The following is a 71,795-nucleotide window of genomic DNA, read 5'->3' as shown; positions in this document are numbered from 1 at the left end:
AGCAAAAAAAAAAAAACACACAAAAAGCACTTTTATACCCATGTTAGCACTACTAATTACAAACTCTGTGATGTGCTTTCACCGTTTCTATTCATTCTTAAACATTTACAAAGAACATTTTTTTTGACCAATAACTCACAGATTAACCTCAGCTTTCCATTCTCTAACCACATTCTTTTTTCTGGTGTCTTATAATCTACCTATTAACTCCAGGAGTTTGCTCATTATATTGACTTCCTAATAGTGAAATCATACAATATTTGTCATTTCACCCTTGCCTTGTTTCACTCAACATAATGGCCTCTAGATTTATCCACATCATTATATGCTTCATAACTTCATTTCTTCTTACAGCTGAATAATATTCCATCATGTGTTTTTTACCACAATTTGTTTATTGGTTCACAGGTGATGGACACGTGGGTTGTTTCCATCTTTTGGCATAATGAATAATGTTGCTATAAACATTGGCATGCAGGTGTCTGTTCATGTAACTGCTCTCAGTTCTTCTGGGTATATACCAAATAGCAGTATTGCCAGGTCACATGGTAGTCTATTTTCTTCCTTAGGAACTGCCAAACAAACTTCTACAGTGGTTGTACCAGTCTTACATTCCTACCAACTGTGTATAAGCATTGCTATCTCTCCGCATCTTCTCCAACACTTGTAGATTTCTGTTTTGTTAATAAAAGCCATTCTAGTAGGTGTGAAATGATATCTCATTGTAGCTTCAATTTACATTTCCCTAATAGCCTGTGATGTTGAACATATTTTCATGTGGGTTTTTTTGCCATTTACATTTATTCTTTTGAAAAATGTCTATTCAGGTCTCTTGCCCATTTCTTAATTGGGTCATTTATTAGTCAGTCAAAGGGGTGCTGATACAAAATACCAGAAATTGGTTGGTTTTTATAAAGGGTATTTATTTGGGGTAGGAGCTTTCAGATACCAGGCCATAAAACATAATTTACTTCCCTCACCAAAGTCTATTTTCATGTATTGCAGCAAGATGACTGCCAACAGCTGCAAGGGTTCAGGCTTCTTGGATTCCTCCCTTGCAGGGTCTTGCTTCTCTCTGGGTTCAAGGTTCCTTTCTTCCCAGGGTTTGCTTCTTCCTGGGCTCAGGGTTCCTCTCTTCCTGGGGCTGGCTTCTCATTCCTCTGTGAGCTTACTTCCCAGGCATTCAGCTTAAGGTTTCAGCATCAAACTCCAACATCACAAATCCTCAACTTTGTCCTTTGTCATGGCTTTTATCTCTAAGTCCCACCCACCAAGGGTTGGGGATTCAACGCACTAAGACTTGGTCCAATCAAAGCCCTAATTATAACTTAATCATGGTGGCAGACTTGGCCCAATGGTCAGGGTGTCCATCTACCACATGGAGGTCCGCAGTTCAAACCCTGGGCCTCCTTGACCCATGTGGAGCTAGCCCATGTACAGTGCTGATGCACGAAAGGAGTGCCGTGCCACACTGGGGTGTCCCCCGCATAGGGGAGCCACACGCGAAAGAAGTGTGATCCATAAGGAGAGCCACCCAGCGTGAAAAAAAGTGCAGCATGCCCAGGATGGTGCCACCCACATGTAGAGCTGATACAACAAGATGACACTGCAAAAAGAAACACAGATTGCCATGCCACTGACAACAACAGAAGTGGACAAAGAAGACACAGCAAATACATACAGAGAACAGACAACCAAGGTTGGGGGGGAAGGGAAGAGAAATAAATAAATAAATCTTTAAAAAAAATTACTTAATCATGCCCAGGTACAGACCAGATTACAAACATAATCCTATATCTAGTTTTGGAATTCATAACCATATCAAACTGGTATAGGTGTTTGTCTTTTCTTTTTTAAGTTATTATTTTATTTAGGTATTTCTTCCTCTTCCCCTCATTATTTGCACTCTGTTATCTTCTTTTTAAGGCACTGGGAACCAAACCCAGCACCTCCCATGTGGAAGGGAGGCACCCAATCTCTTGAGCCTTCTCTGCTCTCTGCTTTTTATGTCTCTCATTGTGTTTTCTCACTGTATCTCTTTATTACATCATCTTTTTTCATCATCTTATTACATCAGCTCACTGTATCAGCTCACTCTCTTGCTCGTCTTCTTTAGGAGGCACCGGGAACAGAACCTGGGACCTCTCATGTGGTAGGCGAGTGCCCAGCTGCTTGAGCCACATCTGCTTCCCATGGATCATTTGTCTTTTTATTGTTGAGTTGTAGCATCTCTTTATATATCATGGATATTAGGCCCTTGTAAGACGTGATTTCCGAATATTTTCCCCCATTGAGTAGACTGCCTTTATACTCTCTTAACAAAGTCCTCTGTGGTACAGAAGTGTTTCATTCTGAAGAGGTCCCATTTATCTAGTGTTTCTTTTGTCACTTGTGTTTTGGGTGTAAGGTTCAAAAGACCCCCAAAGCCTACAAATCTTGTAGATGTTTCTCCATTTTCTCTTTTAGGAGTTTTATGTTTCTGGCTTTTATGTTTAGGTCTTTGATCCATGTTAAGTTAGTTCTTGTAAAAGGAGGGAGATAGGGGTCCTCTTTCATTCTTTTAGTTGTGGATATCCAGTTCTCCCAGCACCATATGTTGAAGAGAAGTTTTGTCCCAGAAAAGTGGACTTGGTAGAATTATTTTTAAAAATCACTTGACCATAGATGTGAGAGTCCATTTTTGAACTCTCAATTAAGTTCCATTCATCAATGTGTGTATCTTTATGCCAATACCATGCTGTTTTGACCCTGTAGCTTTATAATACACTTTGAGATCAGGAAGCATGAGTCCTCCAATTTTGTTCTTCTTTACTAGGCTGTTTTTTGTCTATTCAGGACCACTTTCCCTTCCAAATAAATTTGGTAATTGTCTTTTCTATTTTTGTAAAGTAGGCCATTGGAATTTTGATTGGTATTGCATAGTGTCTATAAGTCAATTTAGGTATAAATTAACATCTTCATGATGTTTAGTCTTCCAATCCATGAACATGGAATGTCTTTCCATTTTTTAGGTCTTCATTGATTTCTTTTAGCAATGTTTTGTTGTTTTCTGAATACAGATCCTTTACATTCCAGGTTAAATTAATTCCTAGGTATATGAGTCCTTTTTATTTTTTTAAATTTATTTCTCTGCCTTTACACCCCCACCCCCACCCCATTATCTGCTCTCTGTGTCCATTCGCTGTGTGTTCTTCTGTGTCTGCTTGCATTCTTGTCAGTGGCACCGGCAATCTGCACCTCTTTCTTGCATTACCTTGCTGCTTCAGTTCTCTGTGTGTGCAGAAACACTCCTGGGTATGTTGTGCTTTTTCTGTGCTGGGTGGCTCTCCTTGCAAGGTGCACTCGTTGTGCATGGGGCTCCCCTACGTGGGGGACACGCCTGCATTGCACGGCACTCCTTGTGTGCATCAGTACTATGCATGGGCCAGCTCACCACATGGGTCAAGAAGCCCTGGGTTTGAACCCTGGATCTCCCATATGGTAGGCAGATGCTTTATTAGTTGAGCCAAATCCACTTCCTATGAGTCTTTCTGTTGCTATTGTCAGTGGTCTGTTTCTTGATTTCCTCCTCAGAGTGCTCATTCCTAGTGTAGAAACACTACTAATTTTTGCAAGTTGATCTTGTATCCAGCCACTTTCTGAACTCACTTATTAGTTGTAGTTGGTTTTTTGTAGCTATTTTGGGGTTTTCTAAATATAGGATCATGTCATCAGTGAATAATGAGTTTTGCTTCTTCTTTTACTATTTTGGTGTCTTTTACTTTTTTTCTAGTCTAATTGCTCTGGCTAGAACTTGTAGCACAGTGTTGAATAACAGTGGTGACAATGGGCATCCTTGCCTTGTTCTTGATCTTAGAGGGAAAACTTTCAACCTCTCCACTGTGAGTACAATGTTGACTATGGGATTTTCATATATTCTCTTTATTATATGGAGGAACTTTCCTTCTATACCTATCTTTTGAAGTGTTTTATCAATAAAGAATGCTGGATTTTGTCAAATGCCTTTTCTGCATCAGTTGAGATGTTCATGTGTTTTTTTCCCTTTGATTGTTTATTGTAGTGTATTACCTTAATCAATTATCTTATGTTGAATCATCCTTGCTTATCAGGAATAAAACCAAGTTGATAGGGATGTATAATTGTTTTTATAAGCTATTGGATTAGATTTACAAATATTTTGTTGAAAAAATCTTACATCTATGTTCATTAGAAAAAGTGCTCTATAATTTTCTTTTTATGGCATTTGTATTAGGGTGATGTTGGCTTCATAAAATGTGTTGGGTAATTTTCTCTCCTCTTCAATATTTTGCAAGAGTTTAAACAGGATTGGTGTTAATTCTTTTCAAAATGTTTGGTAGAATTCACCTATGAATCCATCTGGCCATGGACTTTCTTTGTTGGGAGATTTTTGAGGACTGATTCAATCTCTCTAAATGAGATTGGCCTATAGAGTTCCTGAATTTCTTTTAGGGTCATTTTATGTTGTTTGTGTATTTCTAGGAATTTGTCAACTTAATCTAGGTTGTCTAATTTGTTGGCATACAGTTTCTCAAAATATCCTCTTGTGATCCTTTTTATTTCTGTGGGGTCAGTCATAATGACCCCCTTTCATTCTTCATTTTATTTATTTGCACCTTCTCTCTTTTGTCCTTTATTAGTCTTGCTAAGCGGTCGTCAATTGTATTGATTTTCTCAAAGAACCAAATTTGATTAAAAAAAAACAATGTATTTTTTTCTCATTTCCATTTATTTATTTTCTAATGTGTGTTATTTTTTCTTTCTTCCTAGTTTGGGATAGTTTTGTTGTTCTTTTTCTAGTTTCTCCAGTTTTTCAATTAGATCTTTGATTTTAGTTCCTCTTTTTTTAATGTAGGAATTTAGGGTTATAAATTTCCCTCCCCTCACTGCCTTTGCTGTATCCTGTAAGTGTTGATGAGTTGTGTTTTCATTTCATTCATACTGTGGTATCTACTAAGTTCTCTTGCAAATTCTTCTTTTACCCACTGGTTGTTTATGTGTGCTGTTTAGTATCCATAAATTGAAATTTTTTACCTTTTCTGCCTATTATTGATTTCTAACTTCATTGCATTATGATCAGAGAAAGCACTTTGTATCATTTCTATCTTCTTAAATTTATTGAGAACTGTGTTGTGGTCCAATATGTGGTCTATACTGGAGAAAGATCCATGTGTACTCGAGAAGAATGTATAACCTGCAGGTTTGGGTGCAATGTTCTGTATATGACTGTCATGTCCAGCACGTTTATCATATTGTTTAAGTTCTCTGTTTCCTTCTTGATCTATTTGTTCTATCTATTGATGTGAGTGGCATGTTGAAGTCTCCAATATTATCGTAGAAGCATCTGTTTCTACTTTCAGTTTTGCCAGAATTTGCCTTATGTTTTCGGGCATCCTGGTTATGTACATATAAATTTTTGACTGTTAATAATTCCTGATCGCTTGTCCCTTTTATTAATATATAATGGCCTTCTGCAAGTCTTATCACTTTTTTGCACTTAAAATCTGTTTTGTTTGACACCAGTATAGTTACCCCTGCATTGTTTTGGTTGCTATATGTGTGAAACATATTTTTCAGGCTATTTGCATCCTTGGGTCTAAGTGAGTCTCTTGTAAGCAGCATATGGATGGCTCATGTTTCCTTATTCATTCTGTCAGCCTGTGGTTTTTGATTGGTGAGTTTAACTCATTAACATTCAATGTTATTACTGTAAATTCATTACTTACTTCAGTCATTTTATCCTTTGGCTTTTATATGTCATATCTTATTTTTGTCCATGTTTTAATATTTTTGTTACCTTTTGTGATAGTCTTCAGTTCTACACTCTCCTCCCAAAGTCTCTATCTTCTCTTTTCTATTCAGGCTGCAGAACTCCCTAGTGTGTTTCCTGCAGAATTGAATTCTTGTTTACAATATCTCTTAGTTTCTGTTTATCTGTGAATATTTTAAGCTCACCATCATATTTGAAGGACAGTTTTACCAAATAAAGAATTCTTGGCTGGCAGTTTTTTTTTCTTTCAGCACCTTAATTATATCAGACCACTGCCTTCTCACTTCCATGGTTTCTGAAGAGAAATCTCCACTAAGTCTTATTGGACATCCCTTTTATATGTTTCACTTTTTCCTTGTTTCATTCAGAATTTTTTCTTTACCTTTTGCATTTGGCATATTATGTGTCTTGAGGTAGGTCTATTTGGATTTATTCTAATTGGAGCATGCTGTGCTTTCTGGATACACGAGAGACTTCCATGATAGTTGGGAAATTTTCAGCCATTTCTTCCTCAAGTACTCTTTCTACCCCTTTTCTCTTCTCATCTCCTTCTGGAATTCGCATGACACATATGTCATTGTGTTTCACATTATCATTAAATTCCTTGAGACCCTACTCATTTTTTACATTCTAGTCTCTCTGTTCTTCTCTCTCTTCAATTTCAGTTATTCTTTCCTTTACATCACTGAGTCTTCCTTCTTTGATTTCAAATCTGATATTGATGCCTCTGTTTTATGTTTAACTCCCTTACTGTGTCTTTCATTCCCAAAAGCTCTGTTATTTTTCTATCTAAGAGTTCAAATTTTTCTTTGTGGTTATTCAATGTCTTTTATTTCTTTAGCCATATTATCCTTCAGTGCTATGATTTGATTTAGGAGACTTGTGTGGACCTCATTGATTAGCTGATTCAAGTCCTGTGTCTCATCTGGAGCTTTGATTTGTTCCTTTGCCTGAGTCATATCTTCCTTTTTCTTTCTATGGCTTGTAATTTTTTGCAGATGTCTAGGCATCTGATTCTGATGCTGAATTTACTGTGATGTTCAATTTCTCCCTCTTGCCTGGGGATTTTCTGTTAAGTAGCTGTGTGCTACCACTTTTCTTTGATCCTTGGTTCAACTTGTCCTAGGTATTTAAGATTGCCCCTGTATAACTGCTCAAACCTGGGCATGGACCCAGTAATGGGGTGCATGCCAGTTTTCATGGACCTTGGAGAGAACAGCAGTAAATGCACTTGTGTGACACTTTATTTATTTAATTATTTATTTATTTATTTATTTATTTATTTATTTATTTATTTATTCCCTTTTCATGCACTTTCCTGGTCTGGCCAGCAGATGGTGCTCTTTGGGAGATGTCTCAGCTGAGACCCCAGGTGCTATGGGGGGAATGCTTTTGGTGCAACTCCTCGGGCAGGCACGAGGTACAGAAGCAAAGTCCTCGGGGCTGGCCACACCTCACAAACAGACTTTCTCAAAGGCTGTTCTCCATACTTGAACAGTCACGCCCTCCCTCCCTCTGCCTTCTCAGCAACCAGCCCAGGTAGTAGAAGGTTGTTTGAGAAGACAAATTATCTTTATCTCCCTGTTGGCTCTCAGTGCAAACAATGTCTAGGCCCAACCAGTGACCAAGTTCACTGGCCAGAATCTGAATTTGCTGTAGGCTGTGACCCTCCCTCTCTCCTTTCTTGGGGAAGAGGACCCTGCAAACTCCTCAGTCCACAGCCACTGCAGTCCATAGCCACTGCAGTCACAGACTGCTATTTGCTCCATAGGTGGGGGATGGGTGCCAGGGCTGCTTTTGCAGCTCTACTCACAGGATTTGTCAGCCAACTAAGACTCAATTCTTTTGCCCCTCTCCCTTCTGGGTGGTGTTACCTTCCCCTGCTGTCCTGAGCCCCAGAGCAGCCCTCCAGATGGTCTCTTCCTTTGTCTAGCTAGTTTTTCTGGGAGAGAAGTGATCCCTCCACCTCTCTCATGGCCAACTGATTTTTCAATAAGGCTGCCAAGTCCACTACATAGGGGAAGAATAGTCTTTTCAGAAAATGGTCCTGGGAGAATTGGATATTCATATACAAAAGAATGGAAGACCCAAATGCAAAAATTAACTCAAAATGCATCAAAGACATAAACATAAGAACCAGAACTACAAAACTCCTGGAAGAAAATGGAGGGAAGCCTCTTTGGGATGTTGTGTTGGACAATGGTTGCTTGGACTTTATCCCCAAAGGACAAGCAATGATAGAAAAAAAAAGATGAATGGGACTTCAAAATTTAATGAAATTTGCATATCAAAAGACTTTGCCATGAAAGTGAAAAGACAATGTACTTGGGGAGTGAAGGTAGCTCAAGTGGTTGAATGTCTGCTTCCCATGTACGAGATCCTGGGTTCAATCCCTGAGACCTCCTAAAAACAAACAAACAAACAAAAAACCAATTCTTATTGGGGAGCAGGTATAGCTCAGTGGTTGAGTACCTGCTTCCCATGTACGAGGACCTGGGCTCAATACCAAGTACTTCCTGAAAAAAAGAAGATCATCTACTCAGTGGGAGAAAATATTTGGAAATCACATATCCAATAAGGATTTCATATCCAGAATATACAAAGAAATCCTTCAAATCAATAATAACACAAATAATCTAATTAAAAATGGGCAAAACACTTGAATAGACATTTCTTCAAAGAGGATATACAGATGGCAAACAGCATATGACAAGATGCCCAACATCACTAGCTATCAGGGAACTGCAAATCATTGAGATAACACATTAAGATACTATTTAACAGGAACTAGAATTGTTACTATTAAATAAATTTTAGACGGTGGACTTGGCCCAGTAGTTAGGGCGCCCGTCTACCACATGGGAGGTCCATGGTTCAAACGCCAGACCTCCTTGACCCATGTGGAGCTGGCCCATGTGCAGTGCTGATGCATGCACAAGGAGTGCTGTTCCACGAAGGGGTGTCTCCTGCATAGGAGAGCCCCACGTGCAAGGAGTGCACCCCATAAGGGGAGCCACCCAGCACAAAAGAAAGTGCAGCCTGCCCATTAATGGTGCCACATGCATGGAGAGCTGACACAAGATGACACAACAAAAAGAAACACAGGTTTCCATGCCACTGACAACAACAGAAGTGGACAAAGAAGATGCAGCAAATAGACACAGAGAACAGACTACCGGGGTGGGGGGGGGGAGGAGAGAGAAATAAATCTTTTTAAAAATTTTTAAAAAATGACAGAAAACAACAGGTGTTGGTGAGGATGTGGAGAAATGGGAACTCTCATTCATTGCTGATGGGAACGGTGTACCCATGGCAGAAGACAGTTTGGCAGTTCCTCAGGAAGCTAAGTTTGGAATTACTACATGACCAGGCAATCCTGCTACTAGGTATATGTGCAGAAGAATTGAAATAGGAACTCAAGCAGATATTTACACACCCAATGTTCACAGTGGCATTATTCATAATTGCCAAAAGATGGAAACAGACTAAGTGTCCATCAACAGCTAAATGGGTAAACAACATGTGGTATATACATACAGTGGGATACTATTCAGATGTAAAAAGAAGGAAGTCCTGATGCATGTGACAATATGGAAGAGACTCAAGGACATTATTCTGCTGAAGTGAGTCACAAAAGGATAATTCTGTATGATATCACTGATATGAACTAAATTATAATAAACAATTCATAGTGTTAGAATGTAGAAAACAGGTCACCAGGAGATAGATTGGGGTTGGAGAATGGTGGGTTGATTCATAATTTATATAGAATTTCCATTTAGATTGATTGTAAAGTTTGGAAATAGATGGTGGAGATGGTAGCACATTGTGAGTATAATTAGCGGCACTGAATTACAAAGGTGAATGCAGTTAAAAGGGGAAGCTTTAAGTTACATGTTACTAGAATCAAAATTAAAAGATAAAACAGGACTATATAAACAGTGAACCCCATTGTAGAAGATGGACTACAGTTAATAGTACAAGTAGTATAAGAATACTCTATTATGTGGAGCGGGTATAGCTAAGTGTTGAGCACCTGCTTCACATATTTGAGGTCTGCTGTTCAATTCCTGGTACCCCCTGAAAGAAAAGGAATGTTCTTTTATGAATTATAGCAAATGTATGATATTAATACAAGGTGTTAATAATAGGGTGCTATATGGGGAAAAAAACACCTAGTATAGGACAACCAGCAAGATGGTGGCAGAGTGAGGAGCTCCTAGAGTTAGCTCCTGCTGCAAGGCAGTTAGTAAATACTATCTGCTATCTGGAGCTAGCTGAAGCACCTGTTTAGGGGCTCTAGGAGGCCAGTAGAGAATCCTGGAGGAGACTGCCCACCTGCAGAGAAGATTAGTAAGTAGAGTGCTCCATGGCACAGAGGCTGGTGCCCCTCCTACACTGTAGGCACAAGCTGCCTTGGGAGCTGTTTAGTGGCTGGAATTGAAATCTCCCCTTCCCAAAAATGGGGGAGGAAGAGACAGTTGGGCACAACTTCAGCTACTGATGAGTAAATTCAGCAGGCTAAAGTATAATCCTGAGAACAGCTCAAGTTTGAACCAGTCCAAGTCAGAAAGAGACCAGGAGCCACCATCTTAACTCCACACCTGGCACAAGGGGAAGCAGGGTGGACTGAAAATCACAGTGCTGGTAGTGACCAGCTTCTTTCCATCCAGATCAGATTGCAGCTCTAGCCTAAACCCCAGCCCCACCTCTGGTAGGGAGGAAGTTAGGGGAACCTGTGCCAGCCTCTCTCGGACATTACCAGTCAAGCCATGGAGGCTGGTGATTATCCTACTTTGGCAGTTCAAGCTGCCCAGAAGCTGTTCTGTGACTGGAATTTGAAGCTCCATTTCCCAAAAACAGGGGAGAAGAAGAAGGTTGGCTGTTGGAGATTCGGACCTGAAGGGTATCGGGAATGAACAAAGAAAGAGAGAGTGAAACAAAGAGAGAAAGAGAGAGTTGGGATCAGGGGGTCTGCGAGCAATCACTCCTCAGACAACTTTATTTTCTACATGTGGCATTATATATACTCAAACTATCAAGATAACAAGCAGTGTAACTACCCATTAATAAGACTCATAAATTAAAGAACTTATTTCAAAGTACAAAGATTTAGTATTCCTTTCAAACTACAAAGTGTGTTTACTCGTATTTCTCCCTGCCCCAGATAGCTCTGTCCTGTTGACTCGAAAGGCTTAATTGCTGCATTCCTATGTTAAAAGTGTAGTCATGGAAACAGCACATCTCCTCTTGTGAAACCACCATGCCTCAGTTTCCAACATTTCCCCCTTTTTGTTTTAGTCAAGGTGACTGTGCCTGTCTTAGATTGCCCTCCTTTCAAGAGTCTTACCCGTCATTGACTACCAGCCAAGCTCTTCAACTTGGGGAAGTTACTGAAGTGCTTTGGCTAGCACCAGATTATTCACATGTCCCATGGCTGTTATGCTTTGCAGTTTTCTTCAAAAACACTGTCCGGCACAGGTGAAAATCATGAGCAACAGAACAAATATGATTAGCCCTATTCCTAAAGCTGACAGGAAATGCTGTGATTTCCACCAATTAATTGAGTTAAACTTTGTAATATATGAAATCATATCAGAAAATATCCTTATCATTGGCTACATGAATTTGATTTTGAGACATTTCTAATATTTTTCTTTGTAATTCAATTATTTTGAGATATTACTTTTATAGCCTAGCAAATGATTCTTAATTTTTCTCTATTCCATATCAGATGAATTATAGGCAAGAGGAGTAATACAAAAGTTGCTCTCATTCAAATCACATTTCAATCCCCTTAACAAGTTTAAATTATACAATTGATCTCCAATATGCAAAACAGCTGATTCTAAATCATTAACTCAATTATTTAAAGCTACCACAGCAATAGCAGCAGCTATAAGGATTTCAATCTGTCCCAAAATGCTTATAATAAGCAGTCCAATAAAGCATCTAGTCTGTTTCAAGAATTCTTGTACCATATGTAGCAATAATTAACTTTCAGGGAACAACTGCCAAATCCGCATCATTCTCACAGGTATCCAGATGCCTTTTCTTCTTCTGGCCATGGCTCATCGATGTTCACCTTTCCAGTGGAGCCAATTTGCCTTTTCTCAGGTTTCAGTGGTAAGGCCCTATATCTTCACAAAGGCATCTGTGTCAACAGTCCTAAAAGGGATGTTAGAGGAGTGGGCAGGGATATGACAGACAGTCACCTGTTACTACTAGCAGGTATCCCAGATGATTTTTCATAATCTGAGGGTCATTTACAATAGTCCATCATTTCTGTCTTGTTTTTAGTATTTGCAATCCACCCCTGGATAGTGATGGCAGTCTTTAGAGTGACCAGACACTATTGGGTTAAATCTTTCACTTTTAGCAGGACCTCCTATGCTGCACACAATTGCTTTTTAATATTTGTACCTTTGGCCTCCTTCCAGAATTGTGATTAAAACCCAAGAGGTACTTGTTTAGAATTTTGCTTTTGCCACAAATCTACCCAAAGCCAATTTGGTGCTTGCCACATCTAATTCATAGGCTAAGTTAATGTCCACAATTTACTTTCCTTTTATTATTATTTAAAGCAGCTTCCTGGAGATTTTCCTACTTCTGTGAAGGACTTTTCTCAATTAATACATACAATGGTTTTAATATTTGAACTAAATGAGGGATGAAAGATTTTTAGTATTTTAACAATATTACAAGTTCTATTAACATGAGAAAACATTGTATTTTATTAATTATAGCAAAAAGTATAGTTTTATCTTACCTGACCAAACAACATTTAAAAATTTGATAGAGCAGCAGGGACTTTGCAGCTTGTTCCAATTGTTTGCCTAGTTTAGGCTTTTAAGATACTATTGTCTCTGATGTTTCTTTTAATTCTGAAAAAAAGGATTACTGGTTAATGTCATCTGTAGGGTTTCAGCCACAAATTTTTTTCTACGCAGCCAGATTATTATCACCACACCAGGAGAGATGGTTGGGCTATGCACATAGTCCTGAAAAGCACAGCAGAAGTCCATTGTTCGGTTTTCCACAGACAAAGGAATGCAGGCTGGCTTGATATGTCTAAGAAGACACTAAAGAAAGTTTTAGCAAGTTTTAAAACAAAGTGATAGTGACACAGCTGGACATTAACTTCTTGTAACAAACTAGCAGTATTTGGGACTGCTGCATACTACAGTGTTGTTATTTTAATTTATGATGAGAGGTTGTTTCTGTGACACATACCTTTTTATAATAATTAAAACCATAATTAACCACATTGTACTTCTGTTTAATATTATGCTGAAATATTGGTAAATTTATACACTCTTAATATTCATAGGAAACTTTTACTCATACAACTTTAATTAACAGAGGGCTAAAGAAAAAGAAAAAGCCTGTTAATTTTATAACACTTTTAAACACCTTCCATTCGACATAACATATTAAATGAACTTAACTATTTAATTTTTCTTTCAAGGTAAAATAACAAATCTCTTGTAATTAGTTTGGATAAAAGGCTACTTTTCAGGATTTGATTTTGAGAAAGCATATTTGAACGTTATGTTCCTGTAAAAGAGATAAGACCTTTCCTTTTTGGAACACTGAGGAAATGATGAGGTTAAAGCACAAGAAGCTAATTTGACAAAACAGATTTTCTTTGTATGCTGATTATTCAGGATAAAATCTTTTACCAAAACAGACAAATGACTTGAGAGACGTTGAGAAAGAACAAAATTTTTAACATTGCATCAGTTTACTACTTGATACTAAACCTTTTAAAATTTTATAGATAGACCCATCAAATTTTATTTAACTTTAAATTTCTTTTCCATGAACCTTTTACACTTTCAGTATTCATTAAAGTTTTGTCTCACACTCTACTCTTTCCCAATAATCAATCATTTTATCTTAGGACAAAATCATCTCTTGTTTTCTTAACAATAAAAACACATTCCATACATTCCACATACGGAAGTTACCAGGCAAACTTTTTACAGCATGTAGTTGCCATCAACACTGAACAAGCTTGTTAAAATAATAAACTTTTCTTCACTTTAAATACTTAGTAGCATGCAATATTAGAAACAGTCCCCTAGAAGCAAGTTGTCAGGGGAGGCTGGCTGCTGCCAAGTTTTCCTGTTATAAAATTACCTTTTATTATGATTATGATTAATTCAGGTTTGTTTAATAATGACTTTTTGGAATTAGCCATTTAAACACTTTAATTTAAACAATGCTTCGTTAAATTTCTTATAATTATTTATAACCATATAGACTATAATTATATTATTTTAAGACAAATTTTACCTTCACAGAACACATTTCCTTACTTAAAGTTACCACAATACCTTTTACAACTTGCTACATGCATTTAAGTTCCAAGAGTTTATGAAAATTAGCCATTCTATTTTAGGACAAAACACACCTTGTTGAAAAAACTTATTAAATTTCAGTCAGCATTCTCACAAATTTTAACCTTCTTTAATATTCATTTAAGTTTTACATCCTTCATTTTATCCTGTGAAGAAAAATAAACTATTCATTTCAATCTAGGCAAGAACAACTTTTTATAAAAAGACTTATAGTAATTATGTTAATCAAGATTTACAATTTTTATCATTGTAGTGATCTTATTAACATTCAAACTTATGTATTAATATAAGTGCTTATTTAATTTTTGGCCATTTGAATAGAGCTCATTTTAAAAATTTTTCACTTATTAATTTATATTACCATCCGGAGGTATCATAATATACACTGACATTGAACAAACACAAAACAATTACTACACATTAACAGAAACATACAGTTTACAATTCACTCATAATTCTTACTTTTTTGGTATAGCTGCTTTTAAGTCCTCTGTTATATCACATCATAGATTTTACCTTTTAAAATTTCTTCTGGAATCCATGTTGTCTGTAACACGCAAGCTTGTGCTTGGAAACATTTTTATTAGTTATCAGCAATCAGTTAAGATAACTTGAGCAGCATAAATGTAGTTAAACTCTTATTTAGCAGTTTAGACAGACTGTTAACACACATTTTTGGATTACTACTCTGTAAGACTATACTGAGACTTGAAGTCCAGGAGTAAACTACTGATTTAAAACTGAAAATTCCTTTTTAAACCTTGATAAAAATTTTGTACTAATTTTATTATCTTGGTTAAATAGGCCCAATCAGAATTAGCATGGAAACAAAACAGAACACCAATGTTGCCATGTTTTTCTCTTTTTCCAGTGGCTTAACTCTATTAACTCCCACTAGACCACAGCTACATTGTCATGTAGACAGCAGGGGGGTTGCAGAGTTGCTGCCAGAATTGTTTCCTTTTCTTAGTTAAAATTTAACAGTTTTCTTACAAGCCTGATTTCACTAATAAGGACTTTATTTAGTATTTTTGCCCATTTTAAATCTTTCAGTAGTTTAAAAGGTTTTGGCTCAGGATGAAACTTGACACTCCCTTGCAGATTATTTGTATCTGGTGGTATCGCATGTAATGTTACGGGGAAAGCAGATAATAATTGTTTAACATAATGCAAAGCATTGACAACATCTGAAAACATTTCTAACTTAGGCTTAGTAAAAGAAGGCAATTCAGTAGGTGCAGAGGGTTGTACTGGATACACAGAAGGTATTTCATTAGGACACTTCACTGAGCTTTTGTTGATGAAAGGGTTAATATCAGGATGAGGGGAAAAACCTGACAGTTCCCCATTGCCTCAAGCTCCTGTTCTTGTTCCAATTTACTTTCTTTTATTTCAAATTTACTTATGGGCTTAGAAAATATAGTAATTTCATCTTTCTCTCCTTCTTCAGTCTGTAAAGGATCTAAGGCTGCCACTCTCTGGTGGCATAAGGCCCATACTGATAATGGAATGAATTCCCCTCTTTGATATTGCTCTTCGTAAAGCTTTCATTACACATTTCCACTGTTTCAAATTTAAAACATTATGCCCCTGAGGTTGAAACCAACCACAATACTTTTGTATTAAAGCAAACAATTCTATTAACTCACAACTTTTTACCAGCACCCCTCTAGCTTTCAACAAAGTTGTTAACACTTGCAAATATGCTTCCACATGTCCCATTTGATTACCCATTACCCTGATGACTTCGCGGAAATATTACTTACTTAATCTTGAAGACTCGAGTCACTCTGCTTTGGACGTCACACACGACCCTCGATGAGGATTTTTCCATGGTTCCCGATACTGATTTGGAAGCCTCACTAACTTCTTCAGGCCCCACTTTGGGCGCCAAATGTTAGAGATTTGGACCCGAAGGGTATCGGGAAGGAACAAAGAAAGAGAGAGTGAAACAAAGAGAAAAGAAAGAATGAGCTGTGATCAGGGGGTCTGTGAGCAATCACTCCTCAGACAACTTTATTTTCTACATGTGGCATTGTATATACTCAAACTATCGAGGTAACAAGCAGTGTAACTACCCACTAATAAGACTCATAAATTAAAGAACTTATCTCAAAGTACAAAGATTTAGTATTCCTTTCAAACTACAAAGTATGTTTACTCATATTTCTCCCTGCCCTGGACAGCTCTGTCCTGTTAACTCGAAAGGCTTAATTGCTGCATTCCTATGTTAAAAGCATAGCCATGCAAACAGCACATCTCCCTTTGCGAGACCACCATGCCTCAGTTTCCAACAGTTGGCTAGTGATTTCAGCTACTGATTGGTAGACTCACCTGACTAACATACAACCCTGGGAACAGCTCAAGTTTGAACCTGCCCATGTCAGAAAGAGGCCAGTGGCTGCCATATGGACTCTGCCCCTAGCATGAAGGGAAGCCAGGACTGAAAATCACAGTGACAGTAGGAACCAGTTTCTTTCACCCACATCAGCCTGCAGCCCTAGGTGTCATCTGCAACTCTGGCAGAGAAGAGGCTGGTGGGCCCTACACCAACCTATCCAGGTAACTGCAGGTATATTTGGCTGGCACAAACTGAATAATCAGGAGCTTACTGGGGCAACTGCAGTCATCCTGAACCCACACTGCATAGATTGCTGCCCACACCTGCAGCTCCATCCCTGCTGCAGGCAGTGTTGAGAAAGGAGCATGAAGCCTCCTCAGTCTCTCTGGGCAATTACAGTCTAGGCCTGCATGACTTGGATTATTCCACACAGCTGTGACTCTTTCCCTACCCCTGGCAAAGGAGAAAGTTGGGAGAAGCTTCATTGGCCCTGGGGCAATGAGGGCAACTTGAGCCTCCACAGCTTATAGCATCAACTACATCCTTGGCTCCTACTGCACAACCAGAAAGGGAGAAAGCACAGGAAGCCCTAAACTAAAGAGAAAAACTGCACCCAGAATAAGTATTCTAGTAAACCAAATGCCATGACACCAACAAAAAATTACTATCCACACCAAGAAACAAGATATGGCCCAGTTAAAGGAACAAGATAAGCCTCCAGATGACACAAAGGAGTTGAGACAACTAATCACAGGTGTTCGAACAAATCTTCTTAATAAACTCAATGAGATGGCTAAAGAGATTAAGGATATTAAAAAGACATTGGATGAGCACAAAGAAGAATTTGAGAGCATACATAGGAAAATAGCAGATCTTATGTGAATGAAAGGTGCAATAAATGAAATTTTTAAAATATTGCAATCATATAATAGCAGATTTGAAGAGGCAGAATAAAGGATTGGTGAGCTTGAAGAAATGGCCTCTGAAAATGAACATACAAAAGAACAGGTGAAGAAAAGAATGGAAAAAATTGAACAAGGTCTCAGGGAACTAAATGACAGCAAAAGATGTGCAAAGATACATGTCATGGGTGTCCCAGAAGGAGAAGAGAAGGGAAAAGGAGCAGAAGGAATATTTGAAGAAATAATGGTAGAAAATTTCCCAACCCTATTGAAGGACATAGATATTCAACTCCAAGAAGCACAACATACTCCCGTCCAAAAAAATCTGAGACCCATTCCAAGACACATACTAATTAGAATGTCAAATGCCAAAGACAAAAAGAGAAATCTGAGAACAGCGAGAGAAAAGCAATGCATAACATGTAAGGGATATCCAATAAGGTTAAGTGCTGATTGCTCACCAGAAACCATGAATGCAAGAAGACATGGGTCTGACATATTTAAGATAGTACAAGAGAAAAACTTCCAGCCAAGAATCTTATATCCAGAAAGACTGTATTTTAAAAATGAGCACAAGATTAGAATATTCACAGATAAACAGAAACTTAGAGAATTTCTAAGCAGGAGACCAGATTTTCAGGAAATTTTAAAGGGTGTGCTAAAGCCTGAGAAGAAAAGACAGGAGAGAGAGGCCTAGAAGAGAGTCTAGAAATGAAGAATATATTAATAAAAGTAAGTAAAATTGTCAAAAGAGTGGTGAAAATAAAATGACAGATAAAATTCAAATATAAATAAACTTAACCTACAATGTAACGCACTTGTATTCAGAAAACTTCAACTAAATGTTAAAAGAAATCACAAAAGACCTAAATAGCTGGTAGAACATTCCATGCTCACTGATTGGAAGACCAAGTATCATTAAGATGTCAGTTCTACTCAAATTGATATGCAGATTCAATGAAATCCCAATAAAAAGTTCACCAGCATTTTAAAAAATTGAAAACACAATTATCAAATTATTTGGAAGTGGTCCTGAATAGCCAGAAACATTTTAAAAAGGAAAAGTCTCCCGACTTTTAAAATTATATTACCTAGTTGTTGTGGTAAAAACAGCATGGTACTGGAATGAAGACAGACACATAGACCAATGGAATCAAATTACTGGTTCAGAAACAGAACTTCACATGCATGGTCAAATGATTTTTGACTAGCCTGTCAAACCCACACTGTTTGGGTAGAACAGTCCATTCAACAAATGGTGCTGAAAGAACTGGATATCCATAGCCAAAAGAAGGAAAGAGAACCCCTAGCTCACCCCTTATCCAAAACTTAACTCAACATGGATCAAAAACCTATAATTAAAAGCCATTACCAAAAAGTTTCCAGAAGAAATTGTAGAAATAGCTTCAACACCTGGTGGTAGGTGGTGGATTCTTAAAGGAGATAAGATGGGGACTGAGATGGACTACTAATGTTTAATGTATGTAGCAGTTTTAATGAGCTTTATTGTAAAAGTGTGGAAATGTATAGAGCGGATGGTAACACATATTACCAGCTAGTTTATAAATGAAGATGTGGTTGAAAATGTTAGTTTAGGTACGTAAATGCCAATTAGAAGAATACTAGAGAATATTCTAGGAACAGAATAGCACAGTAAACCAAGAGGTGGATGAGAATTGTGGTTAATGGTACAGATGCAAGGGTGTCCTTTGTTAGCTAGGGCAAATGTACATCACTATTGCAGGGTGGTGGGGATGTGGAGAAGCATGGAAAATATACATCTGGAGTGACTTGTGGACTGTGGTTAGCAATAATAATGTAATATGTTTGCATCTATGTCAAAGATGTACTGTGTTGATAATGGGGTACTATTGAAAATGTGTGCCAAATGTACACTACGGACATGGTAACAATCAGATGATAGTATATTATTTGTAACAAATGTCCCACCACAATGTGTTGTGTTGATAGAGGGGTGTTGTTTGGGAATTCTGCACAAGTGCATGATTAGCTTATAAGTTTACAACTTCTGTCATAAAAAATACATTAAAAATAATGTTAGGGTGGGTTGGGGGGAAAATACACCAAATATAAGGACTATAATTAGCAGTGAGATTTTGACAATATTCTTTCATAATTTGTAACAAACGTCTCACGACAGTGCAAGGTGTTGGTGGAGGGTTGATGTATGGGAACCCAGTATGATGTTATGCGTGTTTGCTTTGTAAGTTCACAACTTCTATTATATACTTATTGTTTATGCATGTTCATATATAAAAGATATAAAGATAATAATAATGGGGGTTGGGGGAAAATACTTCGATTAGTAGTAATATTTTGAGGATGATTTTTGATCATTAGTTAAAAAATGTTTAGCAACAATGCAAGGTATTGGTGGTAGGGTGAGGTATGAGAGTCCTGTATGATGTTATATGTTTGTTTTGTAAGTTCACAACTATTACTGTACACTTAATGTTTATGTATGTTTATGTGTGAGTGATAAACGTCAATAAATTTTTAAAAACGGCAAAAGCACAAAACAAAAATAAAACATCTAATGTATACTAGGGACCATAGTTACTACCATCTTAATAATTTCATCAATTATAACAAAGGTAGCTATTGTTTAAAAAATTAGTACAATTACAAAAAATAAAAGCGCTATCATCAATTTTACAAATGTTCCACCAATGGAAGGTTTTGGTGGTGGGTCTGTGTATAAGAATCCTGTTTTTTTATACATCATTGGACTGTAAACCCACGAGTTCACTAATATAAACATTGAACTCAAAAAAAAAAAAAAAAAAAAAAAAAGAAGGCAGAAGTCCATTTGACCTAAAGAGTTTCTTCCTAAATAAAAAGTGGCCTGGAAGCCCTTTTTGTTGGCTGCCTCCTTAGAGGCCCTAGGCTGCTGAATGGGCAGGGAAGAGGCGGTGGGTCGCTGTCCGCGGTGCTGACCATGGCCGGCTCGCCGAGCGCTGTCCGCGGTGCTGACTGCGTGGAGCTCACCGGACCTTGCTGCCGCCCAGCCTGGAAAGCTGGGACCACAACTGCTGGTACGCCTGGGTTTGCTTCGTTTTCTTTTCTATCTTGATGAATGTTTTCCCATTTGAACTATCAAACTTTTTCTATTAAGGTCTATCTGATTATGTAAAATGTCAAACATTCAAAATTAAAATAGTATAATGAAACTCTATGTGCCCATCACCCAGTGTCAATTTCTCAACTCATTTTTTCTCAGCTCCCAAATGCCCCTCCAAACCCAGGTTATTTGAAAGCAAATCCCAGATATTACATCATTCCATGCATAAATATTTCAGGACTTCTTAAAGATAAGGACTCTCTGAAAACATAATCACAATATACTTACACAGACGCAGCTACTCTTTGATCTGTCTGGACCCGTCACACTTCACTCCGTCCTTTCTGAGAAACAACCCATATCATGTGATATTTGATGCATCCTGTAAGGAGCATGTCATTTTATCCCATGATAATTCCACAAGGTAGCACTGTCTGCCCCATTTTATATGTGAGGAAACTGAAGCTCTAGAGTTGAAGGACTTTTGCAGAGTGACACCACACCGAGGGCAGAGAAAAACTCCAGCCCATGTCATCCTGAATTCAGAGCCCAGAATTTACTCTCTGCCCTGTAGCACCTCAGGGTTTTGAGCCAAGAGCACGTAAGGATAACAATTAAAAGGACTCTGACCTAGATCAGTTCCTGCACTGTCTGCTTTGCCAGCTGCTCTATTGCAAGCTCAGGGAAGGGCATGACACTGTTGGTGGACAATGGCTTGGTGATAACCACAGGATGTGTTCACTCAGACCAAACTCTAGCATTCTGAGTCTACATTAACAGAAACAGTGGCCAGACAGCAGGAGGAGTAAGGGCACTTAGATTCAGTGCTGATCATATCACACCTGGGGTAGTGCTGGTTCCCAAGCTTCCCAAGGGACTTGGACGAACTAGGGGTAAGGAGCTGGGGCTCACTTGAGCAGCACAACTGGGCAGGAGGTGTCCCTGAGTGGCAGCTGTAAGGCCTCAGGCCCTCCTGGACTCCATGCATTCACTCACTCTTCCCTCTCCCTTCACTTTTCTGCTCCCAACTCTCTTATATCTGCCTCAATCCTAACACCCAGTTAGAGCTGATAGTGCCTCCCACGACTCAGCTGCTGCCCGCCCTGCCTGTGCAGTCCCTCCTTCTTGCATCTCCAGCCACCCAGGCTGCTTTCTATTTCTTGAACACATCAACTCCATTCTCATCTCAGGGCCTTTGTACTTCTCGTGCTTGCAAAATGCCTCCTCCAGGCCTGGAATTTCAGTCTCATGTCTCAGCTCAAAATTCACATCCTTAGGGAGGCTTAGGGACCACTGACCAGTTTTCCCCTCTACCCACACCATCCTTCTAACTCTATTTTATTTTCCTCACAACATTACCTCTCCTTGGACTGATCCTATAGTTTGCCATTCAGCATCTCCCACATCCTACAGATTGAAAGTTATGTTGAATAGCTGTGTCCTCAGAGCTCCTAACCTTAAATGTAAGTCAAGTAAATGAATGACCAATGACTCATTCTCTCATTTGTTCACACAACAAAGAACAGGAAAGAGGGGTGGGTGCTGCAGAGGGGCGGTGAGGCCTCTTCTCCCACGATACCCCAGGCCGAGAACTGGAGAGGAGGGGGCCTTCCCCTGGGCTCTGAGTTTGGGGGATGAGTCAGAAGCAGGCCTCAGCCTTGGTCGCTTCTGGCGTGAGCACAAAGGAGGAGTCGTAACAGGGGTGGGAGGGGCAGTTCAGCTGCTCAGCTCAGCACCCTCAGGCCCGAGGGGCGACCGGAAACTCCAGGGCCGGTTCTGCAGGAGGAGCTGCTCCAGGCTGGAGGGCGCTGGCTTCCAGGGCCCTGGTGATCAGAGACTGTGGAGGACCCAAAACCCATCAGTGCCAAGTTCAGAGGGCACTGGGACTCCCTGCGGGCAGGGTGGAGCCAGGCTGGTGCAGACCCGCCGCATACAAATCAACCCCGAGTCTCTCTTCTCCCAAATCCTGGCTGAGCTGTGAGTGCAGAAAGTTCCGAGGGTGGGCACACCCTGGTCTCCACGGATTTCCTTGTTAAAAGAAATGGCTCTTGAGCAGGTGAGGAGGACAGACAGATCCCCAGCTGGTGGGCGGGGCAGCAGAGGGGCAGGTGGGGGAGAGGGACCAGCCTGGCCTAGGCTCACGTGGGGACACCTGAAACGAGGCACCTGGCAAAGCGGGGAACCAGCCCTCTGTGGGCCTCGTCACACTGATGCCCCTGAGCAGCTCATGGAGACTGAACAATGTGAATGACTGGCACCTACGTCCAGCACCCATGTCCAGTGCTGAGCAGAGCTCAAAGCACATGTCCAGAGGTGGCACGGATGGCTGGACAGAGGGACATGGTCTAGCGAGTGGATGGTGTGGACTGCCCGGCCCAGGTCCAGAGAGAGTGGGTGCCTCCCCCCACCTAGCCCAGCCGCTCCTGCTCCATCCTGTAGGACCCAGGCCATAGGCCCTCCAGCTGCCTCACGGGTTGGCCCCAGCTGGGCCTTTACCCTGGAGTGGACCTGGAGGGCCCAGCTCCTCAGCAGGCCCTGCACCCAGTGAAGTCCATGGGCGGCTGTCAGCAGAAAGCTGCACTCCTCCCCTGGCTGCGGATCCTGCTGTGCCTGCCTCCCCAGCCTCCCCAAGGGCTGCCAACCACTCCAGCTCATGGCTCAGCCACTCTGGCCTCCCTTTCTGCTCCTTGAATGGCCTTTACTCCTTCCTGCCCCAGGACCTTTGCACGTCGTCCCATTTCTTGGATGGTTTCTCCCTTCGCTTTGCCTAGTGAACCCCTGCTCATTCTTCAGATTATAGCTCAAAAGTCACCTCCTCTGGGCACTATCTCTCCTTGGACCAATCCTATTGTTTGCCATTTAGCATCTGGCCCGCAGTATGGATTGACCCAACTCATAGCCTATGTAGACCACTCTGTGTAGCTCTGGCTAGAATCATGATTGTAAGGGTGTATGTGTGACAATTGTGGGTCATGAAAGACCCCTGAGGCCAGTGATGGGGTCTCAGTCTATGCTGCCTTCATAGCCCCCAGCCAGGACCTGGCCCCTTGCAGGACCTCAATAACTCCCCATGGAATGAATGGGAAGATGATGAAGGGTGATCATTCATCACAGAGTCAGAGCCATGTGGGTTTAATCAGTCAGTCTAACCTGGAAGGGCCTCATTTATAGTAGAGGAACTCCAGGAGCAGAAAGGTCAAGAGACCTGGCCCAGGTCACACAGCAAATCTGAGCCAGACCTGCTACTAGTTTCATGCTCTGGAAGAGCACATTATCCCTTACAGTCTGACAGATGGAGGGATGGGCTAAAGTTCACACTAGAGCCTGAGTCGGGGCCAGGACACCCCAACTTTCAATCCATGCTGCTTGACTGATTCTGCCTTGGGCCCATTTTGCAGAGAAGATGACCAGGGCTCAAGGTCAGGCAGCCAAACCCAGGCAGGCTGGGAGGGGCAGCCAGGCTCCACTCCCACCACACTTCCTGCCACAGGCTCTGGTCTCGGCCACAATGTGGCCACAAGCCAGCCCCTTCCCAGAACCCCCAGCCTGGACTTACCTTCTGCTCTGGAAGTAGACATCATCAAAGGGTGGCATGCAGGGAAGCAGCAGGTATTTCAACACCCACATGGGACCCAACTGGGAGCAATGGGCCCAGACGCTGGGGTCCCTCTTACATGCTCTCCTCAGTGCTACAAGACAAGCCCCAGAGAGGCCCAGTCCACCTGGCTGCCGTGGACGCAAGCCCCAACCAGCCCCCAGCCAGCTCCTTCCAAGGTCACCCCGAGGGCAGGCAGCCAGAGCTACTCCCGAGCTCTCACAGGTCCCCAGACTGTCCCCGCCTCTGCAGAGGAAGAAACAACCATTGCTAAAGTCCTACCATGTGCCAGTGGGTTGCTAGCTCCTCAGCAGGCACTGCCTCAACAATGTCCATGAGTGGGGCATGGTGTGTCCTTTGCACAGAGAAGGAGACGGAGGTTCAGAGTGGAAAACTGACTTGATTGCCAACAGGAAGCAGCAGGGCCAGGATGGACTCAAGTTCTGTCAGATTCTGAGCTCTTCCCTCCTCTCCTCCCACTCTGGAAGTCTGTCCTGGACCCCAGGATGGAAAAAGCACCCCCCACACCCCCCTTGATACCAGTAAGACGTCGTTGTTATTAGCAACAGCAGTTGCAGCTGTGACCACAGCAACCATTTCCTGAATTCCCTATTCACTGAACTGAAGAGACCAGCCTGAGACCCCGTGGACCATGGGGTGAGTGCAGATGGGGGAAAGGGAGGGCCAAACCCAGCCTCTGCCAATGACTGCACCCCAGCCCACGCCGGCCGCCTCGCCCAGGCCCCAGCCGCCCAGTGAGCCTGCAGGCCCGGCTCCAGGTGTGCCTGGTGTGTGTCTGAGCACGAGTCCCCTCCAGGCACCCAGGCTCCCTCCTTTGTAAACAGGGGTCCCTGCAAGGCCTCCCTCCAGGGCAGGTGTAAGGATGAAAAGAGGCCTGGGAGGGGCAGCAGGTGCCCTCCCAACGGGCCGGCAGGAGGCGGCTCTCTGGTGCCCTCAGGTGGCCACTGGGACGCCGCCAGGTCTCCGGAGCTCCGCTGGGACCTCAGAGGCTCAGGGCACACCCAGGCCATCTCTGCCCGCAGTCGCGGGGTCCCCAGCCCGGGACCGGCGCCTCCGCACCCCCACCCACTCACCCACCCAGTGGCTCTGCTCTGGCTTCCGCTGTTTCCTCCTCTCCTCTCAGCCTCGCCCTCTGTTACTTCTCCCTCCCACCTCCCTTCAATGATCTCTAGAACCAGAGTTCAGAGCAGCAGGGAGCTCTGAAAGGAGGGGTCACCTCTCCCCAATACTCCCCAGTGATCCCCCACCTCTTCCCTGCAGCCTTCGAGGCCTCCTGCCCAGCCCTCCCAGGCCCTCGCGCCCAAGCTCATTCTGCTCCCCTGTCACTCAGCCCTGCGCTGCAGCCACAGCCTCCCAGCTCGCCTCTCTCTTCCCCACGACCTTGCCACATGCTGTGCCCTCTGCCCAGAGGCCGGTCTTCCCAATGAGTGTGCCCCGTAAGGACAGCCGCTCCGCGTGAAAAAAAGTGCAGCTCACTCAGAAGTGGCAATGCACACACAGAGAGCTCACGCAGCAAGATGATGCAACAAAAAAGAGACGTAGATTCCAGGTGCCACTAACAAGAATGCAAGTGGACACAGAAGAACACACTGCGAATGGACAGAGAGCAGACAACAGGGACGGGGGGTGAGGGGAAAGAGGAGAGAAATAAATAAAAAATAAATGTAAAAAATTTTTTTAAATGAGGTTCCCATATACCCCACTCCCACCCCTCTTCCTCCCACATCAACAACCTCTTTCATCATCGTGGCAACTCATTGCATTTGGTGAATACATTTTTTAAAGATTTATTTTATTTATATCTCTCTCCTTCCCACCCCACCACTGTCTGCTTTCTGTGTCCATTCCCTGTGTGTTCTTCTGTGTCCACTTGCATTCTTGTCATATGGCACTGGGAAACTGTGTCGCGTTTTTTTGTTGCATCATCTTCCTGCATCAGCTCTCCGTGTGTGTGGCACCACTCCTGGGACAGGCTGCATTTTTATCATGTGGGGTGGCTCTCCTTGGGGGGTGCACTACTTGTGTGGGGGGCACCCCTACATGGGGGACACCCCTGCATGGCACGGCACTCCTTGTGTGTCGCAGCACTGCACGTGGTCAGCTCACCACACGGGTTAGGAGGCCCTGGGTATCATACCCTTGTACCCTCCATAAGGGAGGCAGATGCTCTATCAGTTGAGCCACAACAGCCTCCCTGGTGAATACATTTTGGAGAACTGCTGCACCGCATGGGCAATAGTTCACATTGTAGTTTACACTCTCCGCCAGTACATTCAGTGGGTTATGCGAGGATATACAATGTCCAGCGTCTGTCCCTGCAATATAATTTAGGACAACTCCAAGTCCAGAAAATGCCCCCATATCATATCTCTTCTTCCTTCTCCCTGCCCTCAGAAACTACCGTGGCCACTTTCTTCACATCAATGCTATAATTTCTTCCATTACAAGTCACAATAGTTCTATAGCAGAATACCAGTAAGTCCACCGCAATCCATATTCTATTCCCCCATCCTGTGGACCCTGGGATGGTGATGTCCACTCCACCTCTATATTGAGAGGAGGCTTAGATCCCACATGGTTGATGGATGCAATTCTCCTGCTTGCAGTTGTAGACACTCTGAATTCTCTGCTGTAGAGGGTGACCATCTTCACCTCCCTGTTAGCTGACATCTTAATGATATATAATCTTTCAATCCTTGAGCATGGAATGTTCTTCCAATTATTCAGTTCTTTTTTTAATTTCTTTTAACCATGAGTTGTAGTTTTCTGAATGTAAGTGCTTTGCATCATTGGTTAAGGTTATTCCTAAATAGCTGGGTATTATCACTCATATCTTATTTTCCCTACACTTTTGACACTTAGTTACTTTTAGTGGTATAATCTTCATTTCTGACTCTCTTCTAAACCTCTCTCCTGTCTTTTCAGGCTATAGCACACTCTTTACTATTTCCTGCAAAGCCGGTCTCTTATTTACAAACTCTCTCAGGTTCTGTTTATCTGTAATATTCTAAACTCACCCTCATTTTTGAAAGAGAATCTTGCTGGATATAAGATTCTTGGCTGGGAGTTTTTTCTTGCACTATCTTAAAAATATACTACTGTCTTCTTGCTGCTGTGGTTTCTGATGAGAAATCAGCACTTGATCTTTTTGGGTATCTCTTATAGGTTATGCATTGCTTTTCTCTTGCTGCTCTCAGAATTCTCTTTGTCTTTGGCATTTGACGTTCTCATTTGTATGTGTCTTGGAGGTGGTCTGTTTGGATTTATTTGGATGGGAGTATGTTGTGCTTCTTGGACATGGATATTCATGTCCCTCAAAAGGGTTGGGAAATTTGCTATCATTATTTCTTCAAATATTCCTTCCCCCCTTTTTCCCTTCTCTATCCTGGGACACCCCTGTTGTGTGTATTTGCACATCCCTTGCTGTCATTTAGTTCCCTGAGACCTTGTTCAATTTTTTCCGTTCTTTTCTCTATCTGTTCTTTTGTATATTTGCTTTCAGAGGCCATTTCTTCCAGCTCACCAATCCTTTCTTCTCTCTCCACAAATCTGCTATTATATGGTTCCAGTGTATTTTTAATTTCAACTGCTTTCAAATTCTTCCTTGTACTCATCCAATGTCTTTTTTTTTTTTAATTTTGGTTGAGTCATCGTCTTTTTGATATGTTGCTTTGCTGCTTGGGAGCCTGCGTCTCTTTGCACAGGTCTGGAAAGTCTTTTTTTTCTTTTTTTACTGGGTGGTTCTCGGGATCAAACCCGGGTCATCTATATGGTAAACAGAATTTTACTCAATTGCTTTAGCCACAGACACTTGCCCACAAATGTCTTCTTAATATCCTTAATCTCTTTAGCAATCTCATTGAATTTATTAAGGAGATTTGCTTGAACATTTGTGATTAGTTGTCTCAACTCCTTTATGTCATCTGGAGGCTTATCTTATTCCTTTAACTGGGCCATATCTTCCTGTTTCTTGGTGTGAATTGTAATTTTTTGTTGGTGTCTTGGCATCTGGCTTACTAGATGTATTTATTCTGGGTGCAGTTACTCTCTTAGCTTAGGGTTTTCTTGCCTTTTTTCCCTTGCTGGTTGAGTAGTAGGAGTCAAGAATGTAGTTGGTGCTGTAAGCTGTGGAGGCTCAAGCTGTCCTCATTTTCCCAGGGACCAACTTTCTTCTTTGCCAGGTTAGGGACAGAGCCACGCCCATGTGTAATAATCCAAGTTGTGCAGACCTACACTGTCATTGCCCAGAGAGACTGATGAAGCTTTAAGCCCCATTTTCCCCTGCCTAGGGTGGGGGTGGAGCTGCAGGTGTGGGCAGCAATCTATGCAGTGTGGGTCCAAGATGACTGCAGTTGCCTCGGTAGACTTCTGACTACCCGTGCCAGCTGAATATACCTGCAGTTACCCAGAGAGGCTGGTGAGGGCCTGCCAGCACCCTCCCTGCTAGAGGTGGGGATGAGGTCTAGGCTAGCGCTGCAGGCTGATCTGGGTGAAAGAAACTGATTCCTACCCTCACTATGATTTTTGGTCAGCCTGGCCTCCCTTCATCTGGGAGTGGAGTCAGAACTACCTGGGCAGCTCTTTCCTACTTGGACAGGTTTAAACCTGAGCTGTTCTTAGTGTTATACTTTAACCATCCGAATTTACTAATTAATAGCTGAAATTGGTGGCCAACCGTCTCTTCCTCCCCTGTTTTTGGAAATGGAGCTTCCACTTCCAGCGACAGAATAGCTCCTATGGTGGCTTGTGCTGCCAAAGTAGGGTGATCACCCACTGGCCTTCACGGCATGGCCTGTGGTTTCCCAGAGAGGCTGGCTAACGTCCCCCCAGCTTCCTCCCTGCTGGAGGTGGGGCTGGGGCTTATGCTAGAGCTGCAATCTGATCTGGATGGAAAGAAGCCGGTCCCCAGCAGCACTGGGATTTTCAGTCCACCTCCCTTCCCCTCGTGCCAGGTGCAGAGGTAAAATGACAGCTACCGGTCTCTTTCTGACTTGGACAGTTTCAAACTTTAGCTATTCTTAGGATTATACTTTAGCCCGCCGATTGTACTAATCAGTATGTGGAGTTAGCGCCCAACCATGTCTTCCTCCCCCATTTTTGGGAAGTAGAGCTTCCAATTCCAGCCGCAGATTAGCTCCCAAGGTGGCTTGTGCCTCCAGTGGAGGATGGGCACCGGCCTTGTGGCGTGGAGTGCTCTGCTCACGAATGTTCTGTGCAGGTGGGCAGTCTCCTGTTTCCATTCTTCCCAGGATGTTACAGGATGCTCTTCTGGCCTCCTGGAGCCCCCAAACAGGTGCTTCAGGTAGCTCTGGGTGATTACTAACTGCCCTGTACCAGGAGCTAACTCTAGGAGCACCTTACTCTGCTTCCATCTTGCTGGTTGTTGTACTTGCTCTTTGAACTCAGTGTGTGCTGTGTGTGTGTGTGCATGTGTGTGTGTGTGTGTGTGTGTAGTAAAGCCCAGTTCTGTAGGCATTTAAAGTTTTGGGTCCTGGGTTCATTGCTTACTAGCATTTGTGGACTTGGACAGTTAATCCTTGAGTCTTTTCTTCACATGTAAAATGAGATAATAGGAGCATGCTAGTATTTATGTGAGAATCAGGTGAAGCCACTAAGTAAGTTCATGGTACAGTGCCTGGAGCACAGTAAGCATTGTACAAACGTCGGCTACTATGGAGTGCTCATCGGGGCACCTTTGTGTGGGCAGTGTGGGCAGGGGCCAGGGCTCGGAAAGCTGGATTCTCACTTTGAGTTCCCAGTCCCTTTAGCAGTGTGTGAAAATGAACTGCCGCTGTTCCTCTTTGAGTGTCCAGCTCCTCTGCTGAATTGTGGGGATTATTTTGAGAATTGGAAGACAGTGGGTGTGAGGGCACCTGGGATGGGGGACTGCTGGCTCCAGGAGGCTCTCAACAGGAGGTGGCTTCCCTGTCCTTTTTCTGTCCTGCAGGGAGGAGCTTGTCCTAGAGGCTTTCTCAGTGTCTGTTGGCAGAGCAAGTCCCAGCCCTGATGCGGGGTGGAGGCTTCAGGTAGGTGGTGGTCCTGCAGGGAGGCCCCAGGCCCTGCACACTTGGTCCCACTCTGTTGGGTTGCACCTTACAAACTTCAGGTGTTTTGTTTCAGATGAAACTGGGCAGATACCGATGCCCTGTGGCTCTAGAGTCCCAGTGGGGCACTTCTGATTCACTGGAACAGGTTGATCATATGTGCTTATCTTGGCTTCCTCTTGACACCTCACTGAAATGAAAAGAAAGGAATAGGAAATTCCAACGAGAATGGGAGAGTTGGTGACTGAAGATCAGATTTTCGGAAGCACACATGCAGGTGGGTGAGTAGTAGCTGCCCCAGCAGGGTGAGAACCTCCATGCCTGCAGAGGGGGAGGGTGGCAGCCAGGTGGGGGCACCACCAGCTGCAGAACTCCAGAAAGGCAGAAGCTAGAGGGCCCTGGTACCTGGGAAGGTGGCAGCTGCTGTGTGGGGTTGAGATTTCAAGGACAGGTTTCTTTCTTGGGAAAGTTGATCCAGACAGGCTGTGGATTTGGGGATCTGAACACAGGTACAGGCTGGGATCAAGTGCCCTACTAAAAGGGAGTTCTGTGAAAGCAGCACGTTGAAAGGTGAGATTCCCATCCTTTTTCCTTCTTGTTCAGAGCCAGCCCATGTTATGGCCCCCAGGCAGGAGGCTGGAGGCATCCTCTCTGGAGAAGGTGGCCCAAAGAAAAGATCTCCATATACTTGCATTTGGGAGTCTCCCATGGAAATGCCTGGAGGGTCCCTGACAAGGCATCTAGGCTGGGTGCTTCCCACTGAAGTGCAAGGCCCACCCACCAAACGGAGGCTGCTGCTGCTGCCTGTTCTTACCTGTGCATAGACATTCAAGGACCACCAGGTACTGAAGCCTCCAAAGTGAAGGAGAGAGACCCACCAAAGCAAAACAAAACAGTTAAGGAGCTTGTGAATCCAAGACGGTGTCAGGAGCTGCAGACCTACGAGACCAGAATGATGCCAACCAGAAAGCCTCATCCTCTCGTAACACTCCTAAAATGCTCAGGGAGTTGAGACTGATGCTGCTTTCACTAAAGAGAGGAACAATAAAAGATTAGGATTTGAACTTTTGAGGAATTAAAAATATAGTTGAAATTTTAGAAAACTCAGTTGTAAGGTTTGTATGATTAAGCCGTAGAAATATCTTAGGAGACGGAACAAAAAAGATAACATGATGGAAATTTGGAGCAAAGAGATAAGAAAAGTAGATTGACCAGGGACTTCCAGAAAACAGTACAGAGGGCAGAAGAGCGAAGGTTTTGAAACCAGAATTCCCAGAACTAAAAGCACGAGTTAAAAGGCATTGCCACAGTGAATAAGTAAAAGACCACATTAAATGAAGGATGATCACACACTTTCAGAGACATGAAAATGGGCCACATTCAAAGGGGTGACACCAGGACCCAAGAATTCCCCATAGCAAAATGGGCAGCTGGAAGACAGGAGCGGGGACTTCACAGTTCTGAGGGGACAGGATTTCCAGCCTGGAATTTTATACCAGGATGTGACTGGTCAGGTTGTGGGAGAAGTAGGCAGTTGGAGTCAAGTAAAGTCTCCAAATGGTAAGTTGTCACATTCTCCTCCTCAAAGCAGGTCAGGGTGCCAGCAACTAGGAGGCCACGGAGGGAGCAGAAGGGAGTCTGGAAGTGGAAGCTGTGCAGCACCCTCAGGCAGGGGCAGCCCTGCCAGGCAGGAGTGTGGGAGCAGGAGTGCAGTGGGCCGTATCCCCAAGAAATCACTGGAATTGAGAGGTGGCCCCATGTATCTGGCTACCGAGAGGATGTTTTACAGAGTTGGGGAACGAATTGTTCATAGCCACCTAGAAAACGAAGCTCGCAACCCAGGTATTTATTCACTCCAGGAAAAAATGAAATGCTGTGCAAGAAAGGAAGTGTAACCACCGTATGGTGTGCCTTACACAGAACACTGTATGTACCCTCCACATTTGGCCACAGTGGGACGGCAGGGAGAGAAGGAACCAGCCGGTCAGGAGAAAGAGGATGGCTACGGCTGTTGAGCTCCTCCCCCCTGCCGGGGTCTGTGGCGGACACTTCCCATGCGTACACTTACTTCATCCTGTTGGCTTCACTCCCCAGGATGTGAGTCTCCTGACCCCGGCCACCACACCCCTCCACTCCTCTGCACGCCCACCCCAGCTCCAAGGCCCCACACCCCCACCTGAGGGCTGCAGCAGCCCGAGGATGCCTGGCGTGGGCCCTGGAGCCAGGCTGCTGACCTGCTGTCCGGCCCCAGAGTCTACGCTGTGGTCTGTGGCTGGCCAGTCCTGAGGGGTGGCCCTGGCACTGCCCTGTGGCGATACTTCCCCCAGCCCCATTCCCAACCCAGCCAGGGCCCCTCATGCCGCCTTCCTCTGCTGCACTGAACATGGCACTTCCCGTGCCACAGGGGCTGGCCCTTCATGTACCGGGCCCTGAGGCAGCCTAGTGGTACCCAGAATTCATGCATTGGTTCATATCTCTGCATCTAACACATATTTACTGGGCACCTACTGTATGTCAGTGTTTCAGCTGCGTAAAATATATATATTTTAACTTAATAGATCACACAAAGCATTACATTAAAAAACATAAGAGGTTCCCATATACCCCACTCCCCCACCCCCATCATTGTTATTGTACTTTTTTGAAGATACATAGATCATAAAAAATGTTACATTAAAAAACATGAGAGATTCCCATATAACCCATACCCCCATCCCCACACCACTCCTCCCATATCAACAACCTCTTCCATCATCGTGGCACATTCACTGCATTTGGTGAATACATTTTGGAGCACTGCTGCACCACATGGATAATAGTTTACATTGTAGTTTACACTCTCCTCCAGGACATTCAGTGGGTTATGACAGGATACTGTAGTCTATAAATTATCTTAGTTATATTTTCTTATGTATCAGCACATTCTTAATACCTTGTAGTAGAACATTCTTGTTATTTGTATAATTAAACAGTCCTCATCTACTGTCAAAATCATTGTCATGCCTTCTCTATTCTGTCCTCCAGCTCTTGTCCAACTAACATAAATCTCCTTAGATGACTCGTTTCAACTATAGTCACATCCATAAATCAACAGTGTTTGTTACACTCCTTATAAAGTGTTGCCATTAAGTCCATCCATTATGACATATCCACAATTGACTAAACATTCTACATATATCCAACATCTTCTCCCCCTTCTCAACCCACAGTCCCTTTCTCACCAGCCTATACTTCCTAGTCCAACTCCATAAGTCTACTCAGTGTATTTAGTTCATATCAGGGAGAATGTACAGCATTCATCCTTTTGTATCTGGCTTATTTCACTCAGTATCCTCAACATAAAGTCATGTGCTTCCCCAGTTGATTTCTTCCCATAGCAGAATAGTATTCTATCATGTGAATATACTACAAGTTGTTTATCCATCCATCAGTTGACAGACATTTAGGTTGTTTCCATCCTTTAGCAATTGTGAAAAAACCAACAAACATGTTCTTAAGCATAATCTGTGCCCCTGTGCGGGTGAACCCAGTGTAAATAGGAACTTCTGAAGGTATTTTTAGTCCAGGTGTGACCAGCCGAAGCAGGTGGGCCTGACTCTGGATTCCTGGAGGTCTGTATAAGCAGAAGAAATGTGGGGGCAGTTAGAGAAGACCATGCAGGAAGAAGCCGGAAGTCAGTGTACACTGGAAGAGCAGACAAGGGAGAGGGGGAGAGAGAGCAAGAAAGAGCATGATAGCCTTGTGATAGGGGGCAGAGCTGCCAGCCCAGGAACCGCAAGGACTGTGGCAGGCCAGCCCCAGAATGCTGCACTCTGGGAGGAAGCATGGCCTGCTAACGCCTTGATTTTGGACCTGTAGTCTCTGAAACTGAGAACCCATAAGTGCTTGTTGTTGAAGCCAGCCCATGTGTGGTGCATGTTCTAGCAGCTGGGGAACCACTGCAGCCCAGCTTCCCGTGGAGACCAGCCATGTGTGGTGCATGTTCTAGCAGCTGGGGAACCACTGCAGCCCAGCTTCCCGTGGAGACCAGTCATGTGTGGTGCATGTTCTAGCAGCTGGGGAACCACTGCAGCCCAGCTTCCCGTGGAGACCAGTCAGCTCATCTGGCTGGGAAAGGAGACTGACCCTCTGCCCTGGTGCCCCCACCAGGCATGTCCCTTCCCTCCCCTCCCCTGCCCTGCCCTCAAGTGGACTCTCTCCAGGTGACCAAATGGCATCAAAATCCAAACTCCTCCCTGTAGTGCCCACCAGGGTCACCGGCCCAGCAGTTCTGAAGCATCCCAGACCATGGGCTCCCCCGGGTCCTCTGCTCGTGGTTCCTTGTCCCTTTCCAGAGGGTGAGCATCCTGGCTGCCGCTGCCCACCTCCCCAACTCCTGAGAACTGAGGAGCCTCTGATGCCATCCCACAGGCCCAGGGGACTGTGGGGGGAGGCCCTGAAGCACAGGTGGGATTGGCAGGGAGCATGCGGTGAGGACGCTGCTGGGTGGCAGGAGGGAGGCTGCAGCTGCCGCGGGGAGGCAGGCTCGGGGTGCTGGGAGTGTGGGAGTGAGTGGCTGGGCCAGGCTTTAGGAGGCCCCTGCAGCAAGGAAGCTGGTGGGAACCTCTAGCAGCAACCCAGGTAGTGAGAGCAGGGTCTGGACCTCGGCAAGGGCTCTAGCAAGAGGCCGATTCCAGTTAAGTGGATGTGGACCTGGCAGGACTTGGGGCTACCTGGAAGTGGGGTATAGGGAAGACTCGGGGAGTCCCTGTTCTTGGCTTGGCGGCTCGGCAGTTGACAGAGGGCCCAGAAGAGGATTGCAGAGCTGAAGAGCTCTGCCCTGGAGGGGTCCACTTTGAGGTGCAGCTGAGGGACATCCTGGATGTGAGGGCAACCCCTCCAGGAGTGCTGGCTGCAGCCCTGGTTGGGAGCAAGGTGACCCGATGACTGGTGACTGCTGTCAGCAGATCCTTGGGGAGCAGGCTCGGTGCCAGAGCAGTGTGAGAATCAGAGTCTTAAAGGGAGGAGAGGGATTCTAGAAAGGGCTGGTCAAGTGTCCAGCCCAGGCCACCGCATGTGGCAAGAGGACCCTGGCCTTGCCCCACAGAGTCCGAGGTTGACCATGGGGCTGCCATGGGGAGAGCAGACAGCGGGAGTGAGTCGTGAACCCAACAAGGGAAAGGCCGTTGAAGGAGCTGGGCTGTGACGAAGGAAAGCAGCACGGGGTGCCTTCGTGGGAAGGTTTTAGGTGTCAGCTGGGCTGTCCCCTGTGTCCACTTTCTGGAGGTGGATTAGCCTCTACAATGGGTCGACTTTCAGTAAAGTGGGTGGGCCTCAGCCAAGCAGGTGAAGGCTTCAAGAGCAGAGAACTGAGGTTTCCCAGTGGAGAAGAAATCCTGCTTCAACTCTTCAGGACCAAGGCCTGCCTGCCCTGCAGCCTGCTGGTGGCCTACAACTTCACCATCGCGTAAGTCAATTTCCTAAAATAATCCCCAAAATAAACACAAACTTCTTTGTGATCTATTAACTTTAATTAAAAAAATAGAAATACATATACAAAATAAAAAAATAAAATGAAATCAAACACCAAAAAATAAAATAAAATAAACACATAGATCCTATTGGTTCTGTTTCCCTCCGGAACCCTGCCTGACATGTGGAAAGGCTATAGGGACAAGGAAAAGCTTTTTAGAAATAATACTTATTATGAGTATAGTCTTTATTTTTAAAAGAGCTTTAGATTTCATAAAGGTAACATTGAAAATATAGGGGATTCCCATATACCCTGGCCCTCCCTCTCTCACAGTTTTCCTTATTAATAATATCTTACCTGAATGTGGTACATTTGTTAGGTTATTTGAGCAAATATTGAATCATTGCTATTAACTATGGGCAATGGTGTTTACATTAGAGTTTACATTTTACACCAAACACTTTTATGTTTTGACAAAATCAGTTACATTCTGATTGTAAAAGTAATACAAGTTCATCATAGAAATCTAGAAAACTATTTGTTCTGCATGGGAAGAAATCCAAGATATATTTAGAGTAGGAAAAGGGAACTGAAGAATTGTACCTGACATATAATAATATCTATGTTAAAAAAAAAAGTACACAACTTTACTTTTGTGTTTTCTCTCTGGATACTTTTAAGATCTTCTTGTTCTAGGAGTTTTAACTATGAAATATTCGGGAGTGAGTTTTTTATTTGTTTAACTTGGTTAGAACTCAGTAGGATTCCTATATTTGAGAATTCTTCAATTTAGGACAGCTATTAGTTGTTAAAATACTGCTTCTCACCCATTCTCTTCTTCTTGAACTTCTATTAGCTCTACAGGAGGCCTATTCATTCTCTTTTTCATGTTTGTTAACCTCTTTTATACTCTCTATTATCTTTATCTTTCTATGGTGCAGAGGTAGATAAAATACCGTTTATCTGTCTTCCAGGTCACTAGTTTTCTCTTTAGCTATCTAATTTGCTATTGAATTTATCCATTGAGGTTTTTTAAAAAAATATAATAAGCTTTATTTTTAAAGAGGTTTTAGGTTACAGAAAAGTTATACTGAAAGTGTAAGGGATTCCCATATACCGTCCCCCTCCCCCTCCTAATCTTCCCCTATTAATAACATCTTACAATATTGTATACATTTGTTGCAAATAATGAATAAATATTGGAGCTTTGCTATTAAAAAAAAAAAAGAAATCTAGAAAACACATATAAGCCCTATGAGTAAAATGTAGTGATGAATAATGGTAAAATGAAAACCACCGTAAATATTCTGGAATATGTCCTTTCAGTATTGTTTTCATTATATACAGCCATGCACATAGAGACACTCACATCCGTTTTATTATTTTTTTTTAACTGAGCCCATGCTTTACTTCAAGTTTCACAGTCAGTTTGTTTACCACAGACTGTTGATCCCTGCCATCAAATATGCTACACATGATTATTCTTGATGGAGGAAGATCCCAAAGCACCCTCATTGCATACACTAGAAGGAGGGATATACCTGGAGGTGGAGAAGCATAAGGATGTTGGCGTCTGCTGCTGGGAGACACCCTCAGTCCAGGAGAGGGGGAGGTGGCAGGGGGGAGAACCTTGTGGATGCGGCCAGACAAGGTGGGTGAGGTAGCATCTAAGATGCAGGTGGAGGGGGAGCACTTGGCCTTTTCTAAGAGTAAGCACTTCATTTCTTAGTACACATTTTATAAAAATCATAAATCATATGCTCACTATAAGAATATCTTTAAAAGTAGACAGAAAATGAGTTCCATGCAGTCCTATCGGTCATTTAATTTATTTCTTTCCTGTTAACCCCACAAAGCCAGAGCCTTAGGATGGCTGAGCACCCGAGCCAACTGGCCAGACACTTAGGTACTCGGTTTCCTGAGGAGTCGGACTTCCACTTAAGACTGAAGTATCTTCCTATCCTTTCCTAAAAACAACTCCATGTGTCTCCAATAAACTGTCAGTTGAGTGCAGAGGCCACAGTTGGGTACGTCTGAAGTGTAAGGACTTTGGAAGGCAGAGGAGAGGGGACCCCACAATGGTTGATAAGGCTTAGCAGCCTTGAAGGCATGTCCTCAGTGTATCTCCCGAAATGACTCAGAAACCCTTGTCCCTGCTCCTTCCCTGCAGCCTCTTTGCTGTCTAAGAAGGTCAGGCCAGATTGAGGAAGGATCTCTGGGCTGCCTCAGCTTCGGGCCCTTCTGGCCTGTGCCCAGAGCAGGCATCCAGGCGGCGTGGGGCGTGGGGCAGCTGGCAGCCTCGCTCATGTTCTGGGCCATGCGGGATGGCCTGGTGGCCGGGCGCTGGAGCTGGGGACCTGGAGCACAGGGAGAACATCGGCTTAGCTGCTGTTCCTGCAGCACGGACCTCCTTGGCTCAGAGTGGCCGCCACGCTGGGCACCGAGAGCCCTGCTGTGCACACTCCAGGCCCTGCAGGGGGGCCCAGCCCCTGCACTGAAGGCGTTCAGAGCTGCTTCCTGCAGGCTAAGCACAGGCTGCATGATCCTCCCCAACGTCCTCCTGCTCCCGTGGCCTGAGATCCCCTTCTCTGCTTTGTCATCCAGCTCTGCCCTGTCTGCCTTCAGGCTGGGCTCAAAGGGACTCCTCCTACAGGAAGGCTTCCCACTCTTCTCTGCAGGGCTCCTGGGCACCCTGTGCCACCCTGATGACCATTTTTAGCACCAAGAGCTCTGACTTCCTCAGCTGCCAGCCCAGACAGAGGCTCCTTCCACTAGAGGATAAGCTCCTCGCTGCCAGTCAGGTGCAAAAGGCTCTGGAGGGGCACAGGTGTAGCTCAATGGTTTAGCACCTGCTTGCCATGTACAAGGTACCAGGCTCAAACTCCAGTACCTTCTAAAAAAAAGCAAGGTTCTGGAATGTCCTGGTGATCTGATCAGAAGAACGGCCTGTCTGTGTGGTCCCCACACTCACACGCAGGTGATTTACCTGGACGTAGTGAGCAGAGATGCCATCAGTTGAGAATAAATCTTGGACATTGCCCACCACAGCCACTGGATGGCATTGGGAATATACAGGAAACACATCACCAGCCTATGGGAATAAAACCCAAAGCATCACAAGTACACTTGTGTGCTAATGAGCACATGCACATATGAACAAAGAACCACATCACAAGCCAGTGGGAATAAAACCAGAACCAGCAGAGTGCTCACATATGCACACACATACTCACACTCATGCATGAGCATTCACCATATGGGCATGAGGACAAGCGAGTAAACAAAAGGAACAAAGCAACAACCCAAATCAAATGCAGGCATCTTAACAGTATCTTCCCCAGGTCAGTTTCTAGATTCACCTCCAACCCCATCTGAGGAGTGCCCAGAAGGTGAATGTCCAATTTCATGCCAAAGATAAACTCATCAATTTACTAAGCAAAGTTAAGTCCTTTGGTACAGAGAAGCTCAAGACTTTTACATGGAAATGAAAAGGCCTGGGCTTCCCCGGGTTCTTCCCGTCTGGAAGAGAAGTGTGGCAAGAGGGCAGCTGATGGAGAGAATCTTGGGGTCAAGACACCACCACCTTCTTCAGATCCTGGTGGGTCATAAGTGAGCCCAGGAAGACCTGAGCCCCCCTCCAGAGACTTCCACCCTCCAGACACAAGAAGGCACCATATGGCAGAGCCAATAAATGCCGGACTTCCCCACCACACACCCCCACCCACTGGGAGATATTGGGGCAGAGGCAGCTGACTGTGGGGGAGGGGAAGGATTGGGAGGTTCCCCAAGGGGAGGAAAACTGAGTAGGATATTGAGGGGTGGATTGGACTCCTTAAAAAATGGACTGAAGGACAGGCCAGGGTAAGTGGCTTTTTATGAAGAAACACAATGTAAAATCTGAAGAAAGCTCAAGCAAAACAAATGCCAGGGATTCCAAAGTGCACACATGTGCTTGCCTTCTATCCGCACCACCCACCAGCATATCATGAATTAAATCATGAAAGAAAAATGCAGACCCAAAGGAATGGATAAATCTGTCACAGCAACAAGGAAAGAGGTACATTGGATGGGGGCTCACCAACAAGCAATAAAACCCACTAGCTTCCTGGAACTCTGCCAGGTGACACACCAGTGCTGCTCACACCAAGCTCCCTGGCTGGGAAGATACCCGCCTGGAAAACGGGCTGACACTCATCACAGCACAGGAAGTCCAGCCCCACAGTCCTCGTGTCTGTGTGTGAGCTGTGTGAACCAAGGATCACCAAGCACACGTGGACAACAGGAAGCGTGAAAGAGAAGGATGGAGAGAAACAAAACAGTGACTCCAAGAAGAAAAAGATAAGGGATATCAGAGAACAGTAGAGGGGCTGCAGGAGAAGGTTATATCCATAAAAGAAGAACAGAATGCTAAGAAAAAAGAACAAGCAGGGCCCAAGAGAAGGGGCTCTTAGAAACTAAATTATGTTTGCTGAAACTAAGAATTATTTCAAAGATGAAATTTCAGAAAATCTCCCAGAACAAAGAGAAGTAGATAAAAGAAGTGAAAAGTATAGAAAACAGAGAGATGGGTATCGAGGAGAGGAAGTCAAACATCTCAGTCAGAAGAGCCCCAAAAAGTGAAAAGAAAGACAATGAAGAGAGGGCATTACAGAACAACAGAAGGTAATTTACCAACGTCTAAGGAAAGGTAGAAAGCTTTAGATTGAGTCTCCAGTGATTCCACAGCTGAATGTTGGGGAAAGAAGACCCACACAAAATTCTGCCTCATGAAATTTCATATTGTAAAGGATGAAAATTACTAAAATCAGACTCCACATTCACAATTCTGGGAGGACCAATGTCTCAATATTTTCAAGGGGTTTACTTATCAGCCTAAAATTTGGTGCCCAGGCAGATTCTCACCCAAATGTGGTGACAAATAAATGCATTTCCCGCCAAACACAGTATCAAAATGCTTATTACTTGCTTGTAAATGTACCCCTGAAGAGGAACGGGCTAATCCAAGGACAAGGAACTGGCAGGTCCAACCCAGGAAAGGGCAGGAGGGGCTGTGCTGGCCAAGGGCTCCCCACCCAGATGGGACCCAGGGGTCGAGGGGGCTGCGGGTGAGGGCCAGGACAATGGGAGGGGGAGGTGTAGACCTTCCGGTGGTCCTCACATCCTGCTCTGGGCCGGCTCCCCCCTCAGGAGCATTACCCGGAGCTGAGCCCCGCTCCTGAGGAGCACTGAGCCTGGGGATGGAGCTGTCGCCATAGTTGCCTCCAGGGCAGGGCCACGCGTGGCACGAAGGTCCAGCGGGCTCTGCCAGCAGCAGGTCAGCACCGGCCCCGCCTCAAACCTTTAGGTTCTTTGGCTCCTCCTTTCCTGGACCCTCACAGGGTCTTGCCACCTCCCCCCAATTCCTGCTCTTTCCAAGCTCAGTTTGTGTTTCATCAGTCAGGACAAATTTTTAAAATCTAGTTATAAGCAACCCATGTAGGGTTCCTTATGCTGGCACAGGTGAGACCTGCCGCTTCAGAGGTAGATGGACGTGCTGAGGTCACACCGCCTGGACCAAGCACCCTGGTCGCCTGTTTTGAAGCCCACGCTCTTCTGTCTCTTGCCTACTTCCTGCTGTCATGACTGTTACCTGAAAGTCAAAATCAGCGGCACCAGCAGGGACGTCACACCTCCAGCCCTGTTGATTTTCCTGACCGCCCGTGGTCTGGGGGTTCCCTTATCACCCCTGTTTTCTAGAGAAAGAAACTGCAGCACAGCGAGGTACATTCAGCTCTCCCGGATCACACAGCACTGGCCACTGGAGGAGCCAGGTTCTGAGCCTGGGCAGTTTGACCCCTGAGCACCCTGCCCCCTCTTCCTGAGGGAGCCCAATCATGGAGTTCTGGGAACATCCCACTTCACTCGCCGTGTCTTCCTTACTGACTGTGAACCACATAAACAGTGCATGGGGAGAACGGAAGAACTAATTAGGTACATTCTCCTCCATTAATGTGTTCAATATTCTGGTCAGCTCTGTGACCCCGAGCTGTGACTGCCCCCTCTCTGGACCTCGGTTTCCCCAGGGGACAATGAGGGCTGGAGCAGATGCTGCATGCGGCCACGTCCGGCTCCGGGAGGCGGCAGGTGTGGTTCTGAGGACACTGTTGCTGGGTTACAGGGTGCGCGTGGCTGCCAGGAGGACAGGTGGGCCTCCTTCTGGGGCCTTCCATGGAGGCTGCGTGCTCCCGTCTGCAGGGACTCTGTCTGTCCTGCTGTACCAGGAGCCAGGCCTGGGCTCAGGGCCTTCCTGTGTTTTCCCACTTGACCTGCGTCCACCCTGAGGAAGACACAGACTCCTGCGCTGCTCACCTGTGGACAAGAGCCACCACACACTCCAAGGGGAGCAGCACGAGGGACAGGACTCTCAGCGGGAAGAGGCTGCGCAGCTCGCTCCTGAAGGCACCCCCGTCTCTCAGTGCTTCTCTCAGCGCTACAACAGAAAATGGGGGCACTGCCCATCAGGGGTGCGTCCCTCCATGTGAAAGCAAACCCCTCTACCTGTTGCTGCTTGAACTTGCTGTGAATAGTCCCGCAGCTGCGGGGAGTGAGTCGTGTCCCCCAGAGACGCCACGTTCAAGTCCTGCCCTGGGGCTGTGGGCATGAGGAAGCCATACCAGCCACGGTGGCCCACGGTGGACGAGGGTGGACAGTGCCCAGTAGGGCCAAGTCCTCATGAGCAGGGATTTGGACACAGAAGAAGCCAGAAGGCAGCGGGAGCAAGGAGGAGACGCAGGGGCGGAGAGTCCCAGAGCCAGAGGCTGTGCAGGCTGCAGGGAGAAAGCCAGCTCTGTCAGCACCCGGGGGTGGACTTCTAGGCTCCCCACCTTGGGGTGCTGAAGTCCTGTCGATGAGGCCACCGGTCTGCGGTGTCTGTCACGGCAGCCCTGGTAAGCTACGTCAGAGCCAGCGTGTGAGAGGCTCTCCCCAGGGAGAAACGGGCTGGGGTTCTCACAGCTGGGGCTTGATACGATCAGACAGGGACGGAGCCCACAGCAGCCCCGGCATGGGCTGCAGGTTCCAGTGGACCTCTTTGCCACTCCAGGTATCAGGGCAGGAGTGCGGGAGTGTCCCCCTCAGATACCACCTGCTTTAAGAGCTGCTGCTCGCTCCTCTCTCCTGGATGGGTCTCCTTCCCAGGGCCCCAGCCGTTTCTTTCTAAGGATCACCTCCTGAAGCCTCACATCACGTCCCCTGGGCAGATGCTGCCTCTCACCTGTTAAGGCGTTAGTGCCCCCGGGCAGGGGTTGTGCCTGATGCTTCCCTTTCTCCAGCTGCCTGACATGGAAGCTGCTTTGTACATTTGTATTAGTCAGCCAAAGGGGTGCTGATGCAAATACCAGAAATCTGTTGGCTTTTGTAAAGGGTATTTATTTGGGGTAGAAGCTTACAGATACCTGGCCATAAGAGTAAGTTACCTCCCTCACCAGAATCTGTTGCCAGGTGTTGGAGCAGGATGGCTGTGGATGACGCCTGCCAGGGCTCAGCCTCTCTCTTCCTTTTAAGGCTTTGTGGTCCCAGCTGCTTCCAATACCAGCTGTAGGTTGGGCTAAGTCTCGTCCTTCCCGGGGCTTGTTCCTCTACGGGCTCAACTGCTCTGCCCTCTCCACGAGGCCAACTGTAGACTGTCAGGCTCGCTGGCTCTCGGGGCCCCCACCGTGGCTATAGAGCCGTCTCTAGTCCCGTGTTCCTCTCCTGTGCATGTAATTCCTTGGGCCCAGCATCAAACTCCAAAATCCTCTGCCATGTAGTTTTCTCTGTGACGTGGCCCAAGGAGCACATCCAGTAGAGCAAACCTCTTTACAAACATAATCCAGTATCTACTTTTGGAATTCATAAACAATGCCAAACTGCTACACTATCCATCTACCTGTCCATCAATATTTGGTGGCATAAAATGTACCACCTTTCCACGGAGGTTCAGAATTGTGGATCTGGGGGAAACGGAGATTAGGAGAGGCATCTCGAAGAAGGTGGCTTTGGGATGGATTAGTGGGCAGAGTGCGGTGACTGCGATGGCCCTCTGAAAGGACAAGGCAGGTCTCCTGAGAAGGCCCCTGGGTGCAGAGCAGAGAGAGCACAGGAGCCGTCGGGAGGGGCAGTCAGGAAGGTGGGCAAAGGGCCTGAGGAGTGAGGGCTTATGGGGAGACGTGATGGTGGGCTCAGTCGGAGGCTGTTTCCCTTCCAGTGACCGTGGGAAGGGCGACTCAGCCAGGCTCCTGGTCAGGTGGGAGCCTGTACCTGTGGGAGTTGGTGGTGGCCTCAGACTCGGCCTATGTCAGGTGTGCCATGGTGGCTCCAATCCTGACCTGTTACAGAGGGAGATGGCGCCCTGAGCTTGGCCTGTGCCTGGTGGGAAGTGGCTCCCTCAGCGTGGTCTGTGCCAGGGGGAGGTTGGCGCCACAAGCCAGCCTGTGGTAGGTGAGATTTGGCACCCCACACTCGGGCTGTGCCAGGTGTGAAGTGGCGCCTCCAGCGGAGCCTGTTTCTGTGGAGGCGGGGCCTGGAGCTTCGCCTGTGCCAGGGAGGAGGGGCTGTCCTGGGCCTAGCCTGGTGCTCTGCCCCATCTTCTCAACTCGACAACGTCACTTCCTCAGACCACGCAGGAAAGAAACCCTTTTCTCCTTCAAACGTCTACTGAAACCTCCATCCTTTTCCCGTCCCCAGCCCTGAACAGTTGGCATCTAGCAGGTGCAAGCTGTGTACACGCCACAAAAATGTGTTCGTGAATTCCATCCCTCCTCTGGGTGTGAGCCTGGTCATGACACTACGTCAGTTAAGCTTTGGTCCTCCTCGGTCAGGACGGGTCCTACTCCTCTTCCTCTACGTGGAATGAAACACGAGAGAGAGAAGGCCCCAGATGGAGCAGCTGGAGGCTGAACACCAGCTCAGCGCTGCCCTGGGCCTTGCCACGTAAGCATCTCAAGACCAGTGATCACCGGAGCCATCGCAGAAGCCACAGTCTTCAGAGATGAAGCACGCCTTGGTTTGCAGTTTTATCAGCCTCAAAACCAGAAACTCTTAGAGGCCCAAATTGAAGCCAAACCATTTCACTTCGACAGCAGCCTAGGAAACTAAAAGGGTACCTGTAGTGCGCTGGGGGGAGAGTCTCTCCCGCATGCTGAGGGGCAGGTGGTCCAGCAGCTCAGCCCCCTCGGGCCTCGTCTCCCCGGCAGCTCTCTCCCGGGGGGGCTCCAGGCCCCTGCTCTCCCAGCAGGGCGCCATGACCTCCGATGCGCTCTCTTCTGAGGATGAATTCAGGCTGGGCCCTGGCCTGGTACAGATGCCTGCGAAGGGCATGGGCAAGCTCCCATCAGGGCAATCTGGGAAACAGACTGTGACTTAGCACCCACCCGCCCACCCACACAACCAGAGGGGAGGCAGCAAACATGGTACACTGCAGGCCCATCATTAGCCGAAGTCCAGGGAGGGCAGGCTTTGGAATAGAGAAGGAAGTGTGGCCTTTGAAGCCGGAGAGAGGTGAGATAAGCTCCTGGCTCATTCACTCACCAGCTGTGTGGGCTCCCTGTCCACATCTGGGCTCATGCAGTTGAAAGATAAGGGTTGTCATTAGTTTCTAATAAATAGCCAAACTTAAGCTGTTCCAGGCCCTGGGCTAGGAACATCATAGTCAGGCCTGAAATGGCCATTCGACTCTATCCTTATCATCATCTCCATTTTTCAGCTGAGCAATCAGAAGCACAGAGAGGTTAAGGGACTTTTCCAAGCCACACAGCTAGGATGTGGCAGAGTCAGGAACTGAGCCCAGACCTAACGTCCAAGACAGCACACTTGCGTCTCCCCGCCTTGCCACTCAGAGTCCCTACTGGTGAAAGAAATGGAAGGAGCTCTTAGCTCAGGAGCATTGCACAGGCTGGGCACCCTCCTAGGTGCAGGCACCCTGTAAACACCACCAGGCAGGGCCCCGACAGGTAGTCCCAGGTGTGCGGGGCTCCTCCTGAGAGCCCCACCTTGCTCCCCAAGCACACCTCATGCTCTAGAAGGTCCCAGGCCTCTGAGGCTTCTCTTTCCCCAGTTTCAGGGATGCCAATCCTGTGGCACAGCACATGGACACGGCACCCCTCTTCTCGCAGAGGCCCGGGAGGACGAGCCTGCTCAGGGGTCCTGCGTCCATCGTTAGACCCAGCCGCCACTCCTATGCTGTGTGGGCTCAGTCCTGCCTCAGTGTCTGCAGTTCCTGGGATCTACCTAGGTAGCATTTCATCCACTCTCCCCTGCCGTGGGGTGGACACCCAGGCCAGGAATGGAACGCTTGGTCCTGAGCCAGGAGATAGCAGAGCTGAGCCCAGAAATCCTGCCTCCTGAGTCCCCATCAGATGTCCTCCCCAGCCTGGGTGCCCTCCAGCACTGCAGACCCCGTGCAGCCACACAAGGGTGGCCCACATCAGCTCGACAGCGTTCCTGCCAGCCTGTTCCCTCCTGAGCCCTATGGTGGCCCGAGCCAGAAACCAGGATGTCGCCCCTGAATCTCACCTTCCCCAGCCCCTAGCCGGCAACAAGGCCTGTTGCTTAACCCCTTTGCCCCTTTCTCCCTCACTGCACCTGCTGCTGACACGGTCCCAGCCTCCAGCCTCCCCTGCCCTCCTGGGTGCCCATCTTGTCCTCTCTGCGCTGCAGCCAGTGGGGCCTCCCAAGCTCTCATCTGTCCCTACTCCCTCCTGCTTCAGCCACCCTCAGTGGCTCCCCTTTGCTTTGGGAAGCCAAGCCCTCTCCATGCCCACAGTCCCTGGTCCCCTGTGTCCTCCTCCCTGCATGGCCCCGCCCCCCCACTGCACTCCCCAGCCACCTTCTGTACCCCCAACAGGCCACTCCCTGTTGCCTGCAGGCCTGACCTTTATGTCCCCTGTGCCTGGGATGCTCCTGTACACCTGCAGGTCTCAACTTGGCCTTCAATCCTCCCAGAAGCCTGAAGTCCCTGCTTTTGCGCTCCTTCCTGCATGAACCCAGGGTGTCTGGCTCTCCCTGCCAAGGTTCTTTCCATTGACTGATCTGCCTGTGCCTCCCCAAGACTCAAGCTCCACAGGGGCAGGGCACGGCAGCCAGCTCACGGTGGAGCCTGCCACGTAGCCTGTTGCCCGGCGTCCAGCAGGGACAGGATGAGTATTTTCTGAGTAGACAAATGCCTGTCAGTCGGTCCTCGTCCCTCACAGGAGTGAAGGTCTGTAAGTTCCGCCAAAGCCGAAGTAGCGACCCTGGGCGTTGCTCCTGGGGCAGAGCAGGCTCAGGTGCTGCAGCCTCTGCCACAACGTTCCCATCAACCCGCCATCCATGCCTCGTTTCACGTCGTTTCTGTTTACAGACACCACATTCAATAGACGCTCTGGATTTGCTAACGCTGCGCTCACAGCCAACAGCACCAGACCTCACGCCTGAACGAAGTATTTTCTTGTAAGACCCACGACAGCCTCCATGCTCAGCGCCCCAGACAGCACTTTGGCACTATCTTTGGGGGCCATTTTAAATTGTGAAATCTCCAAAATAAACACAAAAATGAGAAAGATCTGGCACTACATTGACTCTGAAAAGGACACTTGCTTTTAAAATGAGCTGCAGTGGGAAGGCCGAGCCCCACCTTGCGCGACCTCTACAGGAATGTGAGCATTTCCCACCTAAGTCCTTCACTTCTCTGGTGTGTCCGTGTGTGACAGCAGATGTACCACGAGTCCTGGTTTTGGAGTTACCAGCATGTTAGTGAGTAGGCGAATACGGACTCCATGAATGAGGACAGGCCCTCCATCCTCTGGTCACACTGTCTCGCTTGCTTTGACCAAAAACTAATCCAGAGGACCTGCCTCAACCTATAATCAGCCAACTTTTAGTGGTCAAGGGAAGGAGCTCATCTAATGTGTGCCTCTGCCGTGAGGCTTCTAGAGCCTGGAGGAGCTGGGATGACTCGTAGGTGCCTCCTGCCCAAGGGGGAGGACTAGTTTAGCAGGAGGGACCCACACCAGCCTGGAGGCAACTCTTCTGATTGCATAAATTGGGGTGACAGTCCAGGAACCCTGTGCAACTTCATCCCCTGCTAAAGGAAGTGAAGGTTCACTGTGGTTCAAGCCAGAGGAAAACCAGCCTAACTGCCTGCAGCGCAGGTGACCCTGTGAGAGGAGGAGGAGCCCTGGGGTCCTGAGTTCCTGGGGTCGAGTCCCAGCCCTGCCCCACAGGGCCACGTGGTCCTTGCTCACCTCTCCAGGCTTTCATTTCCTCATCTATAAGGTGGCACAAGGATTTCCTATCTCACATGAAAATGCTTGCATTGAGTAAAGTTGGCATGAAAGGCTGAGGCCTGAGTGATATACCTGAGGTTCAGTCTTGGTTGCTATAGACTCCCAAAAAGAAGCCTGCTTAAAGCACTCACCTCATCTCCCACCCCATACGTACCCTGCTCTTTCAAGAACCTGAGGGCGTCCAAATATCCTTGGAAGCACATCTCTCCAAGTACCTGGGAGCAAATCAAATAAGGTAACTGCAGAGAGGAAACCGTAAGTGCCATTTAGTTAACATCACCTGAGGACGGCAGAGATGCAGGGAAGGACCTTCAGGCCTGGAGCCCCTCCCTGTTCCCAGCAGGGCCACAGCCAAGCCCAACAAAGGGATTTGTGCCCCTGGCAGGCAGTGTACCCCCCATCTCAGGCTCAGGTGTCACCTTCAGCCTTTGGTGAAGCCCAGGCAGGACTTTCTTGGCTCCCTTTGAGTGAGGGCAGCGTGGGCAGCCTCCCACCTGACAGGTGTCAGAGCCTTTCCTAGTTCCCTCTGCTCCAAGAGGAGCTGCCTTTCTGCTCACCTGGCTGTGACCCTGTCCCCTACTGCCTGTGGGCAAGGACAGAAGCTGTGGGGTGGGGTCGCAGGAGTGAGTGATGTCTGTAACCTGCACATGAACCCCGTTCTGGGGAGGCTTTCCTCTACCCGGAGCTCAGCTGTGGCTGCACCTTGTACTGCTCAGCCCTCTTTCTCCCCGGGAGCACCCACTGTCCAGTATCAGGGAAAGCAGTTTACAGATTGTCCTACTGCATCTGGGTGGAAGCCACTCTAAAACAGAAATGATTAGATAGAAGGTTAAAGCACCACATGCTGTGGTTCTTGACCACAGCCACAAATAGTAATCCTGTGAGTAACTTTATAAAGATTCTAATGCCCATGGCCAATTACACCAGTCTCTAGGAGTGGGGTCTGAGCTTTAGGTAGTTAAAAATGTTCCCAGTGATTCCAATGGGCAGCAGCATTGAGAATCCATGAGCTTCTGGGACAGGCTTCTTTTCATTCACTCTGTATGTTCAATTACTCTTTCTGCTTATTGTATGTAGAACAAGTGGTATCTCCCTCCAAAGAGAGGGCAAAAAAATTGCATGTACACACACGCACACACATGCTTACACACATTCATACATGTGCTACTCACCTTGAGAAATGGGGGAAATACTGTTGCACTTAGAAGGTAGGCATTTTCAAAGCAGACATGCAGATTGAGTTTGCCAAGGGTGACATTAAAAGAATTTTTGGACTTGACCTTGGGGCAGATGTCAAACTCCCCATAGAATGGAGAAATGGTGATGGTTGTTTTGGCATCGATGAAGGGCACATCGTCAGTAAATCCTCCATCCACGTATCGCTTATAATGAAGGAAAGCAAGACACACATTGTCAGAAGCTCTGGGCCACTGTGTCATGGGCTTTTCAGGCTGGGTGGAGGCTTCTTGGGTGCAAGCTGATGTGTAGGGAGACCAGGGGCTTTGGCAGCACCTAGTCAATCTCCAGCAAATCCTCACTGAGCTCTCCTGTGCCAGGCACCCTAGGTGGGAGTGTGCTGGTGTGCAGTTTGTGCAGTGTACAGAGGTGCTTGGGCAAGACGTAGGTGGAGGCCCGAGGCCAGCCTGATCCACTGGCCAATCCTGTGCCCAGTGGGCATCCACTCGAGTGCCTTTTGTCTGTGCATCAAGGGAGCATGAAATGAGGGGCCCTGTGGGCACTGGGGAAACAGCAGATGGAGACCCAGCTGCTGCCCTAGAGGATGCAATTGTCCACAGGTTCAAATCCAAACCCCCCTGGTGCTGGGAAGTCTAGGACAAGATACTTAACCTCTGTGGTCTTCTCCCTTCACACCTTCAAAATGCAAACAGCCATCTCCTTGAGAGACTCAAATGAATTAGTGAATCTGGGGCCCAGATGACCCAAAAGATGTCCTCTTCTCCAAGTGGCCTTTGGAACAAATAATTCTGAGGATGAATTGTCCCTCATCTCTATCCTAAAACAATCTTATTGCACACTGCCAAGCTGGGACAGGCAGGTGTTGCTACACTTTGGACAGTTTCCAGCTGGGGACTTGGTGTCTGGAATGATTCCCAAACCACAACCATCCACCTGGTTATCAGGTGCCCTGTAGGAAGGCAGCAGCACCTCCCTGGCATGAAGGAACATGGACCCAGAGTCAGAAGTCTCTGGTTAAGCCTGAGGAGGAGGAAGCCACAAGGATGACTTTTCATATAAGGGATATTCCATATGATGCCATATAACATTTTTCCTTCAATTTTTGTTTCCTACAGCACTGTACGAGTTTGCTCAGTGGACCCTCAGGAGTGCCCTGCTGTTCTTTTCAGAGGGTGTATGGCGTGTAGGGCATGGGTGGTTGTGCTTTGGCCATAGCCAGAGGGGCCTGGCGGAGGGGGAGGAAACAGCATGACCTGCGTTACCAAATAGGCACCTGTGCCAGGCTGTGTGCTCAGCACTGTGCCTGCCTTCCCATGCTTCTTCCACCACAAGTGGTAGGAAATCATGCTGTAGTGAACACACATCTTTCAAGCCAACCTCAGAGAGGTGAAGACCCTTGTTCAAAGTGGCCCAGCTCTTGTGGGGAAGAGCAGGGATTGAATTCTAGGTTTGTGTGCCATGCCATGCCAAGGCAGAGAAGATTAGGGACAGCCACTTCCTCCTGCAGGACCTGGGGCTCCTGGCCTGTAAACAGGGATGACAGTGCGTGTGGGACCTGAGCGAAGCTCTGGCATGTCAGTAAAAGCCTCCATCTGCTCAGAGGCCTGCGCCTCTGCTCAAGTGTGTACCGAGGCCCCTGAAGTGCTCTCCCTCCCAGAACAGGGTCCACAGGCTGCTCCGCATCGGCACTGGCCATCTGGGTGGGCTATGTCTGCGGAGGGGGCTGTGCCATGCACTGTGGAGTGTCATGCCTCATCCGCGGCCTCTGCCCATAGAAGCTTGTTGCACTGCCCCTTGTGAAAACCGAGAGTGTCACCACCATGCCCAAGCAGTGGCGGTCATAGCCGGGCGTCCAGGATCATTTCCAGTTGTCAACTCTGCCTGAAGCACAGGCACAGTGCTGAGTCCACAGCCTGGACTCCTGCTCCCTCGCCCCCAGCAGGGCTCAGGAATTGGCCACTGCACCTCTTTGTTGAACAGAACCAAGTCCCAACACTGCCAGCAGCTTCTGATCAAATCCGTGGGATTAAAAGGACAGAGCCAGACCCCAAAGGGCTGCAACCCTGAACTGGGAGGCAGAGTCAGAACTGTGCCCTAGGGTGTCAGGGCATCAGCAGGGGTGCCGCATTCTGGGGGAGAAAAAACCATCCCTTTATAGCCCCTGGCAGGGCAAGGGGCTTCGCCTGGGTCAGGCCAAGTTGTGCCAAGAGCAGTGGCTGGATCAGGTGCCCTGTAGAGCACTCTGCAGGGCTGGCTTGGCAGAGGAGGGCATGAGTTTCCTTCCCGGTGGTGACTTAAGGCCTCATCCTGTGGGAGGAGGCACAGGGTCCAGCCTTGTTGACTGTGAGCCCTCAGGCCAGTCACTGCATGTCCCTGATTCTTGGTTCCCCAGCAGTCATGTTGGGTGACTAATCACATAGATTAGGGACCGAAGGAGGTGGGGCTGAAAACTCAATAAATTTTCACAAAAATATCCAAGAAAAAATACTAAAGCAACATTTTTCTGGACTCAGTGTAGATGTGTTATCAAGGAGGAAGCTTGTAGCATTCACCCATCAGCTGTGGAAGCAGCCCCAGCAACTTGTGCCCGCTGATGTACTCAAACAAGTTATGGGAACATAGTTTGCAGTACCCACCCTGCAGAAGGAAGGAGAAAAACAGGAAATTCTCACACTACCCACCTATTTTCACAAGCCCCTTGTGTGAAAACTGCAGCAGGGCTGAAGAGCAATGGCCGGAAGCCAATCACAACTGGACACCAAAGCCTAAAAATCAAACTACTCAATAAAGTTCCCCCACTTTGTCCTAAACACCCCATTCAGCATAAACCTAGCCCCTAATGATATCCAATAAAACCAGAAGCCACTAGAGAGGGCATGCTCCTCTCACCCTGTAGCATGCCTACTCTAATATCTTGGGTTGCATACTGTCTCTCTTCTAATTTCTTAATAAATTCCTTACTCCCTTGCCTACCCTATGGCATGTCCTCAAATTCCTTCATGTGACTACTTATGAATCTAGACACCGGCTCTGATGACATCTCATGGTAAGCCAAGCAGGAGAGTTAAAGACAGGGATCTCTCCTCCACACCCCACATGGACTGTTGAGTCTAAGGTTAATTATATCCTGTCTGTGCCCTCTATTGTTTTACCAGTGAGACTCTCACCCCGGGCCATGCCCAGAGGTTTGTTCCTTACTCAGACTTCAGGAGGCCCTAAGATTCCTCTTAATCCATTACCTCCGGGGCCCCCAAGGCTGTTTCCTGTACACCACAGAACAGCCAGACTCTGGCCTCTTAATATTCAATTTAAGTACAAAACGTATTCCCTGGCAGTGAGCATAAAATGAGCTCTCTCTCACAGCCGCTTCCTAAATCCTCGGCAAATGTAGACCGAAGGAAGGGTTTCGGGCCAGTGCCTTTGCTAGGAAAGTAGTTTGGCTTGGTAGCTTTGGTGTGGAACCCGGATGTGGACCAACCTCAGGGGCCATGGGTGTGCCCGGTGGCAGGGCCTCTGCCTTCTCAGGACACCGGGAATCAGAGCGGCAGCTCCAGATGTCTCCCAAGCAGCTTGGCCGCTTCAGTGTGGAAGGCACAGGTTTATTCAGGCTGAGTGTGTGATGCCAGATTGACTCAGAAACTCCTCCCCTTCCCCCTGGAACAATGGGCTCAGCCTCTAGCATTTCAGCAGACTCCCCTTTGGGGTGTCTTCTCAGGAATCTGGATTGACGATCTAAAAATAAGAAGGCTAATCTTTTCTTGCCACACCATGTGGCATCAGTGTGGCCAAAAGTGGTCTGTGTGGGACCCTGAATTTCAGTTAAACCTGTGTGAGAGGGTCAGAGGGAAGAGGCTGATCCGTGTGGTCGCAGGTCTCTCCAATGGGTGAGGAAGTGCACCCTGGTCAGTGATGATGAGTTCAGGGAACCTACTCAGAGGCTGAACCTAAAAACCCAGCCGTGTCTCAGGGCAAATGAATAAAGGCACTTAAAACCCTCTGAGGGATCCTGCCTCTGGAGAAGGACAGAGCCTCCTAGGAGCTCACTTTATCAGCCAGTCTGCCTCCACTATCTGCAGGAAGCTGCAAAACCTTTCCCTGGGCCACCAAACTTCCACTGACTCCCTTTGAACAGCCTTCCCAGGTTTCAACAATCAAGACCGAGCCTCTGAAGGGAAGCAGGGAAGGGGGGGCAGGCGTAGGGCCCAGAAACAGGCTCCCCTTTGAAGTGCCACCATGAAAGGCACCCCGACACCTCAGGGCGCCCCGGACTCAGGCTTCCTCACCAGCGGAAACCTGCTTCAAGTGCAGAGCGGCCGGCACTTGGCCCCAAGCTGCCTTGCTGTCAGGACCTGCCAGGATGGGCCCCAGGGGAGGACAGCAGGGGCGGGGGCCAGGTGGGGCCCCTGGACAGCACGCAAACCATCAGGCAAGAGCGTGAATTCCTTAGGGCACATGGGAGCCTCTTCCTTCGACCCTGCTCTACCTACTCTTCTCTGTCATGCCTACTAAGGGGAGTCAGGGGGGTGTGACAATCTAGACCATTTACTGAACCTCCCCCTGTAGAATAAGCAGCATCACCACGAGAAGGAAGCTGCTAAGGCCTCCGGCTGCGCTTGATTCTTCTAGCAGAAGAGCCCCACAGGACTGTACAGCTTGCGCAAAGTAGCTAGTGGGGACGCAGCCCCAATTCTTGTCTTGTTGGAGGCAGGGCTTCCCTGGTTCCCTCAGCTCCATGCATAGCCCAGGAATTTTCCTGAAGGAAGAAAGCTGGAGGATTACTCGGGGCTTCATGAAGGTGATTTTAAAGTTGGGCCTTTGCATATGCTACTTGGTGCGTAAAATTCTCTCTTCTGTGCTTACTTGAACTTTGTCAGTCTGCTCATGCCTAAAAACTCATAAGTCAAATTTGGAGCTCACCTGTTGCAAATTGGATAATGGTGAATGGTAACATAAAAATGAGTCTTTAGGGAGTAGGTATAGCTCAGTGGTATGTACCGGCTTCCTACATATGGGGTCCCAGGTTCAATCTCCAGCCCCCCAGTATGTAAAAAGAAAATGTCTTTAAATTTAGATACTATCTTACAATTAAATTTGGTGTATAAAATAAATCACACAATTTTGGAGGAGGATTGTGTGAAGATGGCATCGCATTCACAGGTAGAGTTCAAAGCTCTCAGAAACAATGGAGAAAGAACCAAAAGCTTTCTGAGGGAGGCACTTTAGGGGTCAAAAAACCAGGACAGTGCTACATACTCCAAGAAGGGTGAGGGACACAGAGTTGAAGAAGCTGAAACTACAAACTTGAGTTCCCATGCCCCCAAGGCAGCCGGGAAGGGCTCCTCCTCCTCCCCCAAGATGTCAAGCCAGAGTAAAACCCCTGGCTCACTACAGCTGATGGAGAGGGGAACAGACACCTTCCTCCCTGTCAGCTGTTTCAAGGGAAAAGGGAGGGGGATTCAGGGGGATTTCCTTAAGGGAATTCCACCAGAAGAGCCTGCTTTGAATCTCCACTCTGGAGATTCTGCACAAGAACACAGGAAAGCCCAGACTGAACCACCTCTGTGGAACGGTGCGCTGATAAACGCCGTCAGCTGGCTGGTCTGGAAATGGCATGGACAAAACTGTTCTCTGTTACATATGTATCCTAACCCCTGGGAGAAAATCTGAACCATGCAAATGAATCCCTGGCACAATTTTGATAACTTAAGCCAGGTAATTCTAAAGAGTTAGAATAAGTTCATCCAAGTATCAAAAAAGAGCTGTGAAAAAAAAAATAGGCAAGAAAGAGAAATAACTCATCAGAGTAAATTCACCAACATATTCAGATGCCTTGATATCAAAAAAAATTACAAGCCATACTAGGAAACAGGAAGAGATGGCCTAGTGAAAAGAACTGAACAAATATCCTGAAGACATACAGGATTTAAGACAATTAATCAATGATAATCACACAACTCTCCTAAATCACTTCAAAGAATTTAAAGAAAATATCACTAAAGAAATAAAGGCTCTGAAGAAGACATTGACTGAGCATAAAGAACAATTAGAAAGCCTGCAAAGAAAAGTAATGGACATATATGGAATGAATGACTTCATGGATGAGATTTAAATATACACCTAGCGGATTTTAAATGCTTAAAGACAGAATTAGTGATTTCAAAGGCAGAACATCTGAATTTGAAAAGACAGGAGAACAGAGAAGAGAATGGAAAAATGGAGCAGAGTCTCAAGAGTGCCTACAACTGAAAGCAGGAGGATTGCCTCCAGTATCCATGTGGAATCTGAGCCTCCTCTTGACATAGAGGTGCAACGGATACAACCAATCCAAGGTCCACAGAGAAAAGGTGGCATTGGAGTGGGAAAAGTGGACATGGTGGCTGATGGGTATGGGGAATGGCAGGAGGAGATGACAGGTGGAGGCGCCTTTGGGACTTGGAGTTGCCCTGGATGGTGCTTCAGGGGCAATCACCGGACATTGTAAATCCTCCCAGGGCCCACTGGATGGAATGGGGGAGAGTATGGGCTATGATGTGGACCATTGACCATGAGGTGCAGAGATGCCCAGAGATGAGCTTACCAAATGCAATGGATGTGTCATGATGATGGGAGTGAGGGTTGCTAGTGGGGGAGTGGTGGGGTGGTGGTGGTGGGGTTGAATGGGACCTCATATTTTTTCTTAATGTAATATTTTTACAAAATCAATTTAAAAAAAGGAAAAAAATTAAAAAATAAAATAAAATAAAACACTCTACTTAACTTATTAAAAAAAAAAAAAAAAGAATCGAAAGACAATGCAAAATGCACAAACATTCGCATTATCGGTATCCCAGAATGGGAAGAGAATAGAAGAGGGGCAGAAAGAATACTTGAGGAAATAATGACCAAAAACTTCCCAACCCTTATGAAAGACATCAATATTTAAGAAGGACAACTCACCCAAAACAGAATAAATCCAAATAGACCTACCCCAAGACACCTACTATTCAGAATGTCAAATATCAGAGATAAAGAGAGGATTCTGAAAGCAGCAAGAGAAAAGCAAAACATCACATATAAGAGAGACTTGATAAGATGAAGTGCTGACATCTTATCAGAAATCATGGAGGAAAGAAGAGAGTGGTATGATGTATTTAAGGTACTGAGAAAGAAAAACTGCCAGCCAAGAATTCTTCATCTGGCAAAACTGTTCTTCAAAAATGAGGGTGAGATGAGATGTGGAGGCATTTTTGGGACTTGGAGTTGTCCTGGGTGGGGCTTCACGGACAATTACGGGACATTGTAGATCCCCCCAGGGCCCACTGGTTGGAACATGGGAAAGTGTGGGCTATGATGTGGACCATTGACCATGAGGTGCAGCAATGCCCAGAGATGTACTTACCAAATGCAATGGAAGTGTCACGATGATGGGAGAGAGTGTTGCTGTGGGGGGAGTGGGGGGGTGGGGGCGGTGGGGTTGAATGGGACTTCATATTTTTTGAATGTAATATTTTTTTAAAAATGAATAAAAAAAAAGGGAAAAAAAAATGAGGGTGAGAGGAGCAGATGTGGCTTAAGAGGCTGAGTGCCTGCCTCCCACATGGGAGGTCCTGGCTTGGTTCCCAGTGCTTCCTAGAAAAACAAAAGCAAACAATGAGCAAAACAAATGAAAGACCAACTCACAGAAGCCAGTGTGACTCGGTGGTTGAGTGCCTGCCTCACGCATAGGAGGTCCCAGGTCCCCAGAATCTCAAAAAAACAAAACAAAACAAAACAAAACTGAGGGTGAGTTCAAAGCCTTCACAGAAAAACCAAAAACTGATAGAAGATCTTACCAAAAGACCAGAATAACAAAAAATACTACCTTGACCAAAAGACCAGAATAACAAAAAATACTACCTTGAGATGAATGAAAATGAGAACACAACATATCAAAACCTACGGGACACTGCAAAGGCAGTGTTGAGGGAAATTTATAGCCCTCAAAGCTCACATTTAAAAAGAAGAGCTAAAATTGAAAATCTAACTGCATACCTGGAGAATCTAGAAAAAGAACAGCAAACTAATCCCAAACCAAGCCAAAGGAAAGAAATAGATCAGAGCAGAAATAAATGAAATTGAGAATAAAAAATTTTATAGAATCAACAAAACCAAAAGTTGGCTCTTTGAGAAGATCAAAAAAAAAGCAGCAGGCAAAGTAAAAAAAGAGAAGACACAAATAAAGCAGAAATGGGAGGGTGTACATTAACACTGACTTTGCAGAAGTAAGAGAGATCATAAGAGGATACCATGAACAACTATATACCAAAAAACTAGACAATGTAGAAGAGATGGACAAATTTCTAGAAATACACAAACCACCTACACTGACCCTAGAAAAAAATAGAAGACCTCAATAAGCGAAATACAAGTGGAGAGATTGAAACAGTCATCAGAAAACTCCCAAGGATGAAATCACAGGACCAGATGTCTTCACAGGTGAATTGTACCAATTATTCAAAGACTATCTAATACCAGTCTTGCTCAAGTTCTTCCGAAAAATCAAACAGGAAAGAACACTACCAAACTCATTCTATGAAGCCAACATTACTCCAATACCAAAACCAGATAAAGATACTACAAAAAAAGAAAATTGAAAGCCAATATGCTAATGAAAATAGATGCAAAAATCCTCAACAAAACACTTGCAAACAGAATCCAAAAGCACATTAAAAGAATCATACACCACGACCAAGTGGGTTTTACTCCAGGTATGCAAGGGTGGTTCAACACAATAAAATCAATTTGTGTAATGAACCACGTGGATAAACTGAAGAGGAAAAATTACATGATCCTCTCAATTGATGCTGAAAAGGCATTTGACAAAATACGACAACCTTTCTTGATAAAAACACCCCACAAGATAGGAACAGAGGGAAGCTTTCTCAATATGGTAAAGTGCATGTATGAAAACATACAGCTAGCGTTGTACTCAATGGTGAAAGACTGAAAACTTTCCTGCTGAGATCAGGAACAAGACAAGAATGCCCACTGTCACCATCATTATTCAATATTGTGCTTACAGGTTCTACCTAGAGTGATTAGGCTGGATAAAGAAATAAAATAAATATTTTCCCAAGTAGGAAAGAAAGAATTAAAAAAAACTTGCACTATTTGTTGATGATAGGATCCTATATCAAGGATCTCCTGAAAAATCCACAGCAAAGCAACTAGAAGTAATAGGTGAGTTCATCATAGTGACAGGATACAAGATTAATGTGAAAAAATCAGTAGTGTTTCTATACACTACTAATGAGCAATCTGAGGAGGAAGTTTTAAAAATTCCATTTATAATAGCAACTAAAACCATCCAGCATTAGCAATAAACTTAACCAAGGACATAAAAACCTACTTTCAGAAAACTATGAAATACTGCTTAAAAGAAACTGAGGAAGACGTAAATAAATGGAAGGACATTCTGTGTTCATGGATTAGGAGACTAAATATCATTAAGACATCAATTCTACCCAAACTGATTTACAAATTCAATACAATCCCAATAAAAATTCCAACAACTTTTTTTGCAGAAATGGGAAAACCAATTAGCAAATTTATTTGGAAGCGTAAGGGGTCCCTAATAGCCAAAAAGATCTTAAAAATGAAGAACAAAGTTGGAAGACTATCTCATTTCCAGACTTTAAAGCATATTGCTTAGCTACAGTGGTAAAAACAGCATGGTACTGGCCTAGAGACAGACACATTGACCAAAGGAACCAAATCGAGAACTCAGAAATAGACCCCTCACATCTACAGTCAAGGGATTTTTGACAAGGTGGTCAAGCCCTCCCAGTTGGGCCAGAAGAGTCTGTTCAACAGTGTTGAGAGAACTGGATATCCATATCTGAAAGAAAGAAAAAAGACCCCTATCTCATAGATACAAAAATTAACTCAAAATGGATCAAGGACCTAAATATAAATGTGACAACCATAAAACTCCTAAAAGAAAATGTAGAAAAACATCCTCAAGGACTTGTGGTAGCTAGTAGTTTCTTAAAGCTTATACCCAAAGCACAAGCAACAAAAGAAAAAAATAGATACACAGGACTTCCTCAAAATTTAATACATTTACACCTCAAAGGACTTTGTCAAAAGGATGAGAAGGCAGCTGACTCAATGGGAGAAACTATTTGGCAATCACATATCCAATAAGGGTTTAATATTCATGATATATAGAGATCATACGACTCAACAATAATCGAAAGGCAAACAACCTGATTTTAAAATGGACAAAAGACTTGAAAAGTCAATTGTCCAAAGAAGAAATACAAATGGTGAAGAAACACATGAAAAAATGTTCAACATCACTAGCAATTAGGGAAATGCAAATCAAAAGTATAAAGCAAAATCATTTCACACCCATTAGACAGGCCACTATTAAAAAGTCAGGAAACTCTAAGTGTTGGTGAGGATGTGGAGAGATAGGAATGCTTATTCCCTGTTGGTGGGAATGTGGAATGGTACAGCCTGTTGCTTTTAGGATTTTTTTTACACTTGAGGTGGGAGGCTCCCCACTTTCCAGTCTCAGACATAACAGGACTCCAGCAGACACTGGAGTGGAAGAGTGGACGTCCAACTCTGAGGGCCAAGGACTCCATCGGGCAGTGGTTTCCCTAAAGTTCATGGGGTCCCTCCAGGCTCTTGCCCCGAGTAGGTAAATGGGAGTCCACATCTGGATGGCCATGAGAGAAAGCAGGGTTATTAACACCAGTGGAGGGACCGAGACAGGGTGTCTCAAACTTGCTGCCCCCTGAGCCGTGGGGAGCAGAAGTTGCCATGGATACAAATGGGAGACTAGAGTAGTTACCATACAAAGTGAGGCCAGTCCTGAAATAACCATAAGTAAAGGCAAACCCAGTTCAGAATTCCCATCGCAGTGGCAAGTTTAGGCTAAATCCACCCAGTTAGAGCAATTTCAGATACTATCCTTTTGCTGTTTCATAAAATAAAGGCATCTATGTAATGATCTTGATTTAACTCTTAGTAATAGTTTTTAGTAAATTTTTGCTTAAAAACAAACTGGGCATTTTTGTTTATTAACAGGTTTTAGATTCATCTTCCCATTCCCTGAACAGCCTGCCTCAATAGGAAGCTAGCAAAAGCATCCTCTAAACGGAAGTATTTAAATGGGTAATTCCAGAAAGCCATTATTAAATAAAAGCCTAAATTGAGATTGATAACAGAAAGTAATTTCATAACAGGAAAACCTGTCAGAGGCCACCTCAATCTGCATATTAAAGTGGTGGTAAGGGGAAAATAATCTTGATTCCCTTGGGAATCTTAGGTTTCCATAAAATAATAGAGAAAGTAGTGTTTTGGTTTTTTTCTGGTACTGGTAAAGTAAAATATCTCTTAATTAATGTAATCATGGTAAAGGTGTAAAAGTAAAAGAGAAGAAAGAAAAATGCTGGCTGCTTTGTAGGCCTGCAGGTCAATCATGGCTTAGCCCTGATAGCAAGCAGCACCCCCTGCCAACGGGCCTCCAGACAACTGTTTCAGAAATGTGTCCTTGTAAATGTTTCATATTGTATCTCACTAAAGTACTGATAAAATAGTAAACTAAAGAAAGCATGTATTTCCAAAAACCATTCCCTATGAGCTATCAATGTTCTAATACTATATGCAACTAGGTATTTAAAAAGAAAAAGATATGTTTGCATATAACCAAATACAGTCATTACTCTAACAAGTTTTTAAATTCTAACGGTAATTGTATGTTGTAAGAGGTTTGCTTGGAGAGAGTTTCCAAAATCATTTTGGCAACTTGAGTATGTAAGGTACATAGGATGTATGATTTTTGCTAAAAGAAAGTAAAGAAAATAAAGTTATTTTGTCCTAAGAGAAAACAACTGTTTATTGGGAAGGAGGAAAATGTGGGTCAAACAGGAATGAATGCAGAAAGTGCAGAAGGTGTGCAAAGAAGCAATTTTTGTGGTCAAAGTTCAGTAAAATTTAATGGGTCTCTCTCCAAAGTATTATTAAACCCTTAGTACCAAATAATATACTGATCGCAAAACTAAAATTTAGTTCTCTCTCTGTTAAAGTAACAACATTTCTTAAATCATTAGCCTGTTTTAATAAAAGTTTATAAAAACTTTTCTCCTGGATAATTATGACAAAAACAGAAACTCTGTTTTATCAAAATAGCTTCCTGTACTTTATGGTACCTTATGTACCTTATGGTGTCCTTAGTGGTAAAAGAAAAACAAGTCTTCTCATATCTAAAAGAACATAGTGGTCAGATCTAGCAACTTTAAACACTTTGTTTTCTCAAAGTAAAACACTAAAAGGTACATTTTTATTTCCAACTATTGCAGAAGATTTTTTTTTCACTTTAAGTGAAGTATTAAAAATAGGTTCTGGGAAGTGAATTTGGCTCAATGGATAAAGCATCCGCCTATCACATGGGAGGTGCATGGTTCAAACCCAGGGCCTCCTGACCAGTGTGATGAGTTGGCCCACACGCAGTGCTGATGTGCACAAGGAGTGCTGTGCCACACAAGGATATCCACGGTGTAGGGGAGCCCCATGCACAAGGAGTTCACCCCATAAGGAGAGCCTCTCAGTGCAAAAAAAGTACAGCCTGCCCAGGAATGGTGCCACACACACGGAGAGCTGACGCGGCAAGAAGATTCAACAAAAACAAGACACAGATTCTGTGCCACTGACAAGTATACAAGTGGACACAGAAGAACACACGCTGAATGGACAGAGAGAACAGACAACGGGGGGGGGGGGAGAGGGGAAGGGGAGAGAAATTAATAAAAATAAATCTTAAAAGAAAGGTTCATTTAACATGTTATAAGTTAAATGGAAAGTGTTTAGAAAGTGTAAAAAAATTAAAAGGGGTTGTCTAACCTTCTGTTAATCAAAGTTGTATGGGCAAAACGTACATATAAATATGTAAAGATTGTATAAAATTCCAAAATATTTAACAATACTTCCTGTATAATATTAAAGAACAGTAAAATTTTGTTATTCATGCTTTAAATTATTTTTTTAAATGTTATGTCACAGAAACAACCTCTCCACCTGGGAATCAAGAAGATGCTCTGACCTGTAATTAAATGGTCTTTCCCACCCCACAAGAGAAGCAACCTTGCGGTCACACACAAAGAGTGGCCATTAAGGGGCTGCTATGGTGATGCATGGCTTGGGAATTAGGTATTCCTATAAAATATTATTGCCTACTTTATATCATACAAAATTGTGAGGCCTGTTCTCAACTTCAGCCACAAATGGTGCCTTACAGCAGTGAACATATCCATAAAGCCATACAATAAGAGACAAACATCAGTGTTGTCAGACTCTCTTGTGCATTTAAACCAGGCCCCAAGTACCAGCATGTGTCTCTCCATTTGAAATATTGGCTAGGTCGGTCAGTGTGACCCCTACATTAAAGTATCTGCCTGACATCTTCAGGGTATGCTCCTGAAGTAAATGAAAAGACACTGCTGCTTCAGACTCCTGCGACTGCCAGCTGGCAATGGCTCTGTCTCCCTAGATCTAGAATAGACACTGTCTCCAGACTGACTCTGGCAGTCTGGAATGATGTAAGTAGAACTTAAACAAACACAGTGGGCATTATGGCCTGCTCCCATGGAGAAGTATTGCAAACCTGGAGCTTGCTCATTGGTGGCCTATATCTTAAAACCTACGGAAAAAACTTCAACTGTCATTTTGCTTACCAAAGAAAGTCTCCCTCTCCAGGTACCCACTAAACACTTAGGTTTGCATCTTTAGTCTAATCTGCCTGCTGCAAATAAGCTCATCCGATGTCTTCCTCAATTAGGCTGTCACCGGGGCAGCTACACACAAGCAAATGAACAGGTAGCTGAGTGTATTTATCCCGAATAAAGCCTGCTGTCCAAGGAATTGCCAACACACCAGAAACACCTGCTGAGACACTCAAGTGCCAGCCATTGGATGGCCTGAAATATCTGTTCAGGAAGCAAAAGCTAAGTACCTACGACAGCGCCCTCGCCACCTTCACCTTGTGGGGCCCCCTACTGGTGTTGCTGCCTCCTTATGTCCTCTATTACCATAACTATTATTTTCTCCCTTGGTGGATAAAATTTGTTTAGCTTCTAATATGACAATCCTAAAAACTCTTCTTTTAACTAATCTTTTTGCTCCAAATCTTAAGATGGAACAAACCAGTTCTAACCACCATTTATTTCATCTTGTCCAAAGGGCCACCACCCTCTTAAAACTAACCTCTTGCTGGATCTGTGCCTTGATATCTAACAAATGTAAGGCCTAGCCCGCAGACCCCCGGGCTTGGGTGTAGCTCCACATGCATGGTGTTCCTACCCTTCAATGTAAAACAGAATAGGACACTCTGCTGCTCACAAGCAATCCTTTACTCTTAGTGTGTGTCTGCCCCACCCCCTCACATATACTTAAGATCCTAACTCACTTTATCTTTTCCAGGATTCATGCATTCCAAAATGAGCTTCTGTCTTGCATGGATATCACCTAGCCTCAACCACTAAAACAATCACCCCTCCTCCTAGGCCCAGTAGTGTAGCAAGAAAATTTTATACCCTGTCAGGCACAGACTACAATCCCTAATAAACAGGAAGCAGTTACAGAAGAACGAGCACCGCCCTTCAGCTCCCCTTTTGATTCAGGGTATACAACTCTCTCGGGATAGACTTGAGAGAGGATAGAATAGGGACCTAATGAGGTCAGGCGGAAACCTAATTTCCACATGAACCCCACCCAATATAAAAGATTAAGGCAATACCCTGCTGGACTCAATGCAGGCAAGTTATCAGCAGGCATCTTTTAGCATTCTTCCATCAGCTGCAGAAGCAGCACCAGCAGCTTGTGCCTGCTGACATGCACAATCAAGTTAATGGGAATAGATTTTGCAGTGGCCACCCTGCAGAAGGGATAAAAGCAGGAAATTCCAACACTACCCACCTATTTTCACAAGCCTTTCATGCAGCAAAGCCCAGCAAGTCTCAACAGCAATAGTCAGAAGACAATCACAACTGTACACCAACCCCTAAAAGTCAAAATCCCCAATAAAGTTCCTCCACTTTGTCCTAAATGTTCCCATCAGTATGAACCCTAACCCTAAGTACAGCCAATAAAACCAGAAGCCCCTAGAGAGGGGGTACTCATGTCATCCTGTAGCATACCTGCACCCAGGTCTCAGGTTGCATACTACCAATTTCTAATTTCTTAATAAGTTCTTTTTTTTTAGGTTTATTTATTTTTATTTCTCTCCCCTCCCCCCACCCTAGTTGTCTGTTCTCTGTGTCTATTTACTGTGTGTTCTTCTTTGCTTCTGTTGTTGTCAGAGGCATGGGAATGTGTTTCTTTTTGTTGCGTCATCTCATTGTGTCAGCTCTCCGTGTGTGTGGCACCCTTCCTGGGCAGGCTGAACTTTCTTTCCAACTGGGCGGCTCTCCTTACCGGGCACACTCCTTGCGTGTGGGGCTCCCCTATGTGGGGGACATCCCTACAAGGCAGGGCACTCCTTGTGCGCATCAGCACTGCACATGGGCCAGTTCCACACGGGTCAAGGAGGCCAGGATTTGAACCATGGACCTCCCATGTGGTAGACATATGCCCTAACCACTGGGCCAAGTCCGCTTCCCTTTAATAAGTACTTTACGCCCTTGCCTACCCTCTGCTCTGTCCTTAAATTCCTTTATGTGACATAGTCAAGAACCTAGACACTGGCTATAATACCTGTAGACTCAAAGGTTGAAGAAGGTACTGCCCATGAACTACAGGTGAACCTCAGCATTCATGGGCGCCTATTCATGGGGAGCTATTCATGGTGCCTTTAGGGGAAAGGTGCCTCTTCTCTCCTGCCTCAAATCCCCCCAGAGAGAGTTGTATACCCTTAATCACAAGAGGGAGCTGAAGGGCGGTGTTCATTCTGTGACTGCTTCCTGTTGCTTGGGGATTGTAGTGCCTGCCTGACGGGGTGTGTGTTGAAGAAGCTTCCCTCACCTGAGTTCTCCTGATGTGGGTTATGACTTCAGTTTAATGAGCTTCAATTACCTGCCCCTCCAATGTGACCGATGATTAAACTTGACTAGGTTTGCAGGCAGAGGCTTTGTTCAAAATTGCTCTAAAATGTTCTGATCCTGTCTAGATGGGGTTCAAAGGGGCAGCCCCTAAAAGACCATGAAACAAAGAATTCCCTGGGGAATCATTGCCTGCAACTGTAAGGAGGAAGCAAAAGGTAAAAGGTGTCCTTGAATATAAGCACATAAAGAAGGTTAAGGTGGAGGGACTGTGGTGACCAGAGGCTCTAAGGACTTTGACCTGCTCTTTCATCCAGGGGCACTGCTTCCATGGTGGCCAGTTCAGGAGACGTCCCAGAACCTCACACGTATGAATAATGAGCATCCTCTATACCCGGCTCTTATTTGGTGGTTCATTAATGTGACTTCTCTCTGCAGCTTGGTTCTGCTTACACTTCAAAAAAGATTTTATGAACTATATTGCTGCTATGCTCAGAAGTTCAGAAATGTTCCTAAAATCCAATTGTTTTAAAGCCTCAACTTTATATCTTGTATCACAAAGTGGTGTAAGAAAGTAAAATAGAAACCTGTGTGAGACCAGACCTACAGAAGTTTTGATTTGAAAATGTATTACACTTAAATTTACCCTAAGAATCAAGCTCCCCTTTACATGTGTAACATATTGATAACAGTCATAGACTTTAGGCCACTGGACCTATCCTTGGCACTTGGATACAGATGAAATCAAACATCCAGCTTACCTGACAGGTAGCAGGTAATAAATTACATGCACAAAGGTGGTTTTCCTTCCACAGTGACCTGGAAGGGGATCAGCGTGGCTTCCACACTGAGAGATTGAGAAGCACAAATGTCCTCATTTGGGGACTATGTGTGTGGGGAGGGCAGGATTGGCTGAGCCTGGCGCCTGGCAGGAGGAGCCGAGCAATTGCATCTTTGAAGGAAAGCCCCAGGGAACTGGGACTCACAGGAGCAACCATCCAAAGGCAGACTTACCACGCCTCTGAAGGAAGGAGGGATTAAGCCACAGTAGACAGGGAGGAAGGTGGAACAAACCAAAACCTGTGAAGACAAAAGGCTGTGCATCAACCATTCAGAACAGGCTGGGCCTGCCCCTTATGCTCCTGGCCTCACAAAGGCCTTCCCCAAACAAGCAGGCAACAAAGCTGAAAGTCCTCTTGCTCAGAGGAGGTGCTTTGATCAGTGTGTTGAGTGAGGGATGAGCCAGTAGACCCTGCAGTTCAGGTGTAGGGGCTTTCCTAGTGTTGGCACCTTCACAACAGCTTCCGCATGGGCTCACAATTCCAGCCCCTGTTCCCACAAGGGAGCCCGGCCGGGCCACTGCAGACATGACCAAGACTTAGAGCTAATTGACAGATGTAAGGGGCTGCCTAGGTGCTTCTCAAGCCCTGATGTCCACCAGAGCCATCTGCAGAGCTTGTCAACACCCAGAATCTGATCTGGCGTGTCTGGGCCAGGTGACTGAGAGCCTGCATTTCTAACAAGCCCCCAGGAGAGGCCGATGCAGCCAGGCCAAGGACCACACTTTGGTTAGTGCTGTGCTAGTGAGAATTAAGCAGGACGGGGCGCTGGTTCATGGAGAGCTAGCCATGTGGGAAGGGACAGGCGCTGGCTGCCTAGGAACACAAGACAGGGTGAAACGGGCTGCTGAGCTGCTGGGCTGCTGTTCAGGGGTGGAGGCTGCTGTCTTGTACAGCCCTGTGGTAAGCAGCAGCCAAATCAAAAGATACTTCGACTCTGCAGGTGACCTTCCCTGGACTAGACCCCGGAACAGACACGTACAAGATTTGCTCTGAGCCTTGTGGGCCTCACTCTAGAAGACACCGTCATGATGGAGCACGTTAGAACATGTCGGGGACAGGGACAAGCTGGTAAGTTTCCCAAGGGAGAGGTCACGAGCCAAGTCTTGAAGGATGGCTAGGGGTTACTTGAAACTGAACCTGTCCTGGATTATTCGGGGTTTACAGAGGCGCCGGCCAGACCACCCGAAGCCACAGCGTTTACGCTGCCCTGGGACGCGCAGCAAACCAGCATCACAGGCAGGCAGTTCCTTTGCATCTAAGCCGACGGGGCAGGGGGCCAGCACATCCCTCCATGTGATGTTTCCCAAACCAAGCTTAGACACCCATGAATTAAGCTGCTTACGTCCACGACTTCGTCTTTGGACTGAAAATCAGACACCAGCACGTTTTTCCAGTCAGATACTCTGGTGAGTGAGATGCCCATTTTGTCAGAGACGAGCTGGTGGACGTTGGCCGGGAGGCATTTGTGGAGTTCCTCTCGAACACACTTGCTCAAGTTTACGGACGGGTGGAGGACACCAAGGCTCCGTTTCCTGACAGTCCGGAAGAGGTCAGTGAGTATCTGTATCGTCTGGTCTGTTGGTGGGAGACAAACATACAGAAGAATGTTCCACGCTGGAGACACTGAATGCTTTAAGGCAGGGCCGGACGAAGCCGGACAGCAAGGAAGCTGCCAGCCTTTCTCTGCCTGCGTGTGGCTCCTGAGCCCTCGGATGGGGCTAGTCCAGCTGAGATGTGTAAAACGAGCACCCGATTTCAAAGGCTAAGTGCACACAAAAGAAGAACGTGGAATAGCTCATTAATCATGTTTTATATTCATACCATGTGAAATGATAATATTTTGGGTATACTGGGTTAAATAAAAGATTATTAAAGTTAAGTATCCTGGAAGCGGCTGTGGCTCAGTCAGCTGGGCTCCCGTCTACCATGTGGGGGGCCCTGGGCTCGCGGCCCAGGGCCTCCTGGTGAAGGCAGGATCGCCCGCCAGCGCCGTGCGGTGGCACCTGACTGGTAAGCACCGCAGGGAGCCGCTCGGCAAGGTGACGCAACACGAAGGGAGACAGGCAAAAAACACACAAACACAGAGTAACACGTAGCGAATGGACACAGAGAGCAGACAAGAAGGAAGCCACAAGGTGGTGGAGGAGGAAATAAAAATAAAATCAGACACAGAAGAATGCACAGCAAATGGACACAGAGAGCAGAGAGCAAGCAAAAAGCCGGATCAATTACCCCTGTGTCCCTAGAAACTGTGATATGTATGCAGCTTGCACGCTGTTTCTGTTGGGCAGTGCTGCTCTGGCTCCTGCCACAGAATGAGCCCCCCACTTCCAGGGGCCCTGGTAAGCTGACCCCATCCCCACTCCCCACAAAACCAGAGCCAAGAACTCAGCACCAGAGCTTTATTCAGTCCCACAGGGGGCAGGGGAAAGAAGCCAGGCTTGGAGCTGCGTGAATCCCGTGTCCACCAACTCACTAGCCCGGTGGCCTGAGCAGGCGACTTCACCATCTTCCTAGTCTCAGGCGGCCTCTTTAAGGTGGGACAATCTTTGTCTACCTTTTGGAGTCAGGAAGGGTGGATAAGACACCGGCTATAAGGTGCTTGACCAGAGGAGGCCCCGCATCACTAACTGGTCCCACCAGCCTGTCGAGGGGCCCGGGGCCCGTGCAGGCTCCCTCTGACCCCTCGCTGACCCGGCCCCTTCTGTTCTGGCCGGCAGGGCCACCCTGTGAGCCTGAGATGTGGCCAGCCATAAATGCTGGGCTGCGGGACAGACCTCGCCCCCTGCCTGTCCTGCCTCAAGTCCCTCCTCCGCTCACAGCTCTCCCTCTGTGTGTGGCCCTGCTGAGCCGGGTGGAGGGGACGTAACTGCCCACAGCCCAGGTGGGCTCTAGGTCCCAGCCCCTGGGAAAGTGTCCTCAGTGGTGCAGAGCAGGCACCGGGGTACGGCCCTCTGAACAGGGGGTGGAGACCAGAAACCTGGGGCTCCCAGGACACGGGGACTTGCTCCTGCCGCAACCTCCAGAGCCACTTTCCAGGGATGTGGTGGTCCTGAGCCGCCCCTCCACCCTGCCAGATACGGCCCCAGCCCACCCCTGTCTCCTGTAGGAGCCTCTGCACTGGAGGGACCGTGGGCCTGTCCCCAGGGTCAGCCAGCGCATTCCAGTGTGTCCTAATTAATCCCCGGTCCATGCGGGTGCCTGGGGCCCCCTGGGATACAAGGTGGCTGTTAGGGCCACTGAGCCCAGGACCTGCAGAGTGGCCTTGGGGCCCGCTCCTCCTCCCCGGCGGCCACCCTTCCCCCGCTTTGCCCCTCTCCCCTGGAAGACCCCAAGGGGCTGCCCACTCCCAGTGGCTGCTGGGCCCCCAGAGGGCTGGGTGGTGACGACTGTGGGAGGGGCAGGGGCACCCCAGTTCCTCCAGTCCCTGGAGAGCAGTTGCCCACCCTGGGACCAGGGCATTCGGCAGCTCAGCGGCCCAGCGCTGCCAGCGCGATGCGTCGCCACGGCGACCGCGGGGCCCAGCCCCTTCCTCAGGTCCCGGGCGCACTCCGTCCACCCTATCGCTTCTGGAAGACCCGGGTTCTGTTCCTGGCCCAGGGTAGGGGCTAAATCCTGAGCGCCCCCCGCCCACCCCGGGCCCACGGGGCGCCCCAGCCCGCCAGCGCCCCCTCCCCGGGAGCCCCCGCGGCGCCCAGGCGCACCCAGCGGGACCCCGGCGAGGAGGGCGGCGCAGTGCAGCGCCCCGGAGGAGGAGCCGAATAACATGCGGGCGTCGCGGAGCAGGTGCGGGGCGCGCTCGCGCAGGCAGCGGGTCACCCCGACGTGGTAGAAGTTCAAGAAGCCGCAGCCCACGAAGGACAGGCTCCAGCCGCGCTCGGGCTCGTCCATGGCGGCGGGAGGTAGCGGCCAGGGCCCGGGGTGAAGTCCTAGGGGCCACCCCCGCCCCCGCCCCCGCCCCATGCAAATGAGCCCGCCACGCCCCCACCCGGGAGCGCATTGCCCTGTCTCCAGCACAAGGGAAGTCCTGGGGAGCACAGATTCCCCGGTCACCCCCGAACCTTGGAGACGCCTCCGCTGGCGGCACAGGCCCTCGGCGGCCCTTGGGAGCGCAGTCTCCCCCGCAGGAGGCGCGCAGCCTGGCCTGGGGCGCCCCTCGCGGCAGAGGGCCGCCCCCAACCCGCCGAGCAGGGCCTGTTCACTGGCGGGAGGGGCACAATCCCAGACCGTCCCCTCCTTCATGGATTTCTCACAGGTTTTATACCCCTTGAAAGAAAGTTAATTGTCTGGATGACATTCCTAAGCAGGGTCTGGGAAGATTAGTTTTCGCTTCGATCTTGAAACACCTGGTTCCCGGGATCTGGTCATCTTGGGGAGCCAGGATGGCGAGGTGGTTCCCGAGTGAAAGTACAGATAGGGACGGATGTGACGACGCAGATACTGGCGGGGTGCAAAGACGAGGCGCCTAGTTACAGGTTTTTGGTAAATAAATCTGGTCATGTTAAATCTGCAGCTCTGGGCACCTCCTGCCAGTTGAGCAAGAGTTATTTGAATTTTTCTAACATTATAAGGTGTAGTGCAATGCCTTAGCGTTTCAGCTAACTGGGTTTTTCTAGTACTACCCCTCAAGCAGGCACCGGCCTCCTAACAGAATTCAAGCTCTTGTTCTGCTTCCTGGTGGTTTTTGTGGGATCCTCTGGGATTCCTGCCAGCGGGAAGGCTTTTCCTCTCTGCTAGGCACGGGGCTTCCTTTGAGTCTCCCTTGGGGGCCAGCACGGTGAAGAGCTCGTGATGGGTGCGTGCAGGCAGGCGAGGCTGCGCAGGCTCAGGCGAGCTGAGCGGGTGCCCTAGCAGGGCCTCCCCGCCGCTGGCCCTCTTGTCCACACTGCGTGCTGTGGCCCGCGCAGCCCCCACGCGGAGAGGCTGGTCTGCCCAGAGCCTCTGAGCAGCGGGTGGAGGACTGGACCCCAGCCTCCAGGGCCCCCTGGCCCTATTGGAGGAGACAAGCACCCCCCTTGCCCCTGAGGGCCCTGAGGGGTGCAGAGTGTGGGCTTCGAGTCCAGCTGAGGAGGCGGCTCCCTCTCTGCCCTGTGGAGCTGCTGTTGGAGTCAAGATGTCCCTTGGGATCTGGACACGTCGGTGGACGCCCCACCCCCAGGGAGCTCCCCAAGTCTGCTGCAGCCTCTGCCTTTGCTGTGCCCAGAGCTGAAGCTGGGCCACCCTGGGATTGCAGGCCTGGGGTCTCCATTTTGTGGACCCATGTCCCAGTGCGTGGGAACTCGATGGCGTCATGACTCAGACGTGTGGTGGGCCAAGGCCCAGAGTGGGGAAGGGCCAGGAGAGTCAGGAGGGAGCTGGGGCCAGATGGCGGCCCTGTCTGTCCCGACCATGTTGCTGGGCTGGGCAAGTGTTTCCAGTCCAGCCCCAACTGCCCTCCACCCTCACCTCGCACTCAGGGCTGACACAGAACTGGTGGTTCTGTTGAGAAACCAGGGTTGCTGGGACCTCCTACCCCCAACTTGGAACCCCTTCCCCCTGCATCCACCCATTCCTCCTGCTGAGATCAGCCATCCCGAGGGCTAATGACAGTGGGCCCTGGTCTCAGCGTGGATTTTGAGGCTGTGCCTGCTGGGCCCAGATGGGTGGTCCTGCAGATGACAGACAGTTGTGTCCTGCTGTCCCCTGACCCCTGTTCACAGCCAGCTGCACAAGCAGAAATTAGAATGGAAAATAGCTCCTTTATCTGAACTGTAGCATTTGGCAGAACTTTTTCAAAGGACTTTAGAACAAAAACAAGACAGGACCCAAAGTAAACCTGTGGCCCTGCAGATTAAAGGTAGTCCATTGTCCAACCAACCAGCTATTGACAAAGACAATTGTAGACAT

At 46.6% G+C, this 71,795-nt stretch overlaps 1 protein-coding gene across 1 annotated transcript; it reads right to left on the bottom strand.

Moving 5' to 3' along the window:
* Positions 1-37,779: 37,779 nt before the first annotated feature.
* LOC101427837 (1-acylglycerol-3-phosphate O-acyltransferase PNPLA3-like) lies at positions 37,780-69,800 on the bottom strand. Its single transcript, XM_058309142.1, has 8 exons — positions 69,614-69,800; positions 67,252-67,484; positions 66,082-66,147; positions 49,042-49,251; positions 48,024-48,084; positions 44,711-44,911; positions 41,937-42,057; positions 37,780-37,945 (listed from the first exon to the last, which is right to left on the bottom strand). Exons 1-8 carry the CDS (start codon positions 69,798-69,800, stop codon positions 37,780-37,782), a joined length of 1,245 nt encoding a protein of 414 aa, XP_058165125.1.
* Positions 69,801-71,795: the final 1,995 nt, after the last annotated feature.

Source organism: Dasypus novemcinctus, chromosome 12 (genome assembly GCF_030445035.2).
Source record: "Dasypus novemcinctus isolate mDasNov1 chromosome 12, mDasNov1.1.hap2, whole genome shotgun sequence".
NCBI lineage: Eukaryota > Metazoa > Chordata > Mammalia > Cingulata > Dasypodidae > Dasypus > Dasypus novemcinctus.
The sequence above is the reverse complement of the archived record's forward strand: the minus strand, read 5'-3'. Positions and strand labels throughout refer to the sequence as shown.

What these genes read in the sequence shown, in the direction of transcription:
- LOC101427837 (XM_058309142.1), bottom strand. Translation starts at nt 69,800, where the DNA reads ATGGACGAGCCCGAGCGCGGCTGGAGCCTGTCCTTCGTGGGCTGCGGC. An exon ending in CCTCGCCGGGGTCCCGCTGG is followed by an intron (nt 67,485 to 69,613) that starts GTGCGCCTGGGC and finishes TCCCACCAACAG; the next exon opens with ACCAGACGATACAGATACTC. An exon ending in GTGGTGGCTCTTGTCCACAG is followed by an intron (nt 37,946 to 41,936) that starts GTGAGCAGCGCA and finishes CCTGTGCTCCAG; the next exon opens with GTCCCCAGCTCCAGCGCCCG.